We start from the raw sequence: 72,089 nt of genomic DNA on the forward strand, positions 1-72,089 counted from the left end.
ACAGTTCACTTGCTGAGAGGACTCGATTTCATGCCCGGGTGGTCCTTGAATCAATGTATGTGGACAATGTGACTCTCCACGTCCAGCACCCCATGGACAATCTTGATCCCCTCATACGGGAGATCATTAGGTTTGGCGGCCTCTCGGATATCACCATGAACTGGGGGAAATCTACGACCATCCCACTTACATCTGTAACAGTTGCATTTCAATCAGAGTTCCCATTAAAATGGGCTGACTCCCCGGTGAAATATCTGGAAATATGGATTAGCAGGGACCATGAGGAGCTGTGGCGATACAACTACGGCAGACTTCTGGAGTGGCTAAAGAGCCGGCTACCCCGCTGGAGGGCGCGCCCTCTTACACTAATGGGGCGTCTTACCATCGCAAAGATTGTGATATTGCCCAAGTTCCTTTACACCTTTGTTAATCTCCCACTTCCTCTCACGGTTGAATTTAAGAAGCGACTCCGCTCCAATTTGATTTCCCCGGCATGGGCGGTTGGGCTGCCATGGGCCACCTGGGAAACTTTTATGCTACCTTTCGAACAGGGATTGCATCACTGCTGCGCTCAGGCCCAATTCGCGTTTTTCTGACACCGTTCATGGCGCATGTGTGTGACCTGGCAGACCCAACTCTGCTGCATATGGTGATGTTCCGATCGCAGGGCCGCCCGCGGGATAGGATAGACACGATTGGCAGCGCGGTGTGGGCCTGGCAGATGTTCTGCGTGAGCGGGTTTGGACTCCCTGTTTGCACCCTCAGTGTCATTGACTGAACTCCCGGGGCTGCACTTCCCAGGGGAGGCAGGAGTCGTCGGTGGTTGCGTAAGCTACTGGTGTATACGATGGGTCGGGCATTTCCGGATTGGGTATTTATAAGCCTGGACGCCGCATTGGTAGATGAGCATACGGGGCTCCTGGACAGGATGACCTATTATCAGTTGCGGGCAGCCGTGCGGGCGAGGTTTGCCTCATTCCCAGTGGCGCCACCAACGTTCCATGTCCTGGAAGCATTTTTGTCAAATCCCTCACCCTGTAAACTTATAACACACCTGTACACCGGTATGTAGCGGGACTACCCTGTGTGTGTGCCCCTGGCCCAGACAGCTTCTGCATAGTGCTTGGGTGCTCCACTTGAGGCGGGTGTGTGGACCTATTGCTGCACACAATCCAGGGACATGTCACCCAACTATAGGCTTAAATTAATTCACTTTAAATTTCTCCACAGAATTTATAGAACCCTGTCTGGTTATGCAGGGCAGGGTTGAGTGTGGAGGCGTGCTGTGTGCAATGTGGGGCGCCTGAGGCCTCATTCATGCACCTTGCATGGGAGTGCTCGGAGGTTGTAAATTTCTGGGGGTGTGTGTTTGATGTTTTAGATGTAATGTTGGAACACAGAATAGAGTGTACCCTGCTGATTGCCCTGCTAGGCTAAGTCAAAAACTTGCCTAAAGGCATCAGAAAACTTGCTGCCGTGATGTTGCTGCTGGCGAAAAGACGTGTGGCAATATGCTAGGGCTCCAGATGCAAGCTGTGTAGGGATGACTGGCTGAAAGCTTTCTGAGTTCTGGGATTTGATGCCCACACAAGCGTGGCCGCTGGATATATAGGAACCACTGCGAAGGTTTTTACAAGTGCAGCGAGATGATCAGGCTCAGGCCTCTGCTACGAAGTGGTAGGCGAGAATGAGATGCAATGTGTGTCTGATGGGGGGTCCCCCTCTTGCACCTGCGTTCCAACAGTTTTTCGGTACTGTCAGAGTGGTTTCCCCCATTTCCCCCTTCCTTCCCCCTTGTTCCCCCTCCTTCTTGGATGCTCAGCTGTGCCCCTATTGTTAGATGGCGTCTGCAACTGCTCGAGCTGAGCAAAGGACGGATGTGAGACAGGTTGGAGTCTATGGACTAAAGCACACCCGAAAGGAAACTCCTGTATGCTCTAGCAGGGTGATAAGCTATGGAGCATTGGTACAAAAATGTGCACTATGTTTCACACTTATGGTCTTGCTCTTTCTTATGGTGATATGTTGCTGTCTGCATTTGCTAAAATGCACAAATAAAGGTTTAAAAAAACACACACAAAAACGTGACCAGTGAGTAGAGGAAGAAGGTGCCATCCGCCACCAATTTCAGGAAACATGGTGAACCTGCCACACCCTCCTCTGGGTAGCAAAAGAGTGGGAGCAGTACGCCTGCATCAATGGCTCCTCCCCAACCTAAGAGCTAAGCTCAAGCCAATGTATCTCAGAGATGCAGACACTATACTCATGGCGGAAAGCAGTGAAACTGAACTGAATTCGTCTCACCTGCAAAGTATCCCATCGTTGCAGGAAAGTGGACAACAGGAGCCACAGCCAGCAAAATTCTTCCAAAGGTAGAAGTAGAATTGGAGGTTGAGCTTCCTGCTGAGCAAAATGTTACTCTCCATTCATTGGCTTCAAGATCTCCCACAAGAAAAGAAATGGTACTCCGCTATCTTGTCCAAGCCCCTGTTCTGATGAGCGGGATGTGGATTTGACCCTGGCTGAGTTCAAGACCTGCCTTGAGAGACAAAGTAAAGAGAAAGTTCCTGAAAGCCTTAGAGTAATAGAAAGCGACAGTGATGATGATGAGCTAGTGATTGTCAGTAAGGATGGCAGCTCAGAGGACACCGAGTTGGCCTCTTCCATTCAACCTGGTCAGAGGGATGTGGTACCACCTCCAGGTTTAAAATTTGTAAGACCCCCGCTGAGACTTGCATTCGGCACTACCACAGCTAAAATACATCCCACAGGGAGGGAAGCAACACAGCCACCTACCTCAGGTTCTTCAGGCAGTGGCACACTAAAATCTTTATCCTCCCCAGTTTGGGATTTGATTATGATTAGCAAGCAGGAGGATAATGTTGCAATATGCTCCATTTGCCACACGAGTATTCACCAATTTAAGCCAGGTTAGCATTACGGTACTGCAGGCCAAGCGTTCCAGCTGACAAAATCACACAATCCAGTGGGAGAGACACCTTAAAAAGATAGCTAGTGGTAGTGGTGATGAGAGAGGGGAAGCAGCTTAGTTCAAAGTTTGTCATGAGGAAGAAGAACACAGCAGCATTACACGAAGCAGTCCTGTCCCTTTTAGTGTGCAAGCATCATCTGCATCAGCAACCTTCAGATGCATCAATGGTTTCACCACAACCTAAGGCTAAGCTCAAGCCCATGTCTCTCAGAGATGCAGCCACTACACTCATGACGACGAGCAGTGAGTCTGAACTGGATTTGTCTTAGCTGCCGAGTAACCAATCATCACAGGAAAGTGGACAACAAGATCCCAATCCAGCAACAGTTCTTCCTGAAGTAGAAGCAGAATAGGAAGCCATGCAGATGGTGGATATTTCAGTGTCCTGTGTTTGGCACATTGCATCAAACTGATTTTGCAATCCTTTCTCAAAAAAGAAGAGTTTGTGAGTAACATAGTGGCTACTGGCCACCAGCTGCCAAGAAGCTGCACTCATTTCAGCCATTCTTTTTAAGCTCTGCAGCTGCTGAGGATCATTCAACATGCCTATAGAGCAGCATCTAAAGTTCTCATATAGGATGTGCCAACCCATTGGAATTTGACCTACTACATGCAGCAATATCTGTTTGAGCAGCCCCATTACGACATTGTTCTTCAACGAGGAGAGGATGCAACTAGGAAAAGCATGACAAAGGAGGTGGACAAAACGGAGGTAGTCAAGGGCCTGACATATTTACTACTTTTTTGAGGTTTTCGCACCAGAAGTCAGCAAGTAGGATAGTATGTTGAGTAACTATGGGCCGAAAATTCGTTATGCTCGCGGAATTTAAGGATTTTCCGCAATTTCGCGATCCACGAATCTCACGAAATTGGGGAAAAATCCAGGAATCCGTGAGCGGGACAAATTTTTTACAGGAAGCACTTACAGGGTTACAGCAGGTGCCCAAGTTGAAGCTAATTTCTTTGTAACCCTTTACAAAATAGTTACAAAGAAATTAACTTCAACTTGGGCACCTGCTGTAACGCTGTAAGTGCTTCCAGAGCGGCGCCTCGTTTCCTACTTGCAACTATTCTCTGACCCTGCTCTGACCCTCGAAGCAGGGTCAGAGAATAGTTAAAAGTATGGCACGAAGCTCCTGTCACAAAAATTAAACCTCAACAGGAAGCACTTACAGATAAATAAAGCAGTTGCCGGAGTTGAAGCTCAAATTCAGTAACGTTTTAACCAGCCCATAACATTAGTGAGCACCGTGGAGGCAGGGCAAGTGTGCTTTAACCCCATCCCAGCCATCGGAAATTGGCTGTTATACTCGAGGGAGGTCTTTGCATCCATGAGTTTCTTGAGTGCGATCCCCTTGTAGTTCCTGTGGCCAGGAGGCTGCTTTCTCCTCACCTGCACTTACAGCTATAGCTGGTGCCCGAATTGAAGTTCAAATTTAGTAACGTTTTTAATCAGCCCAAAACATTAGTGAGCACGGTCGAGACTTGGCAAGTGTGCTTTAACCCCATATCTGCCATCGGAAATTAGCTGTAATACTCAAGGTTTTTTTTTTATTCATGAGTTTCTCGAGCGCAATCCCCTTGTAGTTCCTGCGGCCAGGAAGCTGCTTTCTCCTCACCTGTTGCCCTGCTCGCTCTCTGACCCTTTACACAAGAGGCATGTGTACACGCATAGAAGCCCCGCACCACACACTAGCAGTATCAAACGTTTTTCCCGCCCTTTCCCAACTATGATGGACAGCTCACTCAAGGGACCTCGGTGCCTTTTGGCGCGGTGACAAAGTTACAAGCACACATGGTCAGTGGAGACAAATCTTCTGGCCCTTTACGCAGCTGCAGTGTAGGAAAAGCACTATATATTTACACAACGAGGTAGCACTTACTGATTAACCAGTACTCCAGTTGAGTAGAGGTATTGCACAAAACGGTGGCATCTTTGTGGATAACTATGCAGGGCAGGATTCATTCTGGCACGAGGCTCCGGTCACAAAAATTAGACCTCAACAGGAAGCACTTACAGATATAGCTGGTGTCCGAGTTGAAGTTCAAATTCAGTAACATTTTTAATTTGCTCAAAACATTAGTGAGCACGGTCGAGGAATGGGCAAGTGTGCTTTGACCCCATATCTGCCGTTGAAAATTAGCTGTAATACTCAAGGGAGGTCTTTGCATCCATGAGTTTCTCGAGCTCGATCCCCTTGTAGTTCCTGTGGCCAGGAGGCTGCTTTCTCCTCACCTGCTGCCCTGCTCGCTCTCTGACCCTTTACACAAGAGGCATGTGCACACGCATAGAAACCCTGCATCACACACTAGCAGTATCAAACGTTTTTCCCGCCCTTTCCCAACTATGATGGACAGCTCGCTCAAGGGACCTGAGCACCTTTTGGCGCGGTGGCAAACTTACAGGCACACATGGTCACTGGGGACAAATCAGCTGGCCCTTTACGTAGCTGCAGTGTAGGAAAGCGGTACAAAAGGGGGTGGTGATGGACGGAGCATCTGAATCAATCAAACACTCACACCCAGTCAAAAGATCTGGGTTTAATCCATCACCGTTCTTTAGCCCACTCTGCCACCCCAGTTCAGACATGCCTATATGCAAATCAGTCTGACCCTGTGCCTCATGGGAACAGTCCAGCCCGAACTGCCAAGCCATGTCTTCCCTGGACTGGAAACAAGCTTCCGAGGACCGGTTTCTGGCATTCCAGCCATCTTCAGCCCGGCTTGCTTGAATCCAGTGGCAATGTGAGCAAGGGACTCACGTCTGAGCATACCCTGCCACACTTATGGCGGCCAAAAGCGGTACAAAAGGGGGTGGTGATGGACGGAGCATCTGAAACAATCAAACACTCACACACAGTCAAAAGATCTTTTGACTGGGTGTGAGTTTTTGATTGATTCAGATGCTCCGTCCATCACCACCCCCTTTTGTACTGCAGTGTAGGAAAAGCACTATACATTTACCCAACAAGGTAAGTCAAGTCAAGTCAAGTCAGATAATTTGTATAGCGCACTACATACCCAGAGGGTCTCAAGGCGCTTAGGGGGGGAGAGGAGGATTACTTGTCAAATATCCACATTTTAAGTTGCTTTCTAAATGCTAGGTGGTTCTGGGTAAGGCGAAGGTAGGTGGGGAGTGAGTTCCATGTTTTAGCTGCCAGGTATGAGAAGGATCTGCCTCCCATGGTGGTCTTGTTGATGCGGGGTACAGTGGCGAGGGCTTGGCTGGAAGAACATAGTTGGCGGGAGGGGGTGTAGAAGGACAATCGTGAGTTGAGGCATTCTGGTCTGATGTCGTAGAGTGATTTGTGCGCGTGGGTTAGCAGTCGGAAAGTGATCCTCTTATTGACGGGTAGCCAGTGGAGGTCTTTCAGGTGGCCAGAGATGTGTTCGTTACGCGGAATGTCTAATATGATCCTGGCTGAGGCGTTTTGGATTCGTTGGAGTTTCTTCTGGAGTTTGGCGGTGGTACCTGCGTAGAGGGTGTTACCGTAGTCCAGTCGGCTCGTGACCAGAGCATGGGTGACTGTTTTTCTGGTTTCGGTGGGGATCCAGCGAAATGTTTTTTTGAGCATGCGGAGAATGTTGAAGCAGGATGAGGATACGGCGTTGACTTGTCTGTTCATTGAGAGTGAAGAATCCAGAATAACGCCTAGGTTCCGTGCGTGGTTTGTCGGGATGGGTGCTTTTCCAAGGGCTTCCGGCCACCAAGAGTCGTCCCATGCAGAGGGGGATGTGCCTAAGATGAGGACTTCTGTTTTATCCGAGTTCAGTTTCAGACGGCTTTGTTTCATCCATTCGGCAACTTCTTTCATTCTTTCGTGTAGGTTGGTTTTGGCGGTGCTGGGGTCATTGGTGAGAGAAAGGATCAGTTGAGTGTCGTCCGCGTAGGAGATGATGTTGAGGTTGTGTTGACGAGCGATGGCCGCAAGGGGGCTCATGTATACGTTGAAGAGGGTAGGACTGAATGAGGATCCTTGTGGTACGCCACAGATGACTCCAGTGGCCTCGGACTTGAATGGTGGAAGGCGGACTCTCTGGGTTCTTCCGGTGAGGAACGAGGTGATCCATTCAAGTGCTTTTCCTTGTATTCCTATGTTTCTGAGGCGTTGTAAAAGGGTGCTGTGGCAGACTGTGTCGAAGGCTGCAGAGAGGTCGAGGAGGATGAGGGCGACTGTGTCTCCATTGTCCAGTAGAGTTCGAATATCATCTGTTGCTGCGATGAGGGCGGTCTCAGTGCTGTGTTTTGCTCTGAAGCCAGATTGTGAGGAGTCGAGGGATTTGTTGGCTTCTAGGAAAGCTGATAGTTGGTTGTTGACGCAAACAAAACAGGTGATGGACCGAATGTGGATCAATGTCACACATTCACCCCAGTCCAAAGATCTGGGCCCAAATCCATCGTTTTTTGGCACTCCACACCACCCTGGGTTAGACAATGGCTATATGCAAATCAGCTCTGACCCTGTGCCCCATGGGAACAGTCCAGTCCGAACTACAAAAGCCATGTCTTTCCCAGAACGGAATCAAGCATCCGAGGACCGGACCGGTTTCGAGGTAACACCTCTCATCAGCCCGGCTAGCTTGACTCCAGTGGTGTGGAGTGCCTGGGACCCACGTCTGGGCATCCCCAGCGCACTTATGGTGGCAATTGCAAACAAAACAGGTGATGGACCGAATGTGGATCAATGTCACACATTCACCCCAGTCCAAAGATCTGGGCCCAAATCCATCGTTTTTTTGCACTCCACACCACCCTGGGTTAGACAATGGCTATATGCAAATCAGCTCTGACCCTGTGCCCCATGGGAACAGTCCAGTCCGAACTACAAAAGCCATGTCCTTCCCAGAACGGAATCAAGCATCCGAGGACCAGACCAGTTTCGAGGTAACACCTCTCATCAGCCCGGCTAGCTTGACTCCAGTGGTGTGGAGTGCCTGGGACCCACGTCTGGGCATCCCCAGCGCACTTATGGCGGCAATTGCAAACAAAACAGGTGATGGACCGAATGTGGATCAATGTCACACATTCACCCCAGTCCAAAGATCTGGGCCCAAATCCATCGTTTTTTTGCACTCCACACCACCCTGGGCTAGACAATGGCTATATGCAAATCAGCTCTGACCCTGTGCCCCATGGGAACAGTCCAGTCCGAACTACAAAAGCCATGTCCTTCCCAGAACGGAATCAAGCATCCGAGGACCGGACCGGTTTCGAGGTAACACCTCTCATCAGCCCGGCTAGCTTGACTCCAGTGGTGTGGAGTGCCTGGGACCCACGTCTGGGCATCCCCAGCGCACTTATGGCGGCAATTGCAAACAAAACAGGTGATGGACCGAATGTGGATCAATGTCACACATTCACCCCAGTCCAAAGATCTGGGCCCAAATCCATCGTTTTTTTGCACTCCACACCACCCTGGGTTAGACAATGGCTATATGCAAATCAGCTCTGACCCTGTGCCCCATGGGAACAGTCCAGTCCGAACTACAAAAGCCATGTCCTTCCCAGAACGGAATCAAGCATCCGAGGACCGGACCGGTTTCGAGGTAACACCTCTCATCAGCCCGGCTAGCTTGACTCCAGTGGTGTGGAGTGCCTGGGACCCACGTCTGGGCATCCCCAGCGCACTTATGGCGGCAATTGCAAACAAAACAGGTGATGGACCGAATGTGGATCAATGTCACACATTCACCCCAGTCCAAAGATCTGGGCCCAAATCCATCGTTTTTTTGCACTCCACACCACCCTGGGTTAGACAATGGCTATATGCAAATCAGCTCTGACCCTGTGCCCCATGGGAACAGTCCAGTCCGAACTACAAAAGCCATGTCCTTCCCAGAACGGAATCAAGCATCCGAGGACCGGACCGGTTTCGAGGTAACACCTCTCATCAGCCCGGCTAGCTTGACTCCAGTGGTGTGGAGTGCCTGGGACCCACGTCTGGGCATCCCCAGCGCACTTATGGCGGCAATTGCAAACAAAACAGGTGATGGACCGAATGTGGATCAATGTCACACATTCACCCCAGTCCAAAGATCTGGGCCCAAATCCATCGTTTTTTTGCACTCCACACCACCCTGGGTTAGACAATGGCTATATGCAAATCAGCTCTGACCCTGTGCCCCATGGGAACAGTCCAGTCCGAACTACAAAAGCCATGTCCTTCCCAGAACGGAATCAAGCATCCGAGGACCGGACCGGTTTCGAGGTAACACCTCTCATCAGCCCGGCTAGCTTGACTCCAGTGGTGTGGAGTGCCTGGGACCCACGTCTGGGCATCCCCAGCGCACTTATGGCGGCAATTGCAAACAAAACAGGTGATGGACCGAATGTGGATCAATGTCACACATTCACCCCAGTCCAAAGATCTGGGCCCAAATCCATCGTTTTTTTGCACTCCACACCACCCTGGGTTAGACAATGGCTATATGGGAAGGACATGGCTTTTGTAGTTCGGACTGGACTGTTCCCATGGGGCACAGGGTCAGAGCTGATTTGCATATCGCCATTGTCTAACCCAGGGTGGTGTGGAGTGCAAAAAAACGATGGATTTGGGTCCAGATCTTTGGACTGGGGTGAATGTGTGACATTGATCCACATTCTGTCCATCAAATGTTTTGTTTGCAATTGCCGCCATAAGTGCGCTGGGGATGCTCAGACGTGGGTCCCAGGCACTCCACACCACTGGAGTCAAGCTAGCCGGGCTGATGAGAGGTGTTACCTCGAAACCGGTCCGGTCCTCGGATGCTTGATTCCGTTCTGGGAAGGACATGGCTTTTGTAGTTCGGACTGGACTGTTCCCATGGGGCACAGGGTCAGAGCTGATTTGCATATCGCCATTGTCTAACCCAGGGTGGTGTGGAGTGCAAAAAAACGATGGATTTGGGCCCAGATCTTTGGACTGGGGTGAATGTGTGACATTGATCCACATTCTGTCCATCAAATGTTTTGTTTGCAATTGCCGCCATAAGTGCGCTGGGGATGCTCAGACGTGGGTCCCAGGCACTCCACACCACTGGAGTCAAGCTAGCCGGGCTGATGAGAGGTGTTACCTCGAAACCGGTCCGGTCCTCGGATGCTTGATTCCGTTCTGGGAAGGACATGGCTTTTGTAGTTCGGACTGGACTGTTCCCATGGGGCACAGGGTCAGAGCTGATTTGCATATCGCCATTGCCTAACCCAGGGTGGTGTGGAGTGCAAAAAAACGATGGATTTGGGCCCAGATCTTTGGACTGGGGTGAATGTGTGACATTGATCCACATTCTGTCCATCAAATGTTTTGTTTGCAATTGCTGCCATAAGTGCGCTGGGGATGCTCAGACGTGGGTCCCAGGCACTCCACACCACTGGAGTCAAGCTAGCCGGGCTGATGAGAGGTGTTACCTCGAAACCGGTCCGGTCCTCGGATGCTTGATTCCGTTCTGGGAAGGACATGGCTTTTGTAGTTCGGACTGGACTGTTCCCATGGGGCACAGGGTCAGAGCTGATTTGCATATCGCCATTGTCTAACCCAGGGTGGTGTGGAGTGCAAAAAAACGATGGATTTGGGCCCAGATCTTTGGACTGGGGTGAATGTGTGACATTGATCCACATTCTGTCCATCAAATGTTTTGTTTGCAATTGCCGCCATAAGTGCGCTGGGGATGCTCAGACGTGGCTCCCAGGCACTCCACACCACTGGAGTCAAGCTAGCCGGGCTGATGAGAGGTGTTACCTCGAAACCGGTCCGGTCCTCGGATGCTTGATTCCGTTCTGGGAAGGACATGGCTTTTGTAGTTCGGACTGGACTGTTCCCATGGGGCACAGGGTCAGAGCTGATTTGCATATCGCCATTGTCTAACCCAGGGTGGTGTGGAGTGCAAAAAAACGATGGATTTGGGCCCAGATCTTTGGACTGGGGTGAATGTGTGACATTGATCCACATTCTGTCCATCAAATGTTTTGTTTGCAGTTGGTTGTTGACAGCTTTCTCGATGGCTTTGGCTGGGAAAGGAAGGAGCGATATGGGGCGGTAATTTTTGAGTTCGGTGGGGTCCGCTGTGGGTTTTTTCAGAAGGGCGGTGAGTTCAGCGTGTTTCCAGCTTTCCGGGAAGGTGGCGGAGTTGAATGAGCAGTTGATGACGTCTCGGAGGTGCGGTGCTATGACGGAGTCTGCTTTGTTGAAGATGTGGTGAGGACATGGGTCTGTGGGGGATCCTGAGTGGATAGAGTTCATCAGGCGGATGGTGTCCTCAGTGGAGATTGGGTTCCAGTCGTTAAGAGTGTTCAAGGGGGGAGGAAGTTCCTCATATGGTTGGGTGGGTTGGTCTCCGGGTTCGTTGTCGAAGCTGTTGTGGATGTCTGCAATTTTGTTGTGGAAGAATAGAGCCAGGGAGTCGCAGAGGGCTTGAGAAGGGGTGATGTCGTTGGAGTTGGCCGAGGGGTTGGTAAATTCCTTGACGATGTTGAAGAGTTCCTTGCTGTTGTGTGTCTAGTCGATCCTTGAATGCTGTTTTCTTGGCCTTTCGGATTAGTTGGTGGTGTGTGCGGGTGGCGTTTTTGAAGGCGTCTTTGGTGCTAGTGGTTGGGTCTTTTTTCCAGGCCTTTTCGAGGGAGCGGCAGAGTTTCTTGGACTTCTTAAGATCATCGTTGAACCATGAGGCCTTCTTGCTGCCAGGTTTGCTTTGACGTTTTTTCAGTGGTGCTAGGATGTCGGCGGTGTTGGATAACCATAGGGTGAAGTTGGCGGCGGCTTGGTCTGGGTTAGAAGAGTGGGCTGGGGTGTTTAGAAGGAGCGATGAGGAGATCTGGTCGATGGTGATTTTGTTCCAGTTTCTTTGCAGAGTTGGTTGGAGGTGGTTGGTGGGTTTCGGCTTGTTGTAGGTGAAGTGAACGCAGCTGTGGTCAGTCCAGAGGAGTTCCGTAGTGTGGCTGAAGGAGACATGATTGCTGGAGGTGAAGATGGGGTCGAGTGTGTGACCTGCGATGTGGGTGGGGGAGGTGACCAGTTGTTTAAGTCCGAGGTTGGCGAGGTTGTCCAAGAGGGTGGTGGTGTTGCAGTTGTTGTTCTTTTCAAGGTGAAAGTTGAGGTCTCCCAGAAGGATGTAATCTTTGGATGGGAGCGCGTGTAGAAAGTACTCCAGTTAAGTATGGTGCAAATCACAAAAAATCCGCGATTTCGTGGGAAAATCCGCAAATTCGCTGATTATTTTGCACAAATTCGTGGACTGCAGATCCGCAAAATTCGCCCATACTTAATGTTGAGCAAAGCCATCCTGTTGTTGAATCTGCTACAAGGCCAGTTGAAAAAGGTGAACATAGGTTTGCCAGTGCGGATAAAGAAGCATATGAGTTGGTTCAGAGCTTAATCCTTTGCTTGGCTGTTAATCCAAGGCTTCAAAGAGTGGTTGTATCCTCAAAGAGTACATATGTGCCACATACTTGATCCACAGTACAAAAAATACTGGTAACTTTCATTCCTTTCTCAGAAGTGGATGCTTCACTTTATAAGACTTGGATTGTTAATCAAGTGAGAGACCTGGAAGAAGAACGGCTAGAAGTTAGAGGCAGAAGTTCTGGTGTGCAGGCTTCAAATTTCAGAGAGGGCAGTGCCTTTGTCTCACAGCCAACACCATCATCACCAGCAACACCAGCAACAGAAGAATCAGACCCAACCTCTGCAATAGCTTAGTTTCAAGTGGTAGGGCTTAAGTCAAGTGTAGAGGTTAAGGCAACAGAGGTTGAGCAAATGACAGCACCAATCACATCCAGAGGAGGGTCCAAGACTATCTGGATGGCCATAAAGAGGTCTACCTAGATCAAAAGCAATTGGTCGTTTGATATGGGAAGATGTGAATACGGCCAGAGCTCAGCAAGCTGGCAATAAACTACTGGGCTTATCCAGTAGCCAGTGTGTCCTATGGGTATGTGTTCAGTGCAGCTGGCACAGTCGTCGTACTCAGAAGGACCAGTCTTTCGCCTCAAAACATGGAGTGATTTACCATGATTAAAATGAGCAAACACTTCATATCATTAGATTATAGTATTCCTGGAACAGCACAGGAGGAGGGCAATTGGTCTGACTCACATGTGTTAAGTTATGAACTTCTGGGAAACCCCCTCAGTCTGAGGATGAACACTACTACCCTAAGTAGCCCACAAGAGTACTTGTGTATACATCATAAAACAGTTTTGTTCGAAACGCGTAGGTGAAGGAAGTATGATGGAGCTGCAATAAATTGTGTTGAAATCCACCCGAGAAGAGTGCGGCGTTATTTTTTTGCTACAAAATAACCACGAGCCGAGTCCTTGTCTCATCGCCGGCACCAGCTGGAAGCCGCTCCTCCTCGCAAAAGAACGTTTGCTGTCAAATATATATATATATTCGTCCAGTGTTGATCAACAGCTGCAACTACTAAAGGCGGGGCCGGAAACACTCCAATTACCCTTGGAACTCCGTAATTTTGAAAGAGGGAGCTGAAGCAATCCCATGCAGCAAAGGCATCTGAGGAAGGCAAAAATGAAAATGCCGAAATGCATTATGCTTCAACCTGCGTGAAAATAAAGGCTTACCTTGCATCCCCACTGTGTCCTTCGGTCCTTTCATCTATATATATATATATATATATATATATATATATATATATATATATATATATATATATATATATATGAACATTTATATATTTGGTGTCTGACTTATGCTGCCACATTTAGTCATATGTATGGAGTGAACCAGTGTGCACACAAGAATCCTCTATTTGCTTAAAGGACATGAAGACAATGCCTCCCATCCTTATCCTTCTTTCTTTTATTTCCTAGCTGGGCTGCCAGTAAAGATCATCATTAATTTATACAAGACTGCCCTTGTGTATCGTTTCTACAGAAAAAGACATATAATAGACAAATGTGCACCTCGTCTAGATGGTTCATGTGGTGGCTGGGAGGGTCTTGTAACTAATATTTAAACTTGATTTGTAATGTTTGGGTACCAGGGGATGATTCTGCCTGAATCCTTGCCTTGCTTTCACATTTCACTATAATTACACTCAAGCTTCTTCCGTGTATTTTTATATTCAGGTTCTTCCGAGTCAGTTTAGTTACCAAAACTACACAAAATGCTTTAAATATTTAGTTTTTCTTTTCATCAACACTGCAGATCATCTCATTTGGGTCAGACTTGCGATGGTAGTCAAGACAGATCTACCACAACTACCAGAAGAAGGAAGTTAGGAGGCCTGGGTGGAAATAATAATTCCACTGGCAGAATCAGAGGAATTTGGTAATTGTGTTACTTTTGCAACATGGAATTACTGATACATTCCATCGCTTTACCGGCCGAATTAATATGAGGAAATTCGTGTTTCTAAAAACTCCCTCTATGTTTAACAACCAGTGCAGGATAAACTTTAATCTGCAGTGTTTTTTAAACATTGAGGGACTGTTCCCTCTTGTGTCCTTCTTTAGAAACCACTGCAGGGCATACATTTCTGTGCCCTTAAATACTCTGCAGTAGTTACTGCAGAGTATGTACAGTCACAGCGGGTGTGAATTGCAGGAAGAGGTAGAGGTAGCAGTCCCCCTATGTTTATCAACCAGTGCAGATTAAACGTTAAACCTAGAGTGACTGCTCCCTCTTCTGGCCCTGTTTGAAAATCATTCCACAGCACAGCAGTGCATACACCCCAGTGCCCGTACATACTCTGCAGTGATTACTGCAAAGTTGGTACGGGTGCAGAGCGTTATACACTGCAGAGTAATATTCAGCAGTTTCTAAAGTTTAGAAACCACTGTATACTACTCAGCGATTGGCGCCCTTACATACCCTGCATTAATCACTGTAGAGTATGTAAGTCCCAGAAATGGTATTTGGCTGGGCTATTTTTTTAGCACAAAATACATTCTCGCATCCTTTTTTGGACAAAATAATGCCAAATGCGCACTCTGCACGTCACAGAATCTCTTGGAATTTTCATTTAATTTTAATAAAATTTTGCTAATGCCACCCACCCCTAGAACTTAGCTACATCAGTGAGAAGCAGCATGACTCAAACACTAAGAGGCCTACTTCTGTGGACTGGAGAGAGGTGCATTAATTAGGAAAATGCAGAGTAGTTCCTCCAATGAGAAACTCTAATTAAGTAGTTGAGATCTGGACCGACTTTCACTGAACCATGTCACATAGTGGATAAGCTTGGGCGGAAAATCCGTTCCCCTCGCGGATTTCGCGGATTTTCGGTAAATTCACAATCCGCGAGATTCGCGAATTTCCCGCAAAATCCGCGATTGGAAATACGGGGATTGGGTCAAAAGTTCAAGCTGACTTTTGTAACTCTTTTAGAATGGCACCAGCAAGCTGCCAGAGCCATTCTAAAATAGTTACAAAAGTCAGCTTCAACAGGAAGCTCTAATTGATAAAGTAAAGCAGGTGCTGCTCAAATTCAGTTACACAATCATTAATCACCCCTTGGGGTGATTAATGATTGTGTAACTTAATTTGACCTTCAACTGGAGCACCTGCTTTACTTTATCTATTAGTGCTTCCTGTTGATGCTATTTCTAGCTATTTTAGAATGGCGTTGGCAGCTTGCCGGCACCATTCTAAGTGGGGCTGAGGGCAGAAGGGCACAAAAGTGGGACAGAGGGCAGAAGGGGACAAAAAATGAGTGGGGCAGAGGGCAGAAGGGCACAGAAACAAGTGGTACAGAGGGCAGATGGGCATAAAAAACAAGAGGGTGGCAGTGATTAAGCAGGCAAAAAAAAAACCTGCGAAATTGTAAAGCACCTCGCGAACACCCGTGAAAACGCAAAAATAAAAAAATCCGCAAATTCGAGCGAATTCGCGAATTGCCAATTCGCAAAATTCGCCCATGCTTAATAATGGATGCACACAGCTAAATGGTATTGACATTTGTGGGACTGATGCGCCATGTACATGCAGCTCCTTGTCTTGAATTGGTGGAGAGATTGCTTTCACTTCTCAGTTAATCACCCACAACTACACCAGCCTATGCTCTGCCCTCTTGATCATCATCCACCTTGAAGATTGCCCGTCCTTGACTCCACAATATTGACATTTGCTTTTTTGCATTCCACAGACCTTCTCTTCTTCTGCACAAAAGCTCCATAACACTCCTACTTGAATTGGCAGAGCCAGGGCTGGCACTATGGTGGTGCGTTCGGTGCCACCGCACCGGGCGCTGACTTGGGGTGGGGGCGTATTCATTTCCAAGTATATTATCATTTCATTTAAAAAGCACACATGTTTCTGGTTTCCAGTCAATTTCAGGCATCAATTAAAATGTCAAGGTAACTCAAATGATTAATATTCGTTCTGGAAAGAGACCGAAGGTTTGTCTACTGGAAGTTTTGAATCGTCCTGAGGTAGCACAGATGGTTAAAAGGCCTGCTGCTAAGAACCTGTGCCATGCAGATGACAAAGTGCTCATCCTTTAAATAGGTCAGTGGGTTACTGCTTCTGTAAGAGAGCTCCTTCTGATACTTGTTGTTTATAAGTCAACATTCAAATATAGAACATTGAGCTATTAACTGTCAGCAAAGAGCTGCATGCAAACTGCAAGGTATTTGTTAGAGCTATATGTTTTTTTGCCCAGTATTTCATTATCCTAATCTTGCCAAAATAGTTCATTTGGTTAGAAAACAATTCTTATTATTAAAGAGAACCCCTAACAGTGATGTTATGTTTTACTGTCTGAATTTGCGCTTTACTAGAATAAAAACTCTTAAACTATATTGCCTACCAGTATTGATGACATGTACTCCCACACTACACCTTGTAGTTATGTCTGATGTAACATTTCCTATACACTGATTTACACACATATGATTGTCTCTGTGCAATGTGTGTGTGGTATGAGTGGTGCTATAAAATGAAATTAATCTGGGAAACAATGGTTATGGAGACTTGAGAGGCACTGTTAAACGGAGCTAGTGAGGGAATTCGTGGCAGAGGTGGCCTGGGTGGGGAGGGGGGCGGAACAGTCATTGTCGCACAGGGCGCCAACAGTGTTAAGGCCAGCCCTGAGCACAGCCCTGCACCCAAGACAGAAATCCCAAGAAGCAGAATGCAGATGCAGAGTCCATTTTGACATTTTTATATTCAGTGTAATTTTTCTTTTCGGAACAATAACAATTTTTAGAACGATGTGGGCCCTCCCTATTTTATATTTTTCAACACGAATTAGACATCTTGGTACTCTGGGAATCAAGGAAAGTTTGCATTTGGGAATTGAACTGTCTTCTTCTTTCCATAACAGATGTGATGATGATGTGCTTCTCGTCGACTTAATGACTGTTGTATTTGTTTTTGTCTAACCTTACCCCAATGCCCCCTTCCCCATCCATTCATGAAACACCTAACCTTCTCCCCCCAGGCTGTGTGCTCTATTAAGTTGTGACGTTATAATTTACACCATAAAAGGATCACACACTTGGCGGGTGAATGTGGTTAGAGTGACAGCAACTGTTACATAATCTTCTTAACCAAGCAATAGCTGAAGCCAGCCTAACTACCCACAATGGCCTGAAAGGGACATCATCATAGTGCAGAGTCTTAGAACAATGTCTGTCCAAGCATAGGTGAAACTAGTGTGCACTATGGCCTGATTCACAAACGTAATTTCACTTTTGGTGTAAGTTTACTCTTGCAGTGTGACTATACTACCAGCAGCTTTGTGAATAGAAATTAACTTGTAGTAACTCCTTTTAAAATAATAGGAGTTACTTACTATTCACACATTTCCTACACGTAAAGTTACTGATGGAAACGTTAGTAATCGTAAACTTACACTGCAAGAGTAAAGTAACACCAACAGTTTAACTACACCATTGTGAATTGGGCCTTGTGTTGATTCCAAATTATAAGCAACATGGAGTAACCTTATCCTGAGTCCTAACTCAAGGTTTCTGTAAGTTTAGTTTTAATTTTTTAAATAAATGATATACAGTTGGAGCACACCTCCCAAGCAACATTTCGAATAGGTGGGACCTGGATTTTGTTATGTATTTCATGTTAGCACTGCCACCGGCATTAAGAAGGCCTTTCGGAAAACCCTGCAATAAGGTTTGTGAAGATTGAGAGGGATGGCAGACCTTGCTCAATCTATTCCGGTAAGAACTAATTAAGAACTTAGTACTGAAGTTTTTCTCAGGAAAGAGAGATTGGGGTTTTTGTGTATTTTGTTTGCATTTGGCAGACCCCACTAGTGGTCAATAGTTACAGAGGGTAGGACAAGGCCATTAACCAATTAGTATACATGTATCACTGATAGGTGACAGGGTGCTGCAAAACCTCATCAAGCAATAAATTCCCACTCTGGCAATGGGGTATACTGGACTGCAGGAAAAAGTAAGTATAACCTACTGAAGAATAAATACATGGCAATTGACTTCATTTTTTTTTCCATTTTTTTTTATTTCAGCTTGAAAACATACTTTGTTTATTCTCTTGTATACATAAACAATATATACTAGGCAACTTTACAAGATACACAAAATAAAACTAGAACATATAGAATATAAGCAAAGAGAAAGAAAAAAAAGGCATCAACCAATACATAACTCACTTATACAACCAATTTGTAAATGAAGCTCATATTTTCGTTCCCCTCTCTCGCATCCTCCTCCCTCCTCTTTGAAATACTGCTGATTCCAAATTATACAGAGCAAGAATCCTTGCTCTCCAATTAATAAACGTTGGGGGACTAGGACTGTCCACTCAGAGGTTATAGTTAAGCAAATTACAGCCATTACAATACACAAAAAGGCAGTTTCATGAGCTGATCTAGAAACTTTTGTAAATCGATTTTGGCCACTATAGGTGTGGCAGGGTATACTCAGACATGAGTCCCTTTCTCACTGCTCCATCAGGATTCAAGCAAGCCGGGCCGAAGAGGCTGAAATGCCAGAAACCGGTCCCCGGTAGCTTGTCTCCTTTCTGGTAAAGAATTGGCTTGGTAGTTTAGTCTGCCCTGTTCCCATGATGCACTGGGCCAGGGACAGACTGATTTGCATATAGCCAGGTTCTGAGCTGGGATGGGGCAGTGAGATAAATAACGGTGATGGATCAAGCCCTGATCTTTGGACTGGGTAAGAGTGGTCTGCTCAATTCAGACACTCTGTTCATCACCACCCCCTTTTGTAAATCGATTTTGGCCACTATAGGTGTGGCAGGGTATACTCAGACATGAGTCCCTTTCTCACTGCTCCATCAGGATTCAAGCAAGCCGGGCCGAAGAGGCTGAAATGCCAGAAACCGGTCCCCGGTAGCTTGTCTCCTTTCTGGTAAAGAATTGGCTTGGTAGTTTAGTCTGCCCTGTTCCCATGATGCACTGGGCCAGGGACAGACTGATTTGCATATAGCCAGGTTCTGAGCTGGGATGGGGCAGTGAGATAAATAACGGTGATGGATCAAGCCCTGATCTTTGGACTGGGTAAGAGTGGTCTGCTCAATTCAGACACTCTGTTCATCACCATCCCCTTTTGTAAATCGATTTTGGCCACTATAGGTGTGGCAGGGTATACTCAGACATGAGTCCCTTTCTCACTGCTCCATCAGGATTCAAGCAAGCCGGGCCGAAGAGGCTGAAATGCCAGAAACCGGTCCCCGGTAGCTTGTCTCCTTTCTGGTAAAGAATTGGCTTGGTAGTTTAGTCTGCCCTGTTCCCATGATGCACTGGGCCAGGGACAGACTGATTTGCATATAGCCAGGTTCTGAGCTGGGATGGGGCAGTGAGATAAATAACGGTGATGGATCAAGCCCTGATCTTTGGACTGGGTAAGAGTGGTCTGCTCAATTCAGACACTCTGTTCATCACCACCCCCTTTTGTAAACTGATCTAGAAACTAAGCAGTCATTTTCAGATCCTGTTAGGACTAACTCAGCCGAAATACTCATAGGGATCTTAAGAGTATTGGTTATAAAAAGTTGAACATCTTGATAAAACAGATTCAATTTCGGACATGTAAAAAACATATGAACATCGTTAGCCGCAAATTGACCACATCTTGGAAAGCAGTGGCCCCTTGTACCATTCCATTTAGATACCTTAGCAGGAGTGAAATAGAGGTGCAAAAGAGCCATATAACTTTGGGAGCGTAGGCTCCCAGAAATTAGAACTGAGTTAGCCAACTCCAATAATGCTGAGATATCAATGCCACTCTTGCCTAACTTATTGTCTAATCTAATGTTTTGAACAGATAGATCATCTGGTAAACCTGTTATTAAGCACTGATAGACAGCCCCAATCCGAGCCCTTCCCAAAATGAGTTCCATAAGTGTGTTTTTGAGAAGTGCTAAAGGAGTCATTCCTAAGAGTTTGTCCAAATAACTACATATCTGCAAATACTTAAAGAATTCATGTGTACCTAAGCCAAATTTTTCTTTTAAAAATGCAAAAGAAGCAATAGTACCGCCGTGAACAAAGTCCCCCAAAGTACAAATCCCATATGTTCTCCACCTAATAGTAACAAAGTCTTGGAAAATAAAAGGAAGTAACCTAGCGGCCGCCAAAGGTGTTTAGTATTTAAGGTTTGGGATTGCCCATTTCTTACGAATTTTCCTCCAGACAGAATACATTGTCTGGATCACCTTAAATTTAGTCTTCTTGTAACAACTGGGCTCCAGAACCGAAAGAAGAACCCCTTTTGCTTCCTCATCCAGCCCTATCTCAAAAATAGATGGGGAGTAAGCTGGAAAAGACGAAGCTCTGGGCCTAAAGAGAGGTACTGCTAGATGTTGCAGCAAGGCTGCCCAGTTATATAACACCAAATCCGGAGCTGACCACCCTCCCCTATTCAGGGGCAGATGCATCCACTTAGCAGCCCTCCTCAGGCAATGGTAACCCCAAAAAAATCTATTGCAGCAGCTTGCTGCTCGCATTAGACTGACCTGAGCAAATTCCAATGGAATTGTCCTAAATAAATACAAATATTTAGGTAGGACAAGCATTTTCAAAACATTCCTTCTGCCAAATAAAGAGAGGTGTAACTTATCTAATCTACATAGCGTAGTATTGACTGTTTGAATGACTGGAAGAATATTTAATTCAGGTAGTTCTTCCACTGCTGCAGTGATGTAAACTCCCAGATATTTAGCACTTTGAACCACTGGTGTGGCATACGGACCCATATTGGTGGTTTGTACAACCTGGGTTTTCTGTATGTTGAGCTTATACCCTGATTTTAGGCCAAAAGAATCTGCCAATCCCTGTAAGTCTGTAAATGAGGATGACACATTGGAGGTTAAAACAGCAATATCATCGGCATACGCCAATACTTTCAATTCATATGAATTAACCTTAACGGGGACTATATTTGAAGAAGACTCTATCTATACTACTATTATAAAGGAAGAACTTTGCACCTTTGAGGCGGGTAAACTCGGGAACCACAGCGCCAATCCACACACCCGATACATCTTTGTAATCCTCAGGGTGTGCAGATGGACATAGGCTATATAAAGTAAAAAAATACGTTATATTTCAAAAAAGTTACATTAAAAAAAAATAGTCCCTGAGAAGTAGTGCCGGCCGTGACCTGCGTGCTCACGTCAGGACATGGCGTGGGGGAGGAGCGGTGACGAGCGGCCGGTGAGAAGCAGCTGACCGGGCGGAAAAGGTTATTTATTAGGGCTTCATGTCGTATAGGCCGATTTTCAGTAAGTTCATCTTGGGTTAAAGTTATGCGGTTTCTATTCTGTGAATTAGTGGTTTTAAAACGGGAAATCTCCAAAGACTGTTGGCAGGTTTGCGCTCCGTACCAGATCCCAGGCAAGCCAATCACTTCACAGCCTGCTGTTCGCCCGAGTTTGGTTTCGTCATACTTTCCAGGGCGGGCGGAGGGGAGAGAGCGGGCGCAGGGGAGAGAGCGGGCGCTGGACGGGTGAATCGGACTTTCAGCAGCAGAAGAGGGAGTGAAAAAATCTGCTACTAAATGAACCCAGTTTGTTCGTAATGACGTAATCCATCATCAGAAAGAGACATTTGAATGCACTGCATCTACCTGCAAAATAAACCCTTTGTGTGTGATGCATGCGCCAATGTACAGTCCGGGCCAAGCAAAACAAAGCAAACAGGGCTCTTCTGAGCCCCGTCTCCCTTCTGTTCTTGCGTCTGCCCTTGCAATCTCGGAGTCTGGGGGCCGCAGAGGGCAGGCCAGGGGTCGTAAGGGGTATGATGCCAACTTAATTCATACTTCACCACTACATTTATAGAGGGCATTTAAACATGTAATACTGTTTCTGATGTGCTCACTACTCTTGGAATGCTCCTGGAAACTCGACTTGCTCAGCTTCCCAGGCTCTCCGTGGACTCTCTTGTGAATTCCAAAAAAAGGCAAACTTTTCTGCCAAATGTAAGCGGAAACCCACAGGACTACATTTTTTACTTTGTGAATCGTATCCTGGAATCCACTCGGATCTACCAGGGCACAGCGTCAGAATCAGAAATTAGCATCTTTGTAACATGTCCACCTGTAGATGCAGGAACTGAAGCTCCTCTGAGGTTCTCCTGTGAGATCTGGACTCAGATTTCCTTTGTCATCAAAATCTCTTCCACTTTCTGCTTTCTTTATAAAGGCACTATAAACTCTCCTTTTAGAGAGTTTATAGTGCCTTGAGTGCTTGCAGTTTGCAAACTGCACAGTAAAGTTTGTAAATATACAAACAATTAAAACGCAAAAAAACTGTCAAACAAGATTACAACTGATGACCAATCCACAGGTCTTTGAAATGCATTTTAACTGACAGCGCACATTAACAAAGATGCTGACACCATCACCTATGTTAGAAAAAATGAAGCCCCTCATCCCTTGATCCGTCATTTCTCGGCCTCTCCTGGAGCCAGCCCAGGACACCTGTAGTGGCTGATGCCAAGGCTCGACTGTGGACAGCTGGCAGAGCTGGTGAACGGATGACCGCCCACTTCCGGTAGAATGAGGCCAGACGCCCGGGTGTGCTCGGCTTTGCCTTTCACTCTCACTCTCATAGCCGCTGATCCATGGGTACTCAGCAACACTGGGCATGATCAGTTTTAAAGCAGAGCACCAGAGCTGCCAGAACTTTCTGCATATTTACCACGCATGCTCAGTGGCACTGTCTGATCAATTGTGATTGGAAAAGAGCATATATTTACATATGAGGTAAAGCACCCCCTGTGCACATTTTAAGGATATTGCAAGTCACCGAGGCGCCCTGTGAACATTTAAAGGAGCAAGGCAGAAAGCTAAATCCCTTTAAAAAGTCATGGACATCCAAGGTGGCTTGCAGTATCTTTATGATGTCAGCTAGGCAGTACTTTATTCCATAACAAACATGGTCACGCCATCTCTCTTTCCACAAATTGCTTAAATACTTGATATGTTGCTCTTTCATATGAAAGAGACAGGAAGTTTGCAGACACCAAGAATAAAAGCAGAATCTGTAATCCACAATTAAACACACCAAAACGCGTTAGATATTCATTGCAAAAGAATATTAAAGTCAGTTTAATACAAACTAGAAAAAACAAAGTGGTAAAGCATGCAGAGAAGTTCTAACCTTCCTATCTATCTATACTACTATTATAAAGGAAGAACTTTGCACCTTTGAGGCGGGTAAACTCGGGAACCAAAGCGCCAATCCACACACCCGATACATCATTGTAATTGTCAGGGTGTGCAGATGGACATAGGCTATATAAAGTATAAAAATATGCGTTATTTAAAAAATTAACATTAAAAAAAAGTAGTCCCTTCGAAGTAGCACAGGCCGCAACCTGCGTGCTGACGTCAGGAGCACGGGGAGGAGCAGCGTCCAGGAATGCGAGGAGGAGCGGCGGACATGGCGCGGGGGAGGAGCGGTGACGAACGGCGGAATGGCAGTGAGGACCGGCGGACAGGCAGGAGGAGGGGTAAGCGGCGAGGAGCGGCGGAGCGGTGAAATAAGGAGCGCGGGGGAGGAGCGGCGGCTGAGGTAAGGCTCCAGGCAGGCGGGGGTCGGGGCAGGCGGGGGACGGGACGGGGCGGGCGGGGGCCCAGGCTGCTTGACAATGTCGGGGCAGGCGGGGGACGGGGCTGGCGGGGGACGGGACGGGGCGGGCGGGAGCCCGGGCTGCTTGACAATGTCGGGGTGGGCGGGGGGCCGGGCTGCTGATGCACAATGTCGGGGCGGGCGGGGGTCCGGGAAGCCTGATTGCTCCCGGACAAGGTCGGGACGGGCTGCTAGTTTTATTAATAAACGGGTCAATGTAAAGGGCAAATAACAGGGGTGAGCACGGACACCCCTGCCTTGTGCCCCTACCAATTACAAATTTGTTTGAAAGGAGATCAGATATGGATACCATTATCCGAGGATTAATATACAGTGATTGTATGGCGTGAATAAAGCTGGGATTAAAGCCTTTCCATTGTAGGACCTCCACAAAAACCCCCAGGCAACCCTGTCGAACGCCTTTTACGCGTCCAACAGGATTAAACCTAGGGGGACTCAGTGACTTGGGCCGAGTCCAGGAAGGCTATAACTCTATGGTTGAAAAAGGTCTATAGCCAAGTATTCAAATCTCATAAAAACAGTATGATATTTCTTATGGTAAATTTCCAGTGTTTAAGTGAAAAAGTCACCCAACAGAGCCAATTTAGAAACAAATTATTTCATTTATTTATTATTGAAGTTAGTTTCAGAAATATATATATCTTTTTTAGTAGTGTTTTTGTTGTTTATAAAAATACTTTTTTTCTCTTATTTTTGTATAACAGTTAATTATATCATTGATAGATCATATACATTCATTCTTCAAATAGTTATAAACAGACAGTGAATGGAAAGAGACAAAAGATATTAGCAATACGGCAAGGTGGATCACGAGACAAAAGATGTTAGCAATACGGCAAGGTGGATCACGACGCGCGTTTCGGCCAAATAGCCTTCCTCAGGTGGCCGTGTATTGCTTTGGAGGCTATTTTAGGGATCTTCAAATAGCCACACTTAGCTAATAGTCGTGTTTTCTAGGTTTCTGTCTTATATTGTATACCTATGATATCACGAATCTGCCAGATTGTATGAAGATAGCTGTCCCAGAAGTAAGTTTCCGGATAGAGTGCTGTTTTATATTGTATACGCTTTCTGGGATATCTTTTATTGTGTGTAGCTTCGCTTTGTGGATAATTTGGTCGTAGAGATAACTTTCATTAACAGCAGTCTGTTAGTTTGTTCGGTGAAATCACTTTCTTTAACATCGGTACTCTAGATACTCTAGATAGGCAGTGATTCGGTCGGACAAGAGGCTCAGTTCTATCTTTAAGGGTCCGTTTCTTAGACGATTCGCAGTGTTGGTAAATGGCGGGAGCCTCTTGAGTTTAAAGCCGCATCTCGGCGGGTCCGGCGTGACGTGTTGTTGCTTGCTGGATGTAAACAACTATAACTCTATGGACATGATCCGCTGTGTCCCTCCCGGGAATAAATCTGTGCTGACGGATTGAAACAAGGGGGTATATAACTACGGCCAGTCTAGCAGCAAGGATCTTTTAATACAATTTGCTGTCCATATTAATGAGCGAAATTGGGCGGAATGAAGCTGGATCTAAAGCTGGCTTGTCCTTCTTTTGAATCAAGATAATGGTTGTCAGATGCCAGGAATCCGGAGTGGACCCGAGCTGGGCATTCCTGAATGTTGTCAAGAGATCTTCACATATCTCTGCCCGAAATATAGAGTAGAAATCCAAAGGGATAAGGTCAGGCCCCGCTGCCTTACCTTTGGCCAAAGAATTTAATGCTGATTCTACTTCCTCCCACCCAATGGGAGCGGCCAAGTTGGCATTCTGAGACTCAGGAATTTTGGACGTATTCAGGTCGGCCGTAAAAGCATCAAATTCCTGATTTACAGTGTGATCACTAATTTCCTCAGTATATAAAGTCTGATAGAAATTGGAAAAAACATTTACTACCCCATCAGGAGTATCATGGACTGTCCCCCGAGCAACCTGAATCTTTACAATGCGATTCGCCAAGCTCGGCTCCTGTAATCGCTTTGCGAGGACCCGTCCCGATCTTTCGCCAAATTCAAACATTGTTGACCGGTAGTGTAAGTATTTAGCTGCAAGATCCTGACGGAGGAACTCAAGGAGAGATGCCTTAATGCAAGCAACGCGCCCTTGAATAAAATCAATGTCGTCCCCATCCCTTATCGCCCTTGTAAGCTGGATCTCTGCCTGACGTAGTTCATCCATACGATTCTTAGTCTGAGTTTGAACTAGCTTATGGCGGTGAAATGAGACACTTTTAGTCTCACCGCGAACTGCGGCCCTAAAGGAATCCCACAGGACCTCACTGGAAGCTGAACCTCTATTAATATCCAGAAATTCAACTATCCAGGCCCTCATATGCTCTATGTATATCTCGTCCAGTAATAGCTTGCGCTCAAAAGTCCATGATCTTGGGGTTCTTGCTATGCCTTTTATAACACATGTGGTAATTAATAAATTATGATCCAAGATCATTCAAGGCAAAATCGAAATGGAAGAGGAATCTGCAATATGACCTGACAAAAAAAAGCAATCTAGGCGGACCATCTTTCTATAGGGTGCTGAAAAATAAGTTGACCCATCTACATATTTCCACTGATGAAACTACAGGTCAACCAATGACTGTTCGTGTGCCAAGGCTTGAAGAGCTCTGAAATCCTTGGGTTTTAAGCCTGTGTATTTCTGACCTTCAAACAAATTAAAACTAGAAGGTAAATTAATATTAAAGTCCCCACATTAGCACATTGGATTTGGCCATAATGCCAATTCTACATTCAGAAAATCCATGACTGAGGGGTCGTCCAAGTTTGAACTATAAACCATGCAGACCGTGAAGGATCTGCCATTAATCAAGAGCTCAGCAAGAGCCCATCTCCCAGCAATGTCCTGATTAGACCTTACACATGTACCAACTCCACGTTTCAGCAGAATAGCTACCCCTCTTATCATGGAAGACTGTTGAGAGCATGCCACTAAATCAAAACCAGGAATATTCATGCAACTACGATTATTCCAGGGCACATGTGTCTCCTGCAAACACACAACCTCCAACCGGAGGCCCTAAATAATCCAAAATAACAAAGCCCGCTTCTTGCCATTATTCAAACCACAGACATTCCATTAAGCTAATTGCAATTTAACTGATGCCATTACAGAAAAGGTAAATATACCTGAATGTCACAAATAAAGTATACAATTGATTTAATAAATGATAGCCAAAACCCCTCCTCCTCCACCTTCCCAGCACCCCCCCACTCCCTCGCCCCTTTCCGCAGTCGGCAACAGGACCTAGGTCCCAAGTGATGGAGAAGCTGATATGAGCAAGACGCCCTCCTCAAAGTTACCGCCGAAGAAAGAAAAAAAGAATTGTCTAGAAACACTGTAGAGTAACCCCCCTAGAGGAATGTATATGTATATACGAAAGAAAACCTATACTCAATCATAACTACTACGATTTCCCTTACAGAGGCACTACCCCTATCAGAGAAAGAGAAAGGGAAAAAGAAAAGGGAAACTCGAGAATGTGTTAAGCAACAGCATTCCTAAACATGTTATCACAGTGTATCACTTATTCAAATTGAGTCAAAAAAAAGTTTCGCCTGGATTTCGGACTCGAAAAATCTAGTCTGACTATGATGAATAACCTTGAGTTTAGAGGGGAAGAGCAAAAACACCTGAGCCCCTTTCGATTGAAAGGGGGCAATATGTTGACGGAGCTGTCATTTCCGTTCAACCGTAGGCGGACAAAAATCTGTCCGAACAAAAAATTGACAGCCCTTCCCTGATCTTTGCTTCTTTGGTCCAGCCAGATCATAGACTCTTTCTCTGGCTAAGAAATTTTGAAAGCAAATTAAAATAGCGCGTGGTCTGCTATTAGTTTGACCTGATCGTGGTTTAAGTTTAAAAGGAAAACGGTGGGCACGTTGAATCTCTAACTGCCAATCCCAATCCTTAACTTCGGGGAATGCCTCAGAGAACAAGCCAAATACAAATTGCCATGTGTCCGACCCTTCCGCGCCTTCAGGCAACCCCAAAACCCTTAAATTATTACGTCGTGCCCTGTTTTCCACATCCACAAGTTTGATTTGAATGTCAAGTCTCTGGGACTGAATTAAGTCAATTGTTGATTTCTGGGCCACTACACCGTCTTCAAGGGTGGAAATCCGGGATTTTGCCTCTGTAATCCTGGATGCAATATCGGCATATGATTTCATCACTCTGCGTAGAGAGTTTTGTATTCTGTGACAAGATCCCTGCGCACGGGCACTCTCCTGCCGTGCCTCCTCCCGATGAGCCATTATTGCTTGATATAAAATGCCCAGTGTCATTTCTCCTGGCGGAAGATTAGGATTGGCACCCTGACCGGTTGTGACTGGCAAAGATGAATTATCCTGTAACGCAGGATGCACCGAGAGTGAGTAGTCCCAAGTGAGAGGATCTGAAGCTAGGCTATTAGCGACATCAAAGGGTATCTTGCGAACTGTAGAAAGTCCCATACTATTCAGAACATCATTTGTGCACCAATCCCCCAACTCACTGCCATCTTCATCGGACCAGTCTTTATCCAAGCCATTTTTGTCACCAGAAGACCCTGTATGCTCAGAAAGAGAGAAAAATGTGTCTGTTTCACCGTCAAAAACAGTACCTAAAACACCTGGGACTTCAACTCCTACAATCCCACAGGACTGTACTATGGGATCCAAACCAGAAGGTAAGATGGCTTCAGATAATGCGACCTGCTCCCCAGGGGTTATAGTCCCCCCCCTTCTGCTGTATGAGCCACAACACCATTAGAACTGCCCCCGTAGTGTTCTTAGGGGAAATTGGAACAGGTAAAACGGCAGAAATAACTCTAGATGTGTTCGCCTTACCAGCACTTGAGGCTGAAGAGTCCAGCTCCATAGGGATGGGGGTGCCTGTGGGGGGACCTGCAGAGCTAGACGGAGCAGGGGTCTGATTAATTTTAGCTATGGAGCTTCCACAGGTCTTAAACATTGCAGGCACCAGAGAAGGGAGAGGCTTAGCGTTCTTTAGAGCCTTGCCGGTTGCTTCAGGCTGTGTCTTTTTCATACACACCGCCTTCGGTGATGTGAGCGCTGCCGTTGCCGAAGAGATTACCCCCTTGCTTGTAGCCCTTGGAGGGTTTTTCTGAAGTCTCTGTTTTTTTGGCGGCATCGCGGTTGTCCCATAAAAGCGCTGGGGAGAATTCTGCAGTTGCAGCCACTGACGAGTACCTGACGTGGTAACACCAGCACAGCCCCTCGTTGCTAGCATCCAAGTCGACACTAGATTTTGAGAAAGAAGACGTCGTCGAATCATCCCTTTTTTCCGTGCCGGCTTGGAAAACACGTCCTGAGCACTTCTCGCAGCCCACACGCTGAATGAATCAAACTCGGCGGAACATCGAGGAGAGCGTTTGCCGAGACCAGCTCACTCGACCAGCTTACCGGCCGCCATCTTCCATGGCAATTGACTTCAAGTAGGGAAAGCTTAGGGGGAAAGTGCATGTACAGTATAATATGTGACAATTCCAGGGGACCTCTTCTTCTCTCACTCCCATCACTAAAGCACAATGATACACTAACTAGAGGGAATTCGGTCAGAGTCGGAGGGGGCAAGTTTGTTGCTCCTGCCGGACCCCGCAGAGTATAAGTAAATGCGGTGAGAATACGGAGAGAAGTGCTGACCATTGCTTCTAATTCGTAAGAAAAGCGTGCTTACAGTGGAATTGGACCTTTATGACCCCGCAAGGAGCGGTTTTGAGCTGGATGTGGCGACGGTTTTGGCCGCGGACGCGCTATACACGGCTACAGCAGTTTCTGATTACGCGGCTAACGCAGCACACCTGGTGGAAGCCGGTTCTCCGCCCGAAGCGAGCCAGAGCTGCACCCGATAGCGTGGAGTACGGTGTAGAGAATGGCGTGTGGAGGCAGAGCGCTGTTTCGAGTGTTTTTCCAGGAGATATGCGGTTGAAGGGCAGGAGAGCGCGAGGACAGGGTGCTGCATCAGAGATGACTAACGGAGTGGAGGCTGCGTTGAGCAAAACGCCAGAATTACTTGCCGAGACTACGGCCGAGACTGTTGCCGCTGCATCGACTCCCCCTCCTCCCGCAGTGAGTACAAATAGTACAGTGCTAGAGAAGTCATCAGGGAGAGAGGGGGAGCCCAGTGCCCGCAGAAAAATTCCTGGAATGTTCACCGCTTTGAAAACTAAAGCGGTGGACATATTAGCTCTAAAGCTACAGCAACCGGCCGGTGAAGTAGCAGAGACCCCGGGGGTCATTTCAGAAATGGCTTTTGAAAACGTGCTTGATTCTAGTTCAGTTCCCACCTCGGCAGCTGAAGTAATGGGTAACGAGACAGTGACAGAGCCAAACATACCCATTAATGGAGAGGCAATGATGGGGCTTTAATAGATATGACTACACAAATGGATAAAGGATGTTTAAGTGGGAGTTCTTTGCCTGCAATTTCTGAGGTGCAACATGAAAAAGTGGTCAGCGTTGATTTAGCTATATCAACTGCAGGAGATACTGACTCAGCAGATTTCTTTTCCTTGTCAGAACACTCTATGTCCTCATCAGAAAGTCTGGTTGAGCTGTATGCTACACGTATGAGCATGGAGGATGGCGGACCAGATTGTGTTTTAGAGGAGGAAACTGGTTACAGTGCTCATAGCAGCTTGGATGGGAATATGGACAGAGATTTTACTGATCCTAGCACCGTTCGTAGGCTCAGATTGGATAGAAATGATAAAGAGCTAACACAAGATGGTGCAGTCAATGGAAATAAGGGCGTGGAGTACTCTGAGGATATCTCACTAGACCTGATATATCAAACTATGATGCAACATAGGGAAGAGAATCGTGAGGACAGTATTCTTGTAAGAAATTACAGAACTCCGTGAGAAGGCTGGTTAAGTCCCATACCGAATTTGTCGCTAGAGCAACCGAAGCTGAAGCACGTGTATCCTCATTAGAAGACGAGATGGGTCAACAGCGAAAGACTATTGAATTACATTTGGCGACTAAAGAGGATATTAATTGGAAGCTTACAGACATTGAAAACAGAGCTCGTAGGAATAATTTGAGGTTTTTGCAAATCGAAGAAGGGAAAGAAGGGTCTGATGTACGAGGATTCATAGTCTCACTCTTAAAATCTGTTATGCCAGAGACTGGGATATGGGATTGGGATAGGGAGGTTGAGAGGGCCCATCGATTCCCGTTTAGGGCTAATGCCAGAGATAAAAACCCCCGAGCTATTCTAGTGGCCTTTAATAGCCTCCAAGCTAGGGAGGAGATTTTTTTAAAGGCTCGCCCTGATAAAAAATGTAAAGGTTGTGATTGTGAATTTTTTGTTAGACCGGATTTATGTAAGCAGTCTGTAGAGTTACGGTGGCAGTTCAGACAACTCATTGCGCAGTTTCAAGGGAAAGGTGCGCAGGCTTATATAATGTTTCCTGCAAAGCTTAAAATTATACATAAGGAGCGTACCAGGTTCTTTACCACTGAAACTGCAGCCAAAGAATTTTTGCTATCATTATGAAACCGGTCTATGGGCTAAATGACAAATGTTTAAATAGTCAGGACCATTGATAATTTCTCACCTGCAGTGATTGATTTTTTTCTGTTTGTTAATGATGATGTCTGGAAACTCTGTTGGGGGGTGGCAGGGGGGGGGGGGGACAAACTTTCATCACAGGACCATCAGTCCTAAAGCCTCAGTGAAGGGTTGGGGACAAGTGGTTGGGGGGGGTGAGAGGGGGGCTGTTCTCTGGGGAGGGTTAGGGGCACGGGGGGTGAAAATAAAAGGGAAAAAATGGAACACGACTAATACACGGTGGAAATATAGGTGAAAGACATGATGAGAAGAAAATTGAGCGTAATACAGTGCAAAATATTTTTTTTTATGAAAGGAGGTATCGTAGACGTTGTTCAAATCTATGTGTTAGTAATGGTTAAATTAGTTGGTTTGAAATGTTATGACCGAATATGGCGGGAAATAGTTTAAGGATTTGCTCTTTGAATGTATCAGGTTTAAACAATTTAATAAAAAGACACAAAGTGGCAGCGGAGTTAAAATATATACAACCCGATGTTGTCTGTTTACAAGAAACGCATATCCCATGGGTTAAGAGGGAGCTCCTAAAGGATTTAGGTTTTAGATTGGCATCAGTCTCCAAACAATCCAGCATGATACGAGGGGTGACCATTTTAATCAGAGATAGCTTAACAACTGTTGGTCGTAAGGTGGAAGATAAAAAGGGACGGTGGGTCATTGTTGAATTGAAGTTTGGAAATAGACAATTTACTCTAGTATCGGTATATGGGGCTAATTTGGATGACCCCGAACCACTGATAGAGATCAATATGGAGCTAGTTAATTTTCAACAGCCGATAGTGATCTGTGGCGATATTAATATTAATCTGCACACCAGCGCTTTAGGAGATACACAAGAAATTTATAAAGGACGTAAACCTAAGGTGTACATAGCACTTAAGAACTTGTTAGAAGATCACGGGTTGGTTGACACTAGGGGTATGCTGAGAGAGAGGGATAGTGGATTCACATTTTACTCTTATCCACATAAAAAGTTAGTGAGATTAGATTATTTTATTTTACCTCGAAATTTACTTGAAGGAACTAATATTAGAATCTATCCCCGGATATCCTCGGATCACTCTCATGTAGTGGTAGATATTCATCACTTACCTAAAAGGAAGATACAATCCAGCTTTTCATTTGATCGAAAGCTTGGTTTAAATGCAGAATTCATTACGCATATGCAGGGCTGGATCCAAATCTTTTTTGATGAAAATCGTGGTACTGCCAATATCCCGGTCGTATGGGACACATTTAAAGCAGGGTTTAGGGGAGAATGCATTAATTTTACAATGGGTCAACGTAAGAAGCTAAAGAAAGAATTGGACAATTTATATGAACTTTTGATTAAAGCAGAGATTTGTTTAACTAGAAAAATTGCATTGGGCAACGTGGGTCTGGCTGAAGAGGAAAATGTGGTTACTAAAGCTAGGTCCAATATTCTGGGCTTCTGGGATAAAGAAATTGCCAGAAAATGTTTATCCTCAAAAATGACGAGTTATGAATTCGGTGAAAGAATAGGCAGGACCTTGGCGACAAGGCTTCGAATGAAACAAACTGCCCAGAATATAAGTGCAATGAAAGACTCCCATGGTAATTTACATTTTGATCAGGAAAGCATCTTGGGAATATTTCAAACCTCTTATGCAAAGCTTTATGCTAGGGAAGACAGTATGGCTTCTGATGACCAATGGTAAGATAGAATGTTGATTGATTTGAAGGTTTTAGATCCCGTATTAGCTGATGAATTGGAATTACCCATAACTTTGATTGAAGTGGAGACCGCAGTGAATAGTCTCGCATTGGGTAAAGCTGCGGGGCCTGATAGATTACCTGTTGAAGTTTATAAACGTTTTTTTCATATTTTAAAAGATGAGCTCTATCAGGTAATTTTGGCAGCTCAAGAGGGCAATCCCCCAGATACATGGGCCGAAGCAACAATTGTTGTGTTTTGTAAAAAAGATAAACCCACTGATAGTGTTGGATCCTATAGACCCATATCATTGTTGAATGTGAACAACAAGATATACTCAAAGATTTTAGCTAATCGATTATCTGGGGTAGTGTCATCGTTAGTATCCAGACACCAACATGGTTTTATTCCTAAAAGAAGTACCATTGATCATATTAACAAAGTCATCACACTGTTTGATTTGGCCGCTGTGAACAAACGAAAATTAGCGCTTTTTTTATTAGACGCGGAAAAAGCGTTTGATCGAGTGGCGTGGGAGTACCTCTGGATCCTAATGGATAAAATGGGCTTTGGCCAGAGATATATCAAAGCTATAAAAACACTTTATCTCAAACCCACCGCAAAGATATCTACCTTGGGAGGACTCTCTGAATTGGTGTATATTACCAGATGGACTCGTCAAGGTTGCCCCTGTTCCCCTTAATTATTTTCATTATACATTAACCCTTTTATTGAATTATTAAGCCGGAACCCGTTGATTCCTCCCTTCACGGTCACTGATTTTTCTTTTTCAGTATTCGCTTATGCGGACGATATAGCGGTAGTCACGGATACCCCGGAAACTGCTAGTTTGGAAATTGAGGGGTTGGCCAAGGAATTCGGTATGACAACGAGGTATAAACTTAACGCGTCTAAAACACAGATTCTTTGTTCAGAGGCCATAACTTGGGAGGATGAGAGGGTGGTTGGAGAAGTCACCTATTTAGGGATACGTATTAAAACTGATATGGATGAATTGGTTAATGTAAATTGGAGCAATGTTTATCATAAAATTAAGATTTCGTTGGAGAAATGGGAGCGGCTATATTTGACTATCATAGGCAGGACTAATGTCATCAAAATGAATGTCCTCCCAAAAATTCTTTACCTATTTCGGTCGATACCTTTGGAATTTCCGAAACCTAAATTGCAGGCTTTGCAATCTCTCTGTGGTAAATTAATTTGGAGCCCTGGCAAACCTAGGCGGGCAATGAAATATCTCACTTTACCCATTGAAAAGGGAGGGCTAGGGGTACCTGATTTCTTTTTATATTATATTGTGTGTTTTTTGTTAAAAATGAGATTTTTGTTAATAAGAGACGCTATGGAGCATACACATAACTATCCCTCCATATTCGAGATCTTGATGGGTACACACACAAAACAAATGTTTTTTAACTAAATTGATGGCAATTATTACAAAAGGACTCGATTTAAGGTTCTTATTAGTGCCCATAAAACTTGGAAGTGGGTGGCCCGTCTTATTGATATTAGGAAACTGTCATATTATACTCCATATTCTTCTGTCAGATTTTTACCCATGATATTTTCTGATGGGGCCGCTCGTAATCTGCAAAAAAAAGGGGTGACTTGTTTGAGAGATTTTTTCTCGAGTGTAGGTGAATGTAAATCGTTTTCTGAAATGTGTGGAGAATTCGGTTTACCTAGAAGGTATTTTTTTAAGTTTCTACAAGTACAGGACTATCTTACAAGACATAAACTATCCCTAAAAAAGCATAAAATTGTAGAGGGCATTGCACAACAAGTTAAGATTGGTGTTCTCTATCGTATGCTTTTGGAAGAGAAGCCTGACGATTTGGTCAAAATACAAGCAAAGTGGAGGGAGTTATTGGGAGATAATGATATTGAAGTTGAAAATTTGATTTTGCTGTCTAAAGATGTTCTGATGTCTGCTAACTTAAAAGATCAATTTTTTAAAAGCCTGTTTGATTTATATTATACACCTGTTCGAATGTTAAAGTGGGGAAGAGGTCATGATGGTAAATGTTTTCGCTGTAAAGTTGACAATGCAGATAGCATACACATTTTCTTCTCTTGTCCTACATTAGGAAAATTTATTCAAGATATTGAACATTTTGTGTCTATAATCCTAAAGGTCAATTTAAAAATTACCCCATCTATGTTGATCTTAGGGAAGATCCCTGGTGATAGTCAAAATAATGAACTTTATCGTTTTCGATATTTTATTTTTTTCATAATGACAGTAGCTCGGTTATGTATTGCAGTAGAGTGGCTTCAAGAAAAACCTTCACTATTCCAACAATGGCAAGCACAGTTATACAAATTGTATAAGTTAGAGTGGAGTCTTTTTTCGTTATCCGAATCAAGACGGAGAAAAAAATTGGGATGGAAAATATGGGGGACTTTTTCAGATTTTTATGATGCCTAAAGATCCTATGCTGTGTGTGTTTCCTTGCATATTGCCCATTGTATTTTTTTTTTAAATCTGTTTTGTATAACGCTCATATTCATTCATTATCAAATGTAGTGCTGGATAGATATTTTGTTATGAACCATGAATTATGTACTATGTGAATATTATCCTTTGTACTTTGATTTCTGTCGTGTTCCAATAAAATAAATTTAAAAAAAAAGATACACTAACTAGCAATTCAAAGACAGATTCTAAGGATAAAGGCTCCTTTATTTCTTGACTTGGGAAACCCACCCTCTTCACCCACAAGAAGCCTACCCCCGCAAAACTCTAAATATTTCCCATTCCACAAGTCTCCTTCCCACGTTCTGCTCCCACAATAGGCCCAATCTCTTGACAAAACCATCAAAGGTCCCCTTTCCCAAACTCCCCATCCCACCCTATCCACCCACGAGAAGCGTACTCCCCTCCCTAAGCTAAACCCCAAGAATTACCCTTTCCCCACCTCCCTTCCATACCCTCTCCACCCACAACAGGCCCACCACCCTCCTCAAGCAAAACCTCCTGAAATTTCCCTTTCCCCAACTCCCCTTTCTACTCTCTCCACCCACAACAGACCCTCCCACCAAAAAGTTAAGTTAAATAAAAGAGGTCTTTGACAACATAGGTTCTTTCAGACTTTGGCCACGTACGGGGCAGGATCTGCTGGACACGCTTGATGAGCGCCAGCTCACAGAGAATGCAGTGGAGGAGGCAGGTGGCTGTTGATTGATGAGGGGGGCTACTGCTGTTATGGCTCTAGGAGGCAGTTGTAGGCCTCAGCTGTAGGGAGCAGTGGTGTTGTTGCCAGGTTGGAGGTTGGCCTGGCTGAGAGTCAAAAGAAGTAGAGGCCATCCTCCCCTCCTTCTGTTCTAAGGCCGCCAGCCAGCGGAATTTGGTCACCACTGCATCCAACTTGTGTGCCACAGCTGGGTGACTATTTCCTGCCGGAATGGTCGGCTGTCCCCAGCAGACAGGAGATGATATATGACCAGGAAAGACAAAAACATGAATTGTGATGCTCAGTGCAAATAGTTATTTATACTGTAAATATCAAAATATTTCTGGTCCCCTAGTGCCATTGGATTTTTTGATGTGATTCGTTTTTCCCAAACATGCATCACATAATGCGATAGCGCTGACTGCAAGGAATGAATATAGACCACCAGCATAATCAAAAAGAGATTTTACTTTAAAGGATTTCATTGGGTGAAACTGAACAGACACTTTATAAGTAAATAAATGAATTAACTGCCATTAATGAATAAAGCATATATATGCTGCACAATTACTTGACTATATGTTAAACATTAATGGAACCTTGCTGGTGGGTCTGCAACTCTGCAGCATGTTTTTGCGGCAACTGTAATGGTATGTTATTAACTTGTTATCATTAATTCCAATGTCCCTGCTCTTTTCATACGCTCTCCTAAATTCAACCATGAGTCCAGACTCCAAACTAAGGGTATGTTAGAGTCTGGCAGATGGGATACTCAGTCACACCTGTGACAGATAATGGATATCCCAGTGCATAGAATATAAATGATCACTGTAGTACAGCGAACAGGATATGTATTATTTTATTCATCATGTTTGTCGCAGACTATCACATCCACCAAACTCTAAATCAGGCTACTAGTCCAACATTACACCCTGGCCTCCACCACAAATTATTTTCAATAAATACCTTCCATTAATAGTGGGGAGATAGTCTACAGCAAGGGAAGATATAGGGATAGGGTTAGGTACAGATTTATCTATAAAATGGTTGGGTGTCACTGATCATGTACCATGTTTTTGCTTAGTCACATTGATTGATGAAAGGAAAAAAATAAGCATCGGTGAATTTTGCGAATTTGCGATCCGCGAATTTGCGGATTTGCGAATTCGCAATACGCAAAATTCGCAAATTCATGCAAATTTGCGGATATTTTATTTTTGCGTGTTCGCGGGTGTTCGCGGTCACTTTGCGTGTTCGTGGGTGTTCGTGGGGCGATTTGCGTGTTCACAGGTTTTTTTTTTGCCTGGTTAATCACTGCCACCCTTTCGTTTTTTATGCCCTTCTGCCCTCTGTACCACTCGTTTCTGCGCCCTTCTGCCCTCTGCCCCACTCATTGTTTATCCCCTTCTGCCCTCTGTCCCACTTTTGTGCCCTTCTGCCCTCAGCCCCACTTAGAATGGCGCCGGCAAGCTGCCAGCGCCATTCTAAAATAGCTACAAAGAGCTTCAACAGGAAGCTCTAATAGATAATGTAAAGCAGGTGCTCGAGTTGAAGGTCAAATTCAGTTACACAATCATTAATCACCCCAAGTTTGGGGTGATTAATGATTGTGTAACTGAATTTGACCTTCAACTCGAGCACCTGCTTTACTTTATCTATTAGAGCTTCCTGTTGAAGCTGACTTTTGTAACTATTTTAGAATGGCTCTGGCAGCTTGCCAGTGCCATTCTAAAAGAGTTACAAAAGTCAGCTTGAAATTTTGACCCAATCCGTTCCGCTCACGGATTTTGCGGGAAATTCGCGAATCTCGCGGATTGCGAATTTAACGAAAATCTGCCAAATCCGCGAGCGGAAATGATTTTCCGCCCATGCTTAGAAAAAAAATGGAAGCCATGAAATGCTCACTGCGGCTTAAAAGTATGCCACATGCCCAGATGGAATTTACATTTCTGGGCAGGCTAGGACAAAAAGACTGATGAAGTGAAGTAGGTGACTGAGTGGGTGCTACGAAACACACCTTGTCTTTGGTGTGTATGCATTGCAGAATTCATGCCGCACTGTTCACTGAAGCAGATGCACATTTCACTGCCTACACTGCAGCATTGATTTAAACCACACTACAGTTTTAGGTGGTGAAATGCCTTGGGCAGGGAGGTGATCGGCAAGATATCTACCTCGCTTAACAAATACAGTATTGTCAATATGAAAACAAGGTGAATTACCACTGGTCGATCCCACCAATGTGATTGTTCTGCCTCCCTTGACTTGTCGAGTCTCATCCGCTGTCCCTGGCTGGAATTGGCAGTGGCACTTGTGGACTTAGCACCATGGTAAAATCATAATGCAACCATTTTTGATATCAATTTCAATTTAAGTTTATTGGTTAGTTAATTAAAATGATAGCAATGCTACTAATACAAAAGTATAAATGCATTAATTGGTAACCAAATTATGTGTTAATGCATGCAGATATAAAATACTAATAAGCAAAAAATATAGAGTTAGCCGTTTAAATTGCACACGTCTACACAGCCAATTGTCCCCAATTTGCCCTTTGGTGCTCAAGTCCTGGTAGTTTGTATTGCTTTTTCATGTTGCTGAAGGTATTTAACCAGTTTGCAGTTCAATTGGGGATCTGCCGGGTTAAGACGTTTTATTATTGCAGCCCGACAATGCAAATGCCTTAACAGTTGTAGTGCTTTTTAGCAAGGAGACATGTGCTTCTAACAGGTTGGGGCATTTGCAGACCACATACATTAAGTCATCCTTTACTGAACCTCAGAGTCTGCATGCTGTAGAGCTGCTGTTTTACCAGGGCTGAAGGACTGGGTTTTTCTAAGACCCAGCGGTGCCAGGGGACAACACCTAAAACCTTCGTGGGTAACCTGTTCCGGCGTACAAGTGACAGAGACACGGGACACTTCCTTCGGCGTCAAAGATTCCAGGTTTATTTACTGCAGGGAACACAGAAATCACAGGAAGTACAGCGTGTGTATGTTGGAGGAGACTGCTTCAAATTGCTACTGTAGGTCGCTCCTTTTATACACATTTCTGTCATGCGTTAACATGGTACACAAAGGTTTACAACTTGGTTCCCAACATTATCCCCGAGAGGGGTCGCTTTGATGTATTCAGGGTCCGGAACATAAGTACGGATACATTTGGTGGTTCCCAACTGTAAAAACCCATCTTCCCACCATTAGTACATTCCAATCAGCAATAAACAGATCGAAGAAGGAACAAGGACAGGTGCAGAGGAAGACAGGACAGTGGGGAGATCGGAAAGGGTGTAAAAGGGGTTGGCCTCGGGAAACACGAGCTACAGGCATCAAAGGGACGCGCCTAATGAGATGCACGGCTAAGACAATAAACCGGCACGACAAGATGTGCCTCGAGCGGGGCCATCTGCCTTACAGTATCATCCCCCTCGTCATAAAGACACTTTCAAAGGAACATGTGTCTTCCGCAAACGTCTTGGGAATCCCAGGGTCGTGAAGCGGACACCGTCCGTTCGCTGGCCACTTGAGGGCAAGAGACAAAATGGATGCCGTATCTAAGATGGAACCCGTGGGCTCGGTTGAAGAAACCCACGAAACAAACGAACGGTTTAGGTTAGCACAGCGAAACTGCGCACACTTACTAAACTCGTCATTTGCGGTTCATAGATACCAGACTCGACCATATTCGTACGAGTCGAAAACACCACTTACAATTGTCACGGAACCTCAGACGCTCCTTTTGCCCTCATGTAGGCAAGCACTAGTCGGAATCATATTCGATATTCATCAAACCGTCTAGATGTTGCTGCAACATAATTCTATCCAACTGAGCAGCTTTGGTAACAGGCGGCTGTCTTATACACGTCGTAGCACAGAGGCCACATAAGGCAGGACCACACTGTACACAAAGACAACACGTGAACAGAAACGCTGCAACGACTCCGATGATCATCAGAATCTTCCAACCCCAAGTCGACATTAAACCCCAAAACCACCCAAGTAGCGTCCAATCCCCTACGTCCACGTGTATGGACTCAGAGATCTTATGCAACTTTGAGATGGCTTGATAGACAGTCGGAGCGTTATCTGGAATGAAAATACAGCAGCTCGAATGGATTACCTTACATACTCCACCTCGATCCGCTAATATAACGTCTAAAACCATACGGTTTTGTAACATCATGAGCCTATCCGCCTGAAGTTCTGTGGTGATATTACCAAGGGCACTGGCGGTGATGTTAGCTGTCGATTCCACCACTCGAGTCAATTGTCTCAGGTTCCTACTATTAACCATAGGTCCCCAAAACGGAAAGAAACCCTTGAAAAAGTCTCCTGCCTCTTGACCGGCAGTGTCCTCTTCGCTAATCACGCCTCTCACAACTTTAGTCTTGTGATAGTCTGCATCCACAGTAAACGTCGGAGGCAACAAATTTGCAATATAACATGAGCCCATAAAGTCAGAAGGCAGCCATATATATGCACGATCATGACAGACAAAATATGTACCCTTGGCAGCCAGAAACACAGGGGAAGAGGACATCGGCAGAATGTAAAACTCGGAGCAAGCACTCTCTCCGAGTCGAGCTCTCGCTCTTCGGCCACGACCCATTAAGCAAAGATTACCAAGGTGGGGTACGACCCATATCGGGGGCGAGCTTCTAAGCTGTTTTTCACTCACGAGCGCACTATACTCAACCTTACTCAGGACCCTATAGGCTTGTACCTCTTCCTCTGGGATGAGCGACGGGTCATAGATATCCCTATCCAAATCCTCTATCGCTGTAGCCAAAGGCTTGTTATCCGAGCCAGGACCGAGGTAGGAAGAACGTGGCTCTCGAATGGGGTAGGAATCTAGTGCACTTCGAAACATTGTTTGAAATGCTCGAGCTGAACCCTGGGAACTATAAGGAAGGACCAGATATGGAATTCCCTTATCCGTTGTATGTGGCATTAACCCACACACCCAACAATTAGTAGTGTTAACCACTAACTGGTGCTGATGAAGGAGCTGAATAAAGGAATTATTTCAGAATTCTGCACGTCTAGCCTGTTCGTGTTCGGGTAAGATATGGAAGGAATGAGGGGATATAGTGGAGGTAGGTTTAGGTTCAGAAGTAGGAGTAGGTATGGCAGAAGATAAGAAGTACGACATCATATAATACACCCCACCCGCCAATAACAAAGAAACCATTAGAAACAGGAGGAACACCTGAAACATAAAGCATTTGGTACGGGTAATTTGTTGCAGTTTGAATCTTTGCGCCTGAGCTTTTTCCAAATCCACAATTTTTGAGAACGCCATCCCCTAAAACCGTCCGCAACGTTTCTTGACGCACTTCGTTCTGTGTAGCAGTAGTCAATCCCTAGGAGTTCCTAGGAAATGACGGCCTTCGACCTAGTGTCAAGACCTACTAACCAGAAGGAAGTACACGCGCGGCCCTACGGTTCACCTGGATGTAAGGTATTTTATATACAAATATGTACAAAAGTCTCTCAACTGTGGAAGCAAAAACACATGTGGAAAAACTCAATATTTACAAAAATCACAATAATACGTGTGTTTGGACTGATCGTGGCAAAGGGGTTACGTAGATATCAAAAGGATAGAAACAAATCTTTTTATTAGTCTTTAGGATTGGATCGCAAAAAGTATCGCCTCTTTCCAGGACGTGTCTGTTCATCAAACAAGGGATCCGATGAGGGAACAGAGTTCTGTTGATCAGTCGATTGTTCCGACCTTGAGTCGTGTGATGATGAATGTTCAACAATGTCTTTCTGCTGCACTGAGGATTCTCCAACAGGCTGTGCGTCACTAAAAGGTACAAAGGTCCGCAGTCCTTCGGTTTCAGATGAAGCAATGCCCTTCCTCACCCACGAGTCCGCCGGTAAAGGTATAGGTACCTTCTTGGTGTGGGTGGCATGCACCCAGTGTTTGCGTCCCTCCAAGCGGACAGCGGTTCTCGTGGCAAGGAGGACCTGGAAGGGTCCAGTGAAGCGAGGTTCCAGATTCTTCTTGCGAGCGAAGTTTCTGGTAACCACCCAGTCTCCCGGTTGGAGCTGGTGGCCTGGACCCTCCGTCTGTGTCGGCAATGCTTCAAAGACCTGTTGATGAATTAACCTCAGTTTAGCAGTCAGATCATAAAGATAATCAATCAACATCGGGTACTCAAGATTAGAAAACACACTTGGTCTAGGGACCCCCCAAACATTCGCAGGACGACCGAACACTATTTCATAGGGACTAAGCCCTACTCGGGAGTGTACAGTCGCCCTTGTTGACAACAAGGCTAGAGGCAAAGCGTCAGGCCAAGAAAGACCAGTCGTGGCCTGAATCTTCGCTAGTTTGAGTTTAAGGGTGCCATTATACCCTTCAACCAAACCTGCTGACTGGGGATGATTGGCACTATGGAACTTCTGAGTAATTCCGAGGCCCTTACACACACTCTTCATTACACTTCCTACAAACTCACTTCCGTTATCCGACCATACAATTCGCGGCATTCCATACAGAGGAAAGTATTCCTTCAGTAGGATTTTTGCAGTGGACATAGCAGTGTTGTCCTTAAGAGGGTAGGCTTCAATCCATCGGGAGAATGCGCAAACCACAACTAAAACGTACTTCAGGTTATTGCATCGCTCCATATGGATGAAGTCTAGCTGAATCACTTCAAAGGGACATGAAGGCGGTGCAAAATGGCCAGCAGGTGTAGGGGTTCCCTTACCAGGGTTGTACATCATACATATCATACAATTCTTCACCAATCTTTCAGCACACTTCGTAATACCATCATTCTTCCACACGGGGGACAACAACGTACAAATACCTTTCGCACTTATATGTGCTAACCCGTGTGCCATTGTCACAAAAGCTAGCACATATGCGTCTGGCAACATCCACCTCTTGTGCTCCGTCAAATCAATCCAACAACCATTCGCATCCAGCTTTCCCGTACTTTCTTTCCACTTCGCCTTTTCAGTCTCGGTGGCCTCATTCTGTATCGCTTTCACACTCTCGATAGTATCCTCACACATACTCGTTTCTGTAGGCCACCTTACCGAGCTCGTCACATACATTCTAGTGCTAAGGTTCCGGGCAGTCTCCTTAGCAGTCTCATCCGCAAACGCATTACCACGACCGACATCATCCGTCACCTTACGATGCGCACTACATTTAACAATCGCTACCTGCTTAGGCAAAGTAAGTGCATCCAAAAGATCATTCACAAGTTGTCCATGCTGAATCTTCGTACCATGCGACGTCATAAAACCTCTCTCTCGCCACAATCGTCCAAAACTATGCGCAACGCCAAATGCGTATTGACTATCAGTAAACACATTCACCCGTTTCCCTTTCGACAACCCACACGCTCTAGTCAGAGCTATCAGCTCCGCAGCCTGAGCAAAATTCTGATTCAATCTCGCAGCCTCCACTACAGTGTTCAAAGTTACCACAGCATACGCAGTCGTGACATCACCATTCGGTAATTTAAAACATGAACCATCCACATACAAAGTCCCATCGGGATCATCCAAAGGAGTGTTTTTAAGGTCCACGCGACCTTTTGTTTCTTCCTCAGTCCTTAAATAACAGTCATGGGCTGTTACTTCATCTGACTCTGTACTGATTGGCAATAAAGTCGCCGGGTTTAGGACATTACAACGTTTTATCTGAATATGACTTGCCAAGAGCGTCAACTCGTACCCAGACAACCTGGCACTCGTCAAGTGCTGAGTTTTCGTACGATTTAGGAGAGTGTCAACTGCATGCGGAACCATCACCGTAAGCATATTATCCATGACCAATCCTGCTGATTGTCGGATGGACACCGCAGCTGCCGCTGTTGCTCTCAAACAACTCGGCAATGCTCTAGCTACCGGGTCCAAGGTCGAGGAAAAATATGCACATGGACGTTGCTTATCACCAAAAGGTTGCGTCAAGACACTCAACGCACAACCTTCTCTCTCGTGCACGTATAACGTGAACGGCTTACTGTAGTCAGGGGTACCTAACACAGGGGCCGAACACAACGCGTCACGTAATTCAGAAAAACTTTTCTGACATTCTTCCGTCCATGGTAGAGGAGTTGGAACGTCCTTACACGTAAGAGCCACCAATGGTTTCGCTAACAGTGAAAAATTCGGGATCCACTGTCTGCAGTATGACGTGATGCCCAAGAAGGCACGCACATCTCTCTGAGTTGTTGGCACAGTCATTCGGGCAATCGCAGCAATTCTCTCTGGGGTCAACCTTCTTCCCTCCTTTGACAATAAGTGACCTAGATAGGTTACTTCTTGACAACAATATTGAAGTTTAGAAGGAGACACCTTATGATGTAAGTCACAGAGATGTTGCAATAACGACACCGTAGCAATTTTACAAATGTCCTGAGTGTCTGCAGCAACCAATAAGTCGTCAACATATTGGATCAAGGCTGCACCAGCCGGCAACATAAACGCATCTAGCTGGCCTTTTAAGGCTTGACTGTATATCGATGGACTTTCACAGTAGCCCTGGGGAGCACGCTTGAACCGGAAGCTGCGTCCACCAAGAGAGAAACCGAAAAGGTCTCTGCTCTCCTCAGCAATCGGAATACTGAAGAACGCATTCTTCAGATCGATCACCGAAAACCAAGATGCCGATGCTGGAATTAGAGTCAGTAGCGCCATGATGTCGGGCACAACAGGGAACTGAGGAATCACAATTTTATTTACCTCCCGTAAATCGATAACAAAACGATAGACAGGTGGTTTCGAAGGATCAGTTAGTTTCAGAATAGGCAACACAGGACTGTTGCACACGTTTCCCCGAGTCTCCTCAATAACGTCTTTCTCGATCAAATCATAGATGATCGCCAACAATGCTCGTTCACCATCAAGAGAAATACGATACTGGGGAATACGCGGCAACCGCACATTAGACTTCAAATGGACAACATAAGGGGAGATGTCAAGCAGGCCCACGTCATTGGGACCTGTTGCCCACAAAGATGCAGGAATAGAACTCAATTCCGGTGGGAGCTTATTGAGAGACAAGTACATTGGAGAGATGACTCTCTCTCCCAAAGTAAGCTTCACTCCCGCAGGAGAACAATACAAAGTCGCATACAAACGTTTTAGCAAATCCAGGCCCAAAAGATTTTCACCACAACCAGTGGTTAAAATCAACGGAGCTTCGAGCTCACGTGGCCCAATTGTAAGAGGCAAAGGGCGTGAAACTGGATTGCTAACAGGGGCGCCAGAGAATCCAACGGAAACATTTGTTAAGCCAGACAAAGGTGCGCCAGGGAGTTTCGAATGCATGATGGAACTTTTTGCTGCACCAGTGTCCAACAGAAAAGGCTCAATGACGCCCGAGGTGGCGACTGCGACGTAAGGCCCTCTCTGATCAACCGGAACTGATACCACTCCCTCTCCTTGTCTAAGGCTGTCCTAGTAGTTACCGTCGTCAGTTCCCTGATCGACGTAATAATCATCCACATTGTACTGAGCAGATCGCCCTTGCGACGATCCACGCTGATCAAAACAATTATTGGAGTCAGAAGTGTTAGTGGAACGATCGTTCTGAGCACCGCAACCCCTACCACGTGAGGTCTGTTGAGAACCACCACGACCTCCTCTAGATGTGTTACCACCATTACGCTCATTAAGAACGGGACAGTTGAATTTTATATGACCCTCTTGTCTACAATAGGCGCACTGATTGTATCCTAACGACGATCTTTGTGAGGAGGAATCATTTCGTGGTTGTGACCTATTTGATTGAGACTGCGATCTATTACGTTGCTGTGAATCATTCTGATTCGAACGCGGAGGATACGCCTGTTGCAACAACACTTTAGTTTTGAGTTCTTTCGTCTTTTTGTCAGCACGATTGTTCTCCTCTTTCTCCCTATTCTCATAATATTGAGCCGTAGCCAATATTTGAGCGGAAGTAGAAACAGCCCACGCACTTTCGGAATTTTTTAATTTGTTACTCAAGTCAGGCAATAAATTGGAAACAAATTTGTCCACAAACAACCTCTGACCACCTTCGGTACCCATATCTTGACCACTGTGGTCGATGAAAGCCTCCTCGAATCTCGTGAAGAAATCCGAGACACTCTCATCCTTCTTTTGCTTGCAAGCGGACAGTTTGTCCCAATTCACCCTCATAGCAGGCATAAGCGTTTTCATTAGGGTAATTATTCTCTGAGGGAGATCAGTAATGAGCTGTTCGGGTTTAGCCCCACCAACTTGTCGTGCATCTGCCGCGATAAGAGCAGCCCAATCACCACCTAATTCCACCGCATGGTTTTCTTGACGAATCTTTGCCCATACCGGTTGCGGTACGACATTGCCAAACAGCATATCGATATCGGCAAGGTTCATTATCGTAGCGTCTACAAGCTGCGATAATTCTTTATAGTACCCTGCAGGATTTTTGCGAGGGTCAGGCAAAGATTGCTTTACCTGTAATACTTCTGATCGTTTCCATGGGAGGTGTATCCACACTCTCTGGAAATGTGCCAAGATCGGGGGCTGAGCCTGAGGATTAGCTGGCATCCATACTGGAGGAACTTCACGCATAGGAAACTGACCAGGTACATCTAGCGGTCCCTCAATATCTTCAACAAACAATGCTTGAGGCATCATAGTAGGACGAAAGGACAGTAATTGCTCGACTGCACATCGAACATTGGTACCTATGACCATTCCGCTTGAGAACTGAAGCTGCAGATTAGTCAAGGCAGTCAATACATCATCGGATGCGTCAGCCGATATTAGGTCACGTAAAGCTTTGCACATTTCTTCAAAAACAAATCTTTGTGTCGGTATATTGAATTGCTCAAACGTTTTCAATACCGCACGTGGAGCATTCCTAGCGGGACATCTCACCCAACCCATAGCCATATTACACAATAAGTCACGCTCCCTACCATCAGGAAGCTGACTACGTCTTTGAGGACCGTCCGAACCAGCGGACTCAAGAATAGGACCAAGAGAATGAAAGAAGTTAGCAGCTACAGAAGGGGTACGACGTCGAACAGACGGAGACGAAGAATAGCCCAGAGGGGTAACAAGAGAAGTACCAGGAACAGAAGGAACGGCAGGAGAAACCAGAACAGTAGAAACAGCGGGAGCAGGAGTATGAGGAAGTACAAGTGGAGGAGCAGTAGGGACAGAAACAGGTAGAGGAGCAGGAACAGCGGGAAGTACCGGGACAGGAGCTGGTTGAGGAGGAGGTATAGGAGGAACCACCGGAACTGCGGTATCCTGTACATACGGAGGTGGTGATTTCATGCGATAAGACATTAAGGGGTCCTCGGTACCATCCTCCTTTTTGTCCGTATCCGCCGGTAATGCAGGATAGCACCTATCGGCAGACATACGTTGTAATCTATCAAAGACTTCCTTTTCCTTTTCCTCCTTATCACGCTGAAACTGCTCTGCTTTCTTTACAATGGTAGCAACACCGTCTCTCTGACTACGTTTTAACAGTCTTATTTCTCTCTGTTTGGCTTCTTTACGCCACAACCGAAAAGCATCAAACATGGCCGGCCTTGATTTTTTCTTAAACAACTTAGTCTCGAGATTATCTAAGATCGGGGTCTCAAAACTACCATGAGGTGGCCAACTAAGGACACCATCTTTTTTGGTATAACGGATCCAGTATTCATTAAAAGTAATCGGACCTAGTCCGTGCTTACTGTAGAGCTCATAAGTGGGAGTTCCAACCGGAGGTATCGGACATGAATTCTCCAGTCGGGAATCCGTACCACAACGGCGAAAACAACTGAACAAAGTACTACGGCTATGCATCTCGCACACTAGCTGAGTTTCACAAACTTCAAGGGTTACGGGATTTACCAAGTCCCAGCAATGAACAAAACCCTCGGTTATTGGCGTCTGCAGGCGTCAAATATCACGACAAAGAACCAAGTACTGAGAACCACAAATGCAATGGAACCATGCAACAACTAAGCAAGCACAACTAAGGACTTTGGGAGCGACCCACAAATACTTAACTCAAAGATCGATGGCGTCACCAGGAAGGCCCGTCAATCGTCTCGCAGTACCAAGGTCTACGCCGGGCGCCAAAACAGGTCTACAGTCAGGGCAGCAGTCCGTCGCAGCCGTCAGGAGGCGGGAATCTTCGCGGGAAAAGTCGTCGGGCCACTTATTTCGACAACAGGATCGATGAAGCGGGGTGCACCTTCCCTCGGAGATTTCACACGAAGTTCCTCACGATCGTCGGGCTTGGACCGGTACCGCTGATGCAGCCCCACGTTGGGCGCCAACTGAAGGACTGGGTTTTTCTAAGACCCAGCGGTGCCAGGGGACAACACCTAAAACCTTCGTGGGTAACCTGTTCCGGCGTACAAGTGACAGAGACACGGGACACTTCCTTCGGCGTCAAAGATTCCAGGTTTATTTACTGCAGGGAACACAGAAATCACAGGAAGTACAGCGTGTGTATGTTCGAGGAGACTGCTTCAAATTGCTACTGTAGGTCGCTCCTTTTATACACATTTCTGTCATGCGTTAACATGGTACACAAAGGTTTACAACTTGGTTCCCAACATTATCCCCGAGAGGGGTCGCTTTGATGTATTCAGGGTCCGGAACATAAGTACGGATACATTTGGTGGTTCCCAACTGTAAAAACCCATCTTCCCACCATTAGTACATTCCAATCAGCAATAAACAGATCGAAGAAGGAACAAGGACAGGTGCAGAGGAAGACAGGACAGTGGGGAGATCGGAAAGGGTGTAAAAGGGGTTGGCCTCGGGAAACACGAGCTACAGGCATCAAAGGCACGCGCCTAATGAGATGCACGGCTAAGACAATAAACCGGCACGACAAGATGTGCCTCGAGCGGGGCCATCTGCCTTACAGTATCATCCCCCTCGTCATAAAGACACTTTCAAAGGAACATGTGTCTTCCGCAAACGTCTTGGGAATCCCAGGGTCGCGAAGCGGACACCGTCCGTTCGCTGGCAACTTGAGGGCAAGAGACAAAATGGATGCCGTATCTAAGATGGAACCCGTGGGCTCGGTTGAAGAAACCCACGAAACAAACAAACGGTTTAGGTTAGCACAGCGAAACTGCGCACACTTACTAAACTCGTCATTTGCGGTTCATAGATACCAGACTCAACCATATTCCTACAAGTCAAAAACACCACTTACAATTGTCACGGAACCTCAGGGCCGCCAGTGAAGGGAGTTGCCTGAGGTGAATAGCCATCAACTTTCTCTTTAAGTACAGCAGATACGTTAGGCTTAATTATGGGGCTGGTTTCAAATGGTCATAATATTTAGACTCCATTCACACATGCGAACTACCTCTAAAGTCTTTTTATCAATCAGGTATGAGTGCAATTATGCTACTTTATTGATTGCTTTGCTAAAACTAGTTAAAGGCAGATACTTATTCCAAAGTTTGACCATGCTTGTCAGGTTTAGTGCTTGATGGAGATAATCATGGTATATCGAGCGAGGGTCACTTTCTATGACCATCCACAGCGCATTGTTTAATGTTTAACTTTCTATGTTTGATACTATTTTTTACCAGCTTTATATTGCAGTGTACATCTCCATGATGCTATATGGTATCAGTTTAATAATACTTTTATCTGGCTGTTTTTGGCTTTGTTTAATGTGTAAAATATCTGTTTCTCAAAGTCTTCCTTCTCATAACCGGTTTAGCTAGTCTGCAAGCGGTAGGTCATTTAGTTAGCTCATGATCTTTGTAAGTTCATATATTTTAAAATGTGTTCCCCATAAGTTAGTACTTAATGGTCCACATGAATGTTCTGAATATTTAAATATTTATTTATTTATTTATTTTATTTATAAAGCGCAGCATTCACCCCGGAGGATATCAAGACGCTAGTAGCAACTGTCATGGTGAGGTAGCTGAAAGTAGGACTTATATAAATATATATGCATCAAAAAAGTTTTAATTGATAAGAGTCTCATATAGCTAAAATGGAGATGAATCCAAAAAGCTGATTTGTTGCTTTTAATTCTTATAATCTGTTATGTGTAAAATGGAACATATTTATTCCAATGATTGAAAATGTATCAGGTATTAGTACTTTAAGATGCATTAGTTGACTTTCTAGAGTAGTTCAGCTTTCATGGCTTAGTGGCTTATAAGTAAAATTTTGTGACACAGGAATTTTGAATGTGCTATGTAGTGTTTTCCCATTAATATTATGTGCTGCTTTACCAGTTGGGGCTGTAAGCAATATATTAATGTTGACTGGATTTGTACCTGATTTAGCATTGTAATAGCATAAGAATATTTGATAAAGTGCTGTAATAAGAAAGCTTTTTTCAACTCCTGTCCCACTTGAACAGAATATGGTGTTTCTTTAGTTTGTATCTAATGTAAATGATGATACACAGAAATCTTTAGATGCGCAGCTGTTAAAGTTTGCATAATATTACAGTATTTGTCATTTGGTAAGGCAGAATTAGTTAGAGTTTCTTCGTCAGTATTGCCTCTAATATCTAAATCTAATGACAAGTCATATAAAATCTGGTGTTCAGTGTAACATTTTCAAAATGTGTATTAGATTCATAAGCTAATATTCTATTTAATGTAATAGGAATTGCCATGTCATCAGTAATTAGCCTTGGTAATATTGTAACTGTTGTCATAACATCTACAGGTACATTAATTATAGCACCTGATAATGATTTTTGAAAGCCACGTAGCAATGTTCTACTTTGTAGTATGGGAATTCTCAGTGAACCTAATCTTTCTGCCACATTATACAAATGTAGTTGTGTTGGGATATTTGGAACCTTCATCCCATTAATAAATGAAAATGGTGGTATTTATTAGGCCTGGGCAGTGAACTCAGCTCCGTTCTTGGATTTTAAGGAGTTTTCTGCACTCCGTGGGGCTTGCGGAGTGCATAAAACTCTGCTTTGTGTAGTGCAGCAGAGTTTTTTCACTGCTCGTGCATGGTGAGTTCGCGAGCGGGAGCTGCAGCTCTACCCGAGCAGCAGGAAAACCAGTGCGAACTTCAGTTTGCACTGCACTCCGCCACTTGCGGAACTCCGCGGAGTTCTTTTGTCACTTTACAGAGTTTCGTGTAGCAAAACTCTGTGAGCTACGCCCAGGCTTGGTACTTATTGCTGCTAATGTGTGCATGACAAGTGTTGCATATATAGCCAGTTGTATTTGGTGTTATGTTACATTGTATAAATGTGGCATTTGTGCTAATGTTCTTAACTTTTTTAATGATAATTTTGCCATAATTAATTACAAATAGTACAAATGTATTCTGGACCATAAAATATTTCTTTGTTGAAGTTGCTACTTATGTTATTTGTTGTTTGTTCGTTAGACTCGTTGTTTGTTGTGTTGTATATGCTGTTTTTGTGCATATGTAATTTTTGTTGGGGATGTTAATAGTTCTAATGTGTTAATGTGTTAGTTTATGAATTAGTAAATGGAGTTGTTTGTAGATGTGTGTGTGTGATATAGAGATAGGTATTGTTGCTAAGTTTAAGTCTATAATCATATTAAAACTAATATTGGTATGCATAGTATTTTCTGTATGTGTATTATGAATGACTGCATTGTTAGTTGTATCCTTATATGTATGTCCGATGTGCAAATATTGTTTTTGTACTACTATTATGTGCATTAGGTAGAACTGTATTTTTTCTTGTATCTATATATGTATGTGTCTTTTGTGCAAATAATGTTTTTGTACTATTTTTTTCAGATTTACTTTTGCATTTTTGGTTCACAGCTTGAAGTGTTTGTTTTTTGATTGCATGTTGTAGTTATGGGAGTTAGTTCAACTGCTACTGAATTTTCATTTGGAACTGTAATACTCTTTTCAAGTTGATAAATTAATGTTATTACTTCTTAGAAACTCATTATTCGAATAGTAATATATGTTCCATTAGGAAAAGGCATCCCTTTGATAACTCAGCTATGTGAATAAAAAATGATCTAAGGATGTACATTTGTGAAAATATAAATAGTATATACATTCATGCAAAATATTATACCTCTATGCAAATTTACTGTTAAGTTGAATGCACTTTTAAAATCAGGATGTAAAGGATCAATGCGATGTGGTATGTCACCATAATAATATGTCCCTAGTTTAAGTGAATATATTGTTAGTGTAATGTATATAATTAGGTAATTCTTCTGTTTGCATCTGCATTTGAATAATAATGGAATACATTTCAGTATATAAATTATCTCCTAAATCCATAATATAGTGAACATCATTGTGATCCCAAGTTTGTGCAGGTTTACAGCAGTTACTTAAAATTGCAAAAGTACTATTTGGTAGGTATTGTTTGCCCCATGAATAAATAATAAATATTTGATTGCCTTGATGATAATTTGCTTGTATTTTTTATTCATGTTAAATTGTTTGTAATTTTAAAAATGTTATGTTTGCTTTGGAAATATTTATTTATGTGGAAGAGCTACTGGTGATTGTAATTTGTTTTATGTATTTTGTATATTTTTGCAGTGGTCGTTGAAAATAATTAAAATGGTTTAGTAGTTTATATTGTAGTGTACATTGTGTTAGATGTATTGTTTTTCATATGTTATGTGTGTGTGTGTGCTAATTTTATGTACGTTAGGTACCCTGTAGTGTTTCTGCTTTAATTTATAATACATTTGGTATTTACTTTGTTGGTGTACTTTTGTTCCAGTAAATAAATGAATAAAAAGACCATCATTAAAATTATGGTGTATATAAAGTTGTTTGTAGTGGTGTGGTGTGGAATAGGTGGTAGTGTTGTAGACGAATCTAGGGCTCTAGTATAATTTTCCCGATTCATGCCCTTATATAGGTATAACTCATCATGTCCTTATATAGGCATCAGAATCATAACCATATTTAGACACAGTCAATGTAGTCCAAATACGGCATGGCTACTTCCACAGATTCCTAGAAATCACAACGAGTTCTTGGAGAGACCAAACCTCCAGCAGTCTGGGACTTTCCCCTGCTTCTGTATTAATTTGTCCTAGAACTCCAGGAGTCCTAAAAGAACTGCAAGTTCTTAGTGACGTATTATGTTCAACCTTACGTCAAACTTGGCACCTTCCAGGTATAAATATACCAGCATCTGCACTAGCAAAACACACGGTGGTTTGGAGCAGATCGACTGACTACTTGCCCGACACCCTGCTGTAGCGAGTGCCGAAGGAAGCCGTCCCTCTAGCTGACGCACAGAGAGACGCTGTCTTTTCTCTTGCCAAGAAATCCAGCTCCAGTGTTTCCCGGCTACCCTTGGGGGTTACTGGGAGATCGAGTCCTGAGAGAGAGATACAAGACCTCCCACATTCTATAAAGAAGGTACGGAGCTGATTAGACCCTTAGAGAATTCTTGGATAGATTCTTGGCAGAAACTATTTAACTCAAACTACATCTCACTTACTCCTTCCCATGCTCTAGGCTTAGGTTAGGTACACCGAGGTAGGCGTATCTTAGAAGCACCAGTTGAGTACATTTAGTAATCTTTTATCATTGTATGTATTTTATCCATTTTAAGTATCTTATGGCTTAGAAACCATATATCTGCTTTTACAGTATTATTTCATAATACTCTTTTTACTGTACGCACTTTACTTTATGACAAGTATTTAGATTGTAGCAATTCACTTCTCTTGCATGAGAAAAAAGACTGCTCAATAAATAACCTTTGTATTGAAAACGCCCGTCTCTCTATTTCTCTGCACTTCTGGTGAAACTAAGCATGCACGATTGACTGAGTGAAATAGCCATCTATTGTTTTCTGGAGATACATTTCTTATTCTTGGGAAACAAAGTTGTCATGTTATATGGTTGTCAAAAACTAATCTCTTCTTGTGTATTCAAGAAAGTTTCTAGTGACCTCTAAGCTAGCTGGCATTCACAACATATTCAATAGAGACATAGTCGACTTCAGTCCTACGTCTAAACTATCGTTTATGTTATTCCAATGCGCAGAGCCTATTGGGAACATAGGAACTTGAGGCCCAAAGTTTGGTAAGGCGATAATTTAATGCTAGATACTAGAGTAACTCAGTTGTGCTTTTCACACAGACCCCTTTCCCGTAAAAACTCCAATAGACGTCTGGAGTGGGTGAAAGGTTAATATCCGCCAAAACGTAGTAGGAGGAGAATCCTATGTATTAGTTTTTGGTTTAGTCAATGTTAAAGGATACAGTGTTCCAAAATATTGTACACCTAATCTTTGTTTCCTTGAAACTTGCTCTGCAAACTTTCAGTCAGTAAAATGACGGAGAGTGACGACGAAAGGGAGAGAGCTAGAATAGCAGCTCAAGCAGTCTTAAATGACACAGCTCTCCAACAAAATGACCCGGATGCTATATTCATCCCGGCAAATATAAGGAAAACCATAACTATAAAACGTATAGAAAATGGGGTAACATCGAGAGGTGGTAAAGTTATATTTGTGTTAGAGGCACATGAGTATCGGCAGACAGAGGTATTCTATTCATGGATAACTTTTCCAACAGCAAATGCTGTGACACACGAGTTCCACTACTACAAAACAGAGGAACCTCCAACCGAATACGTTCCTTTCAAGGACGTTGAAATTCCACTAACTTACCAAGAGCATCAGCTCTGGTTTAATGGTGCCCTAAAACATCAAAATCACATTACCAGGCTCGGTCCACTAGGTAGACCAGGAGCTACATGGCCGTTTCTAGCCAGCTATACCCCACATCCAGACATTGAAGAAATGTCAGACAGAGAACTTTTAGTTCAGCTAAAACAATTAACAAAAGCATATAGACAATTAGTTCAATTGACAGTACAACCTGCCGCCAAAAATTAAAAGAAACAGAAATACCAGAAGAGCCTTTTAAACTTGCCAGAATAATTGAAAAGTGCTATGAAGAATTAGGTAGAGATAGTTTGGTGGGAAACCACTAAAACCACAGCTAACAGAAAATCCTGAAAAAACGTTTATTAAGAATAATCTCACTACTCCAAAAAAGAAGTGGGAGAGTAATAAACAAACTCTTCCTAGAGAAAAATATTCTCAACCCAGAGGAAGATCTCCTCAACAGAGAGACAAGTCTCTCTGAAGGGAGCCCTCTGATAAGAGATATAACCTCAGAAATAGAGAAAACGTGACAGATATGAAGAGCATGATACACGTCCCTCTCGATCTTTTCAGACTTCCTCACAGAAATCGGAGAGAAAAGGGCGGTTAGAACATAAAGAAGAGCGCGTCAAGTCGAAAGACAAGGAACCTGCTCATCAAAGTAAAAAATCACAATTTTCTAAAAAGAAGGTAGCCAGCATACAGATGAAACATGCCGAGGATCCTGAGGACACAACTCAAGAACGGAGAATGGGCCCAGACAATGCTAGACAGTGCGGCAGAAGTGACCATAGCTCGCAAGATCCTGATGAATCTTCTGGAGACAGTGGACACGAATGAGTACATTCAGGTGGAAACTGCAGACACCAGAGTTAGTGTACCCCATAAATTATATGAAATAACATTACATATAGAAGGGGACAAAACTAGGAAATAAGAGGTCTCTTTTGGGAGAAACTATCTAAAGGCTATGATATTCTTCTAGCTGAGAAAGACTGGCCACCGGAATTTGTTAGGGAGTGCCCACATGGCGAAGAAATGATTATGCCTGCCTTCTCAAATCACATTCCAATTCATAAAAAATACACATTTGCTAGAAAATGGGCAGTGGCACTACAGACACTTAAACACTTGTTGCAAAACATTTGTAGTACAAAATTCAAACAGTGCAGCACTAATGAATAACATTGTGAGCAAAAAATATAAAACAACATTAGATATTTCAAATGGTTTATTCTGTCAAAACATTGCACCAGAAAGCAGGTATTTGACCGCTTTCTCCAGTATGGGGTCACAGAGGCAATTTTGCTGTCTACCCCAGGGATTCAAGAATAGCCCAGGGTTCTTTTCAGCGAGAGTAACCGAGATAATACAAATGTATGATGATGAGGCATTATCTTATATCGATGAAATCTATCTAACAGACGATGATTTGGACAGGCACTTGGAAAGAGTGGACACCATTGTACTTGGGTTCGCATCAGAAGGGTACAAATTCAACTTTAAAAAATCGCGGATTGCCCACCTCACTGTCCTCTTTCTAGGATATGAGTTATCAATGAAAGGCAAAAGCCTGGCAGCCAATTTCTTAGAGAAATGTATGCAGCTCCAAGCTCCAAAAACGCTGAAAAACTTACAATAAATTCTAGGTTTCTTGAATTTTGGAAGAACTTACGTTCTGAATTATGCAGAGATGGTTAAACCTCTCTACGAATTAATTAAACCTGATTTCAAACCAACTAATTGGACACAGAAACACACAGGCGTAAACGTACGCAACTTTGTAATCCGAGTCATCCCAGGAAGATGCGGATTCACGTGCCTGACTTATAATGAAGGGGAAACGGTACCAAACCTACAAATCACACTTGTACACACAAGCTGAAATAAAATTCAATTCTACTGAGAAAATTCTGACAGTGGTCCAAACTGCTAAAGCAAAAGAAAGAGCCCTCGCACAGGGTAAACGTATAATAATCGTTACACCTGTACCTGCCCTAGAAGCAGTGACAAGAGCAAGCATTCCAAATGCTAAAGCTTTACATCCGAGATGGATACAATGGGTTAATTCTCTTGCTGCATCAGACGTAATTTACGAATTTGATCCTAACTTGAAAAACACAAGAATTTCTCCAACACGAGTATGAATGTCCTCTGCCGACCAAAATTCTGCCTCTCGAACATTACGGCTGTATAATATATACAGACGGATCAGCACAGCCCGCAGTTGGGGGTAAACAAGCTTATAGTGCTGCGTGCGCGATTGTTAAAGGTCGCTGGCATGAAGGGAAATTCAGACCTATGGTCAAAAAAACTCAATCACTCGGAGACTGTACAGCTCAGCGAGCTGAACTACAGGCTTTCGAGATGGCGCTTGAGAATACCAATTGCGAATTCCCCACACTAATAGTGTGCGATTCGTATTACTGCATCCAGTCTTACAATGAATACTAGCAGAAATGGGTTCAAAACGGTTTCACAGATGTGAAAGGTGGCACAATTAAGCATAAAATGCTTTGGGAACAAGTAGTTCTTTTGCGGAAAGAACTAAAAAAGACTCACGTGATACATACACTGAGTCATCAGCGTGATGGCGTTCACGTTGCAGGGAATTCATTGGCTGATGAAGCCGCAAAGGCAGCTGTGCAAACGGCTTTTGTAGCTGTTATCACACGGTCAAAAACAAAAATAGACAGCGAGATAATGCAAGCTGTCACTCCTTCAGTAAAAAACAGTGATAGGACACTCCCAAGAGGATTTCCAGTAAAGTACTCATACAAAACTGATGCAAATAATGTTCCTTTTGCCGTAATACCTGGAGTGGGGGAAAGGGCAATTCCAAACATGGAACATAGGTTAGGACTAATCTTAGCGACACATGAAGGGCTCGCCTCTGCACATGCGGGTGCTTCCGCCACAGTATCGCTACTAAAACAGAGGTATTGGTGGTCACGCATGAGGAAACAGACTAGAAATTATGTTCTAGACTGTTAAATATGCCAAAAAAGGAAGGTATCAACAGTGAAACGACCTGTGTAGACGCCCCTTCTAATCTCAGATAAACCATTAGCATGTGTTTACCTGGACCACTGTGGTCCCTTACAAAGGGATGACAACTATAAATATATCATGGTCGTAGTGAATTCCTGCATGAGATTCATTTGGATGTGGCCCCAGCGCTCGGCTGACGCCAAAACTGTTATTAAAGATCTGCGAGTCTTTATCGGCACATACGCAATTGGCACGCTACATTCTGACCAGGGTCCTGCGTTTAGCTCTCGAGCTTACAAAGAGGCACTGGTCAGCTTGGGCGTTGCATTGCGGTCAAAGGGGGTTGCCGATGCACTCAAACACAGTGATACGATTGTTAGGTAACAATACAACACAAATTAGTTAAACAACATAAGTGGCAGAAGTAATCCAACAGAACTCCAATGAAGGGTAATTCGTGGAGTCTTTATTGCAGTATACAGCTAGCCGACACGTCTTTCATCGCACTCGCGATTCCTCAGGGCTGAAACAAACAAATGGTTGACAATAGAACATGTGTCTTGCATGGATATATTTACAACAAGACCTTGGTTTATGGCCTGTACATACTTAGTTTTTGCTTCTACTGCAGGTAAAGTATTCTAATTCACCTATGTCACGTATCAGTGCCACCACAACATATCCGTGTCGGAAGTGTGCTGAGAAGCGATATTGTTAGTCGACGTGTAGGTGACTAGTGAGTTTATACTGACACGTTCTTTAGGATAAAAGAAATATATCATCATGGTAGTCGCAACGAGTAAAAGTGTTCTATCCGTGTACGACTCATTCATACCTACATACATGCTTTGTGACTTGTGTGTGATACTGTGACTCAATGCACAGAAAGGGCACATACCTAGATGGCTGTGTCATATTCAGAAGGTCTATATAATCCACATGAGAAATAGGGGAAAAAAATGGAAAAAACCTTATCACTTAAAGAGTCATGATTATGAGTCATCAGGCAAGAAGCAAAATAGTGAGACTGTCAAATAAAATCGAAGGAAGCTCACCGCTCAGCTGGTGATAATTCCGACCCAGCCGGGCCCTTGACCGAAGATACTCGCTGGGGGGAATCCTGCATTGCTTCTTTATTTTTGCCAAGGAACCAGGAGAGAGGAACTGTGTGTGTACTCTCACGCTTTGCTAAGAAAATCTCCAAGGACTGGAAGAGTGAAAGAACCAGCAATCTCGACGCCAACGGACGTCGCCGACTCCAGCTCGACATAGTGAGTAACGGCTCCAGTGTCCCGCTTCCTCGACGCCGGCCGCCGGGCCCGATCGACGCCAGCAGCAACGCCAGTGAGTAGTGAGTTCGGCTCCAGCTCCAAGGGACCTCGTGTCTGCACCGCTGCTGATCGCATTGACCTCGTGCCCTCTCGACGCCGTGAGCGCTGCTCACACTTTGCAACCGCATCATCGACATCGATGACTACTGAGGCCTGATCGACACCGATGACGCGACGCCGGATTGCTCGACGCCGCTGATCATAGTGTGCTTCATTTTCCTAAGGTACTGTGTTGTGGGGGGTCCGTGTGACTCCAGGCTCGACGTAGCGCTCCTTGCGGTCGACGCCGAACCTTTGGATTAACTTTGCCTCGACGTCGTGTAACTCCCGTGTGGGTTACACTGTTGCCAAGAACTGTGTTTCCACGAAGAAGCGTTGCTTTTGATACTAAAGACTTTGTGATAAGAAGAAACTACATTTGAACTATTATTTTCCCTTCCAAGAGTATTTATTAAGATTGTGTATATTTTTGTCGTTATTTGGTCTTGTGCTAAGCCTTATATAAAAATCCTTATTTTTATAATACTACTGTGTCGTGTCCATTTGTAGCGTATTCACTTTATTACTGTATGTGGTCATAAATGCTTAACACACAGCCTCTGAGATAAGCCTGTCTGCTCTGCCAAGCTACCAAGGGGGTGAGCAGGGGTTATCAAAGGGTGTGAACCCCTTGCCCTGACTAGAAAAGGTGTGTCCCTATTTGTCAGAAGTGTATACCTCTGCCAACTAGAGACAGCCGGTTCTAATATCGGTGGCAGCGGTGGGATTTGAACCTTGCATTTATTACCCATGTGCAGTGATGAGTGTGAGCTACATAGTGAAAGCAGACCATAGCGCAGCCACAATCTAATTTGGAAGGATTCTTTTTTTGTTCTCCGCTTTTCTGAAGCTTGATTTTTCGAACACTGCCAGTTTTGACCATGAGTGACACCGGAGTCACTACCACTGTTGTTGTTATGGAGGAATTCGACAGAGCCAAGATAAACGACTACGGCTTAAAGGAGCTGAAATCCTTTTGCAAGCAGCTGAAAGTACCTACCAAAGGCATCTCAAGAAAAGAGGAATATCTCAAAGCGTTGCAGGCCTGGTTAGAGGCCAGAGATCCCTCTGACGCGGTGGTGGTACCGCCAGGAGAAGGGGATGAGGAGGCGCCAGTGAATGGGCCTGTGTCCTCTCCCGGTAGCAGTGTTTCCTCCAAAGGTCTTTCCCCTGAAGAAAGAGAAGAAAGGGCAAAAGAGCGAGCATACAACATGGAAATGGCAAGGCTAAAGATAAATGGGCAGTTGGAGTTAGAAAATGCAAGAGGTAGGAGAGAAGCTGATTTGGAGACCAAAAGGTTGGATTTTGAGAGAGAAAAGTTAGCTTTGGAGCGTGATACCAAGTTGAGGGAATTGGACATCCAGGCTAAGAAGTTAGAATTGAATCCCTCTGGTGGCAGCATCCCATCTGTGCCTGCAGAAAGTAGGTTTTATTTCCCTAAAGATGTGATAAAAGAATATCCTAGGAATTAAGATATTGGTCAATGGTTTAAAGCATATGAGTTAGCATTGTTGGCCCACCGGGTCCCTGAGAAGGATTGGGGAGCGGGGTTGTGGGGTCGCTTTGTGAATGAGGGGAGAGATACCCTGTTAGACATGCCTGTTGAGGATAGGATGTCTTATGCTCATATGAAAGATGCTTTAATGTTGCGGTATGGCCTAACCCCCATGAAGTACAGACAAGCTTTTAGAGAATGTAAGAAGTTGCCTGGTACGACGTGGGTTGAATATGTGTCTTATTTTTGCAGAGCCATGGATGGTTGGGTAAAGGGCAGCAAATTGGAAAGTTATGACGCTCTTTATGATTTGTTGCTTGGGAGCATTTGTCTAATAACTGTTTTCCAGAGCTGCGCCAGCACCTTATTGATAGCAAGATATCTAACCCTAGAAAACTTGCTGAGGAGGAGGACCGCTGGGGCAGTACCAGGGTCCACAAGGGTCCCGTGGGAGACTCAGCCAAAGGTGGGCAGGGTCCCCAGCAGAAAAGTGGGGGGGACAAGGGCAAACAGAAGGAGTCCCCAAAAGGACCCCAAAGTAATCCCCAAGGGAACCAAGGGAAGGGTTCCCAGCCTCCCCCTGAGAAGAAGCCGGGAGCCCCGACAGGTAAACCTGTTCATAGCGGCCCCCTGACCTGCTACGTTTGTGGGCAGGTGGGACACCGGTATTATGACCCCCAGTGTCCCATGAAGAATTCGAATGCACCGCCGCGTGCCCCCCCGTCAGTTGGGGAGTGTAGCCCTGGGAGGGGAGGAGATGGTTGTCCCTGGTGGGAGGGGTCCCGCAGAAATGTCCCTGGTCTCGCTAGGAGACATGCAAATGGTCCCTCTACCCCCTCTGCCTAGTAACATTAGTAAATATAGGCAGTGGGTGACCATTAATGGCCATAGAGTGGAAGCTCTCAGAGACACCGGAGCGAGTGTGACAGCTGTCAAGTGTCACTTGGTGTCCAGAGAGCAGGTGGTTCCCCACGCATTCTACCCTGTGATAGCTGCTGACAACTCCCAGAAAGAGTGTGAGGTAGCTCAGGTTTCCTTTGAATGGGGGGAGAGTTTCAGGTACTCTTCAAGTTGCTGTAAGGCCCGCCATGCCTGTTGATTGCCTCCTGGGCAATGATTTAGAAGACTCCCCTTGGGCTAAGGTGGAGAGGGAGACACACTTGAAAATGTTGGGTGTGCCAGAGTGGGTGTGTGCAACCACTCGATTGATGACAGCTAGTAAGGGTGTTGATGGGGTCCCGGAGCCTGAAAGTATGGTCCAGGACCCAGCTGTGAAGAGAAGAGGCAGGAGGTGCGGGAAACCAGCCTCCATAGTTCCCGTGGTCCAGGAGGAGGTAGACCCTGAGGGGGATGCCCTGGAGCCCACAGGGGAACAAGTTGCTGAACTGGGAGACCTGCCCGAGCTGACCCACTGGCAGCAGGATGGTGGTCCCTCCAGGGAGGAATTCTGTGCGGAACAGAAAGTGTGCCCTTCTCTTGTGGGTATGAGGCAGCAGGCCTCAGCCCAAACCTCAGGTGATCAGTCAGGGTCACATTTTGTTTACTGGGAGAACGACCTCCTGTATAGCGAGACTAAGGCTGCTGAGCCTGGGTCAGCCCGTGTACTGGTGGTACCCCAGCGCTTCAGAGCCTTCCTACTGGGTTTGGCTCATGACGTTCCGTTAGCTGGACATCTGGGGCAGGACAAGACCTATGACAGGCTTGTCACCCATTTTTATTGGCCTCAGATGCGAAGGGATGTAGACATCCATTGCAAGACTTGTCACACTTGCCAGGCAAGTGGGAAAAGCGGAAGGAAGCAGAAGGCTCCCCTCCAACCTTTTCCAGTGGTCAGTACCCTCTTTGACCGGGTGGGGATTGACATTGTTGGGCCCCTGGACCCCAACACAGCCCTGGGCAACAGGTTCATCCTGGTCTTGGTGGACCATGCCACACGGTACCCAGAAGCCATCCCTCTCCGAACAGTGACGGCCCCCGTGGTGAGACGGGCACTGATGGGTGTTTTCTACCGCATGGCGTTCCCCAGAGAGGTGGTGTCAGACCGGGGCACCAACTTCATTTCCAACTATATGAAGTCTCTGTGGAAGGAGTGTGGGGTAACCTACAAGTTCACCACTCCTTACCGACCGCAAGGAAATGGGCTGGTCGAGAGATTCAACCGGACCCTTAAAGGCATGATCATGGGTCTTGAAGAACCAATGAGGCGGAAATGGGACGTCCTCTTGCCATGCCTGTTGTTTGCTTACCGAGAGGTGTCGCAAAAGTCTCTAGGGTTCAGCCCCTTTGAGCTTTTGTATGGTCACCCGGTAAGAGGACCTTTGAGTCTGGTCAAAGAAGGCTGGGAGCAATCTCCCAGGAAACCTCCCCAGGATGTATACAGTTACATGCTGGCCTTTAGGAACCGGACTCGGCGCTTCAGAGATCTTGCTCAGGCAAATCTGGAGGCCAGCCAGGAAGAGATGAAGCGGTGGTACGACTGGAATGCCACTCTGGTTGAGCTTCAGCCTGGTCAGGAAGTTTGGGTCATGTCCCCTGTGGAACCTTGTGCGCTCAAGGACAGGTGGACTGGACCGTTTAAGGTTGTGGAGAAGAAGAGCGATGTCACCTACTTGGTGGACTTGAAATCTCCCAGGAATCCCTTGAGGGTCCTGCATGTCAACCGGTTGAAGCCCCACTTAGAAAGGTCCGAAGTGGGCATGCTCCTAGCTACAGATAGTGGAATGGAGGAGGAGAGTGAGCCTCTTCCTGACCTCCTGTGTGCTAAAGAGCAAGATGGGTCAGTGGATGGTGTTATCCTCTCTGACACACTGACCCTTGAGCAGAAGCAGGATTGTCGCCAACTGTTGGGACAATTCCCTGATCTGTTTTCCTTGGTTCCGGGTGTCACTCATTGGTGCGTCCATGATGTTGACACCGGAGACAGCCCTCCTGTGAAGCACAAGACTTACAGGGTGACTGACAAGGTCAGAGCATACATTAAGGAGGAGGTATCCAAAATGTTTGCCTTAGGGGTGGTTGAGTCCTCTAGCAGTCCTTGGGCCAGCCCAGTGGTCTTGGTCCCGAAGGCTGCAGCACCTGGTGCTTCACCAGAACTTCGGTTCTGCGTGGATTACCGAGGACTCAATTCAGTCACCAAGACTGACACGCACCCCATCCCCAGAGCTGATGAGCTCATAGATCGGTTGGGGGCTGCCCAGTACCTTAACACGTTTGATCTAACGTCTGGGTACTGGCAGATCGCCTTGACTGATGGGGCAAAAGAGAGGTCAGCATTCTCCACACCAGATGGGCTATACCAGTTCCGGTTGATGCCCTTTGGTATGTAGAATGTCCCTGCCACCTTCCAGAGGTTGGTCAACCAGGTCTTGGCTGGACTGGAGGATTTCAGTGCCGCCTACCTGGACGACATCGCAGTGTTCAGCGCCAGCTGGGAGGAACACTTGCGCCACCTCCAGGAAGTGTTGTTGGCCCTGCGCAGAGCAGGCCTCACAATCAAAGCCAGTAAGTGCCCGATTGGGCAGGGTTCTGTGGTGTACTTGGGGCACCAAGTAGGGAGCGGCAAGGTGGCCCCCCTGCAACCCAAGATTGATACCATCCTGGCTTGGGCACCGCCCAAAACCCAAACTCAAGTGAGAGCCTTCTTAGGTCTCACGGGTTACTACAGGAGGTTTGTCAAGGATTACGGTAACATTGTGCACCCCTTGACTTCGCTGACTTCCAGGAAGCAGCCACGAAATGTGATCTGGACTGACGCCTGTCAAACGGCCTTTGACACCCTGAAAACTGCAATGTGCACAGCACCTATACTCCAGGCACCCGACTTTTCTAAAGAATTTATTGTCCAGACGGACGCTTCAGAGCATGGCGTGGGGGCTGTTCTAGCTCAGGTGAATAAAGAGGGCCGAGACTTGCCTGTAGCCTTCATCAGCCGGAGGTTACTTCCCAGGGAAATGAGGTGGAGTGCGATAGAGCGCGAAGCATTTGCTGTGGTCTGGGCGCTGAAGAAGCTAAGACCCTACCTGTTTGGGACTCACTTCCGGGTTCAGACAGACCACAGGCCCCTCAGATGGTTGATGCAGATGAGGGGTGAGAATCCAAAACTGTTGAGGTGGTCCATTTCCCTACAGGGAATGGACTTTACGGTGGAACACCGCCATGGTACGGATCACGCCAATGCTGAAGGTCTGTCCAGATTTTTCCGCCTTAGTGAAGAGGACTCCCTAGGTCAAGGGTAGTTCTCCCCACATTTCAGCTGGAGGGGACACGTGTTAGACCTGACATCATTGGCTTGAGTATCTCCTCCATTTTTTCTGTTTGCCTCCACTGTTTTACGATGTTTTTGCTGGTATATGCTTTGGGCACTGTGCCACTGCTGATCAGTGCCACAGTGCAAGTGCTCCCTATGTTAATTTACTGTATCGATTGAATTCCATGTTTGGCTTATTTGGTTTACTGTCAGTCTCTAGTCTAGTGCACCAGGGGTGCCAGGGCTTGTAAATACAAATGCTGCTCGTGGGCCTGCAGCACGTGTTGTGCCACCCACAAGAGCGGCCTCGTAAAAGGATGTCTACGGGTCGGTCATTGCGAGACCTACGTGCAGTCTGGTACTGTCACGCTGACTGCGCAAGTACACCTACCTGCCAGTCCCTAAACCTTCCCTTAACTTCATGTTAGTCACCCCTATGGTAGGCCCACGGGCAGGGTGCGTTGTAAGTATAAGGTAGGACACGCCTGACCAAGTTGGCATGTCCTAATAGTGAATTACAGCCATGTTCATGTTTCACTATTGCGAGGTAACCTGCTCTCCATTAGTTAGAATGGGCCGCCGGGATTATTAATGCTATGATCCTAGCTGGCTCGGGGAGCATGGTGCAATGTCGAGTTTGGTATCCCTGAACTCTGGGTTTAATTACGCATCCGTTGGTGTGGATGGTTTTTGGACTCAGGGTCTGAAAATAGCACTTTTAGAAAGTGTCTATTTTCTTGTCTAACCATTTCTGGTTTCTGCTGGTTTTGCGTGTGTGTGACAGGAGCTGGTGGCTCCAGAGGTCTGGATGAGTCAGTGTGGGATGAGTGGGACATTTGCGTTGAGAGTAGGGGGAGAGTAGTTGCTGATAGCCTGCCCTGCCTGATACAATGCTGGCTCCACCTCCTGCCAGGCGACTGATGGCTCTGTGCCTGCCATGGACAATCCTGGCCCCACCTCCTACCAGGAGGCCGATAGCTCCGCTCCTGCCAGTGACAATGCTGGCTCCACCTCCTGCTGGGCGTCTGAGGACCCAGCCCTGCTCAGTGAATAGGCCAGGTGCCTCTGCCTGGCTCCGCCCACAACAGACCCAGGATGTTGGGAAATCCCCCTGCATGGACAAAGGGATCAAAGCCGAAAAGGGGTATAAGAGAAGGACCCCTGAACCAAGAATTTAGATCACTTCTGACAAGGAACCCTGAAACCAAGGACAAGAAGCCTGCTGATCCAAGGACTTGCCTACCCCTTCTGCCAGTGTGCTGTTTGCTGGGGGAATCCTGCATTGATTCTTTATTTTTGCCAAGGAACCAGGAGAGAGGAACTGTGTGTGTACTCTCACGCTTTGCTAAGAAAATCTCCAAGGACTGGAAGAGTGCCAGTCTCCTGCTGAAGTCACAGGGCAAAAGGACTTCATCTGCTTAAAGTGCTATTTGCTGGAACCTGTGAATCCAGCACCTTTGAAAGAACCAGCTATCTCGACGCCGACGGACGTCGCCGACTCCAGCTCGACATAGTGAGTAACTGCTTCAGTGTCCCGCTTCCTCGACGCCAGCCGCCGGGCCCGATCGACGCCAGCAGCAACGCCAGTGAGTAGGGAGTTCGGCTCCAGCTCCAAGGGACCTCGTGTCTGCACCGCTGCTGATCGCATTGACCTTGTGCCCTCTCGACGCCGTGAGCACTGCTCACACTTCGCAACCGCATCATCAACATCGACAACTACTGAGGCCTGATCGACACCGACGACGCAACGCCGGATTGCTCGACGCCGCTGATCATAGTGTGCTTCATTTTCCTAAGGTACTGTGTTGTGGGGGGTCCGTGTGACTCCGGGCTCGACGTAGCGCTCCTCGCAGTCGACGCCGAACCTTTGGATTAACTTTGCCTCGACGTCGTGTAACTCCCGTGTGGGTTACACTGTTGCCAAGAACTGTGTTTCCAGGAAGAAGCGTTGCTTTTGATACTAAAGACTTTGTGCTAAGAAGAAACTACATTTGAACTATTATTTTCCCTTCCAAGAGTATTTATTAAGATTGTGTATATTTTTGTTGTTATTTGGTCTTGTGCTAAGCCTTATATAAAAATCCTTATTTTTATAATACTACTGTGTCGTGTCCATTTGTAGTGTATTCACTTTATTACTGTATGTGGTCATGAATGCTTAACACACAGCCTCTGAGATAAGCCTGTGTGCTCTGCCAAGCTACCAAGGGGGTGAGCAGGGGTTATCAAAGGGTGTGATCCCCTTGCCCTGACTAGAAAAGGTGTGTCCCTATTTGTCAGAAGTGTATACCTCTGCCAACTAGAGACAAACGGTTCTAACAAGAAGGTTCATCAGATTATGAAGAAATGTATTGCTTTAAGGATTATGGGCACCACTATTAGCATAAATCTGCGAATCCTAGACATGTTTTTACTTATAATCAATGGGAACATTGTCCAACACCGCCAAAAGGCAGCTCGAAAACATTTTATGAGAAATTCCCATACTTCTCAGGGTTTAATAACACAGATCCAGATACGTTTTATTTCAAAATTATGAATAAGACAGGAATGAAAAACATGTTGAAAAATACTAAACTAATTTATTCTGCAAAGTTTTATGCGCAGTTGTCTACATTTGGCTTTGAATTTTGTAAAGACAACATTGAGACAAAAACGGTCTGGGGTACAAAAGACTGGCAGGTACAAGGTTTAGAATCGTTATTCAGAGCCTGCATGATCCCAGAACAAATAATGTTCCTGAATGACACCATTCAACAAACAACGTGTCTTGGCCTAGCCAAGATAAAGGATTTAAATAAGCCCTCTATACCAAAGCCCATACCTTATAGTAATAGCACTACAGATGAGGATATAGACGTATCCCATATTTTACACCAAAACAGAACTAATCCTGATTAGAGAAAATGGTTGATCTGGCCCACAGACACTAATAACTGTCAAGGTAGGTTCCTGAACAAAACACAGGGGTTCACACAGAACAGGCCAGACCCAAGATATTCCCAGAGACAACATCCAGGGATAATAACAACATACATTGTAGGAAAACTATGCCTCGAATGGCTACAGAAATCCACACTACCTGAAATTAAGCAACACTTGACCTTACTTAAAGAAGGCATGACTTGCGAGATTTCTTATTGGGACCTCGCAAACAGCGTCACAAACGTTTCATATACGCCGGCATATATGCTGCTTACAACGAAGCTTGGAAAGTAACGCAGATTGAAACTGCTGAAAAAATACAAGAAATTGACCGTATTAATTTGGAAAAAACACTGTCTGTAGTGGAGAATGGGTTAACGACTCTGTCCTCCAGAATGTATTCTTTGGACAGCATTGTATCATCTGCTATTGATATAATAGAACAGTGTTGGACTTGGCCCTTAAGGCAGGTTCACCCCTAATCTTTTTGCTTTAGTTCTGTGATCTGTGTGGATGATTTTCTGGTCTGTGCGCACTTTTTCTCTGTGTCCCAGAGTAAAGTGCGTGCATGTAGTTAGGCTGGCCTGCTCTCCCATAGGGATGCATGGGGAATGTCTGTGTTCCTAGTAATTCCTGATGTGTGGGGAGTGCATGCTCGAATTTGGTATGTGCGTGTTCGTGGGACTGAATGCTTTGCAATGGTGTATGTGGCATGTGTGTGTCATGAGTAGAAATGCCATTTCTTGGACTTGACATATTACTGTAAAATATGTCTGCAGTGTGATTGGCTGGAGCTGGCTGGTGAGCCTGGCTCCAGGAAGGCTGGATGGGTCTGCCCGGTGGTGAGTGCGAGATTAGCATGCTTGATGGCTTGGGAGGAGTGCCCCTGGTCCCTGATGGGCCTTGACTTTCCCCAGACAATGCTGGCTCCACCCCCTGTAGTGCGACTGATGACCCTAGCCCTGCCAGTGAATAGAGGGTGGTTGAGGTAAACAGAGTACTTCAGAACCAGCTGCGACTGGTTTTCTCCCACCCTGCACCCTGAGACAAAGGGGTTTTTCTGTATAAGAAGGGGCTGTGTCCCCATACAATTTGTCCTGTCTTTGGTTTTCTTCCAGGATCTTGCCAGAGGGGGCTGCTGCTGCTGCGGGGGCCAAGAGGACCGCCACTTGGCTGTCTCCCTGCCTGGAGACCCAGTGTGCTGGCTCTGGCCCTGCCTTGCCCCTCTGCCTGCCTCCAGACCCTGCTGGAGCTTTCCTGTGCCTGGAGGCGCCCTGATCTTGATTTATAGCGCTAGGCGCGCTTTATTTTCCTTGAAGCGCCGAGCGCGCTTCCCTTGGGGCTTGAGAGCGCTGTGCCTTGTCCCCGAGCGCTGGGGAGCGCTCTTTGTACAGCCGGTGCCCACCCGGCATCGGCCCGTTTGGATTTGCCGTTTCAAAGCATAGCGAGTGCCTACCTCACTTTATCTTTTAATTTGAGGCCCGTGCCCACCCGGCATTGCCCCGTTGTGTTTTGTTTATTTCGAGCCGGTGCCCACCCGGCATTGCCCCGTGTTCACCGCTGCAGCCCGGGGACGAGAGAAAGCAGCCGCTGACGTCATTGCCCGGCCGCGCTGGGATTGGCCCAGCCGGCCGAGCCTTCCCCCGCGTCATCGAGGCAGCCGAGGGAGCAGGAAGCAGCCTGCCGCGTCCTCGGAGGCTCCCGAGTGAGGAGAGGAGCCCCGCGCTGCTGCCGCCAGGAGACCCGGTGAGTGCAGCGGGGCCGAGGGAGAGCGAGGGAAGGGAGGAGGGCATTGGGTCACGTTGTCGGTGCCGCCCCTCCCCTTCCGTGTGTGGACCAAGCGAGGTCCTCGTTGTCTTCGAGCCCGAGAGGCTCAGGGGCCGTAGTCGATTCCAGAGTCCCCCGTGAGGGACTCCAACAAAGCCGGGCAGTTTGTGTTTGCGAGCCTGCAAGGCTCTGAGGGGCCATTCTGTTCTTTGAGCCTGAGAGAGGCTCCACCTGCCCGCATTGGTCCTTTTCGAGTCCCGAGAGGCTCCAGAGGCCACAGTTGTTGCCGAGCCCGGCGAGGCTCATTTCCCTACCTGCATTTACGAGCCCCGAGGCTCGAGGGGGCATTTCATTGATTAAGAGCGCTGTAGCTCTAGATCTCACATTTGCTTTGCGAGCCCTGAGAGGCTCTAGGGGGACACAGGCAGCTAGTTGGTTGTAGCCCCGAGGCTCCCACACTGTGTCTCCCCACCTTGTTCTTGAGCCCTCCTGGCTCCAACGTTGCCCAGTCCTGTTCAACAACTGTCCAGCACTTAGTGGACAGTTGCCACGTTTAGGCTTGTGTTTGTGCTGCCTGCGCAGACCCCCTGACACTGAGACTCAGGGCATTCCGCCCCTTTCGAGGCCAGTTGGCCTGAGGGACATTGTGAGTGTTGTGCTGTGTGCACCCCGCGCATTGTAATTTCTTGTATGTAATTCTTGCGCAAAATGTTCTAACCTGCACCTCTGTGTTTATTATCTCATGTGCAATTGTTGACGTCCCACTTTATGTTTAGGTTTCCTTCCCTTTGCTAAGAGTGAATTGCTTAGGTGTTGGTATTCCTTCCTTAGGTCCTGCTGAGAAGAACCTAGTTACCTGCGTGATTTCCTACAGTGTTTTAGGGCTGCGTAGGAGTCTTTATTCTGTTCCAGTGATTACTGGATGTGTGTTGCATTTATAATTTTGGTGCTAATCATTCTAATGTTTATGTCCTAAGTGTGTACCTACCAGTATTATTTTCTGACAAGTGCCTACCCCTGACAGTGGTCCATGTGGCCCTGTCCTGTACATAATTCCCCTTGTAAATTTTGCCCGTGCCCCTGGCACATTGTAAAGTTTGTGTGTTATCTAATGTGTTTTGTTTACTATAAATACAAAGGCTATTTTTTATATATATCCTTGTGTGGAGTGTTTCTTTGTGGTGGGCCTTGGGTTTTGTTGCTGGGGTGCGTGCGCAAATACTTAACTCATACCGCCTCCAAGTTTGGCCTAGACTGCTCGCGCCACGTTACCTAGAGGGTGAGCGGGGGTTACCTTGGTGTGTGACTCCCTTGCCCTGACTTTAGGAATGGTGATCCCTGACTGACCTCGACGCGAGTCTTGGCCAGCCAGGGTCCCGTTTCTAACATTGGCGGCAAGCGGTGGGATAAGGATTTGTGTTTGCGCTGTACCACAGTGGCGACAGGCCACACTTCAAGGCTCTGCATTTTTTAGATAACCACATTTTGGGAATTATTGTTTTTTAGGGAGGTTCAGTTTTGCTTCTCCTGAAAGGTGTCATTTTGTATTTTGTCCAGTACCTTGTTCCCCGCCCTGCTCCCAGAGTTTGGTACCTGTGTCGCTAGTGGTCAGGTTGAGAAAATCAGGGGTGGTAGAAACTGCCTTACCAGTCCGAGGGGAGGGTTGTGTGTGAATGAGTGTGTGTTTAACTGGACAGTGGAGTGCAAGTTCTCTGATAGGAATCTTGCTGAATTTTGTTGATTGTATTCTCCTCTTTAGCTCAGACCCCCAGGTTCCCTGTGTCAAACTTTTCCCGAGAACGTCCGCCAAAATGGAGCCAGTTTTTGATCTCTGTAGTCTGTTTAGGTACAGTAGATTAGAGCTGGTCAGATTCTGCGAAAAGGGAGGCATAGAGGTGAGTGAGTTGGTTACTCAGCCCCAGCTTAGGGACAGCCTGATCCTGTAGCAAAAGGGTCAGTGGGAGCTCGAGCACAGTGAGAGAGATAGGGCCCGGGCCGCACGCCATGAGGGATGTGAGTCTGTGGTGAGCCCTGATGAATGTGAGTTGGATGGTGATGACAGTGGATGGATGTCAGCAGAGAGTGATGACCCCATAGATAGGGAGTCCCTTGCTGGGTCCAGTGTCAGTACCAGCGCCCCATCCCTTTCCCTGTCCCCAGAGGAGTGGTTGGATAGGAAGGAAGAGAGGGCCTTGTTCAGGGAGAAGGTAGCCCAAGAGAGT

The sequence above is a fragment of the Lissotriton vulgaris genome, chromosome 9, assembly GCF_964263255.1.
Source record: "Lissotriton vulgaris chromosome 9, aLisVul1.2, whole genome shotgun sequence".
Taxonomy (NCBI): Eukaryota; Metazoa; Chordata; class Amphibia; order Caudata; family Salamandridae; genus Lissotriton; species Lissotriton vulgaris.